The sequence below is a fragment of the Podarcis vaucheri genome (assembly GCF_965113315.1).
Source record: "Podarcis vaucheri genome assembly, chromosome: 7".
NCBI lineage: Eukaryota > Metazoa > Chordata > Lepidosauria > Squamata > Lacertidae > Podarcis > Podarcis vaucheri.
The window spans coordinates 28085972-28145234 of NC_138765.1; the positions used below are offsets into that span (position 1 = coordinate 28085972).

Consider the following 59263-nt stretch of genomic DNA (forward strand, 5'->3'; position numbering starts at 1 on the left):
TCCCTAGCCTTGCTGCAGCTGACCGAGGGTTCAAAATTATGCTAAGCTGACTCTACTGTGTTGTCTTTAGATATGAAAGCCAAGTGATGCCAAATGGGTTTTACCCTGCTGTGGTAGCTACCCTGTACCAAAAGGCTGATCTCCTGGGCTTTACTAATTTGGGCTTGTTTGCCCCTGCTCTGCTGGTGCTGGGGTTGTCCTATCATGCCTATGACCCAGTGGTGTCATCGTCCAGGGTTGCAGTGGGTTGAAAACCTGCTACTATTTCTGCCACCGGGTCCTTGCCTCCAGTGTCCTAGAGCTGCCCATTCAGCATGGAAAGGGAGCTTTTGAGCCACTGAATGCTCCAGACCTAAGCATTTTCAGAACTCTGAGCTCATGTCCCAAGTTCACACAAGGCTTTGTTTCTGCAAGGGAGGGAGGGAGGCCTCAAGTCAGCCTCTGGGGAGAAACAGGGCCCTTATGCTAGGAGAATAACTGGGAAACTCACCTGAACATGGCTCAGCAAGGAACTTGCCATGTGCTGCAGGCAGGGGTGATGCTAGGTAAGGAAAAGGTTCGGGGCAGGGGCCCAGAGACACACTTTTGCAGAACCTTTGCATACGCTAACTGATATGTATTGATACAAGTTGAGAATGTAAATGTTCCAGAAGGCAAGCCGAACAATTTCCCAGACAAGCCACTCCAGAAAAAGCCGTCAATTAATTGGCACCCTTCGCCAGATCACCCCCAAACCTGTTCACCTTTGGTCCATTCACCGGTTAATTCCCCAGCAGGCCCTGCTCTGAAACAGTTCAGTTCCCCAACTCATTACCGCCAAATGGTCTTGATTGTAAACATAAAATTTTTATCTCCACAAATTAATATCCTAGCTAGTAATCCAGATCATTCCCCTTTCCCTCAATGTCAGTTTTCCTCAGGTGCATTAGAAGAAGATTCAGGGTCATCCCCCCCATGAACCCACTCCTAGCAACTCCTTGCCAGAAGATTGACCTCCAGGGGAGAAATTTGTGGCAAAGACGGGAAACAGAGGGCAGTATCCAACCCAGTACTTCCGCTAGCGCTGAGATTTTTGGCTGCTCAATGGAACTTCCCCTCCTTCTGCCTCCCAAATCTGTGCTGGAAGTTGCTCTGATCCTACAGAGCAGATTTGGGGGAGGGAGGGGGGAGAAAGGGGAGAAGTTCCATTGTGCAAGTGGAAATCCTTGAGCTAGCTGGAGCACTAGATACTGCCCAGACTGAATAGCAATGCAGTCCTAACCACAACCACTCCAAAGCAGGCCCTGCTGAATTAAATGGGGCTTACTCCCAAGTAACCGTAGTTAGGATGGCAGCCTAAGGCACTGCAGCTGGTCAACTGACACTTTTCTCCTCATCGCCTGCAAAATCCCAAGTCCTTTGTAGTTTAAGGGAGTTTCTGGGTTACAAGACTGTTGAGACAAGGGTTGACGGTGGCGGTGAGACTTCATGTGACACTTTGACAAGTTTTCATCTTTTGAGGCAACTTCCAGGATGGTCTTGCCCACTGCTGCTACCTCAATACTTTCCCCTTGCTTGTTCATCTGCTCAGGTGGGAGACTGGCCATGGTGGTCAAGGTAGCTACTGCTGACCTGCCCTTTCCCTCCGGGCTCCGGTGATTTTTCCTGCTCCTGATACGATGGTTTAGCTACTTGCATTCACATACACAGGTAACCAACCAGGTAGTTTTCATGCCCACACAGTTCAAAATCCTGACAGCTACATCATTAGGAAGGTGCATGAATTGGTCTGACTCCAGAGTCCTGCTTCCCCAATAGGGAATTTTAGACTCCTGGTTTCCCGGAGTCCCTAAGAGAACAGCTGCCAATCTTGTATATTCATTTGTCATAAGCCTAAAGCCCTACTACAGCCAACAACTGTTTTACACTTGTCCATTATGTGTGCGACTGCGCGCACACACATCAGCCAGACCAGGAAATGACCTGAAAACATCACAGAAATGTCACAGAAAGGGGCGGAACAGGGTGCCTTACAGGGGCCCACCAATGTGCATGGGGATCTGAAATGTAGCCCCTGTGCACATTGATTGCTGCCTGTACACCACACTGAATACTCATGGCTTCCCCAATGAATCCTGGGAGTTGTAGTTTAAGGATGCTGAGAGTTGTCAGGAGACCCCCATTTCCCTCAGAGAGCTACAATTCAAAGAGTAGCTTAACAACCAGTCTCTCTTCCCAGGGAACTCTGCAAATTGCAGCTCTGTGAGGGAAATGGGGTCTCTTAACAACTCTCAACATTTTTACCAAACTACAGTTCCCTGATTTTTTTGGGTGAAGCCTTGACCATTTGAAGTGGCATGATAAGTGATTTAAACATAAGGGGCACATGATATAGATGTTGTGGTGGTTAAATCTCATGAAATGGCTACCTAAGCTCCCTGTCTGATAAGGAACATTACAGTTCTACCTTGGTTCTCGAGCTTAATCCGTTCTGGGAGTCCATTCAACTCCTGAAACTGTTCAAAAACCAAGGCGCGGCTTCCGATTGGCTGCAGGAGCTTCCTGCAGTCTAGCGGAAGTTGTGGAAGCCATTCCAGACGTTGTGGAAGCCATTCCAGATGTTCAGAGCCGATTTTTTTCAACAACTAAGCTGTTCGGGAACCAAGGTACCACTGTATCTTGCTACTGGAAGGCACTGATACAAAATAGATGAGTCGCAATTGCAGAGATTTCCCTCTGAAGCAACCCTTCTTCTTGCTTCCTTCAGTGAAAGCCATAGCACAGACTTCTCCCTTGCACCTCCAATGTGAGCCGCTTTTTGTAACACCGCCCACTATCATCGCACCCCCAGTGGATTATGGCTTTAATAATATCGTCGCTGGTTAAGGAAATGGGGGAGGATAGGAAAAGCTATTGGGGGGGGAGAGAGGGAGGTGTGAAACACAACCAACAGCCACTTTCAAAGCCCTTGCGCATCTTGTGAGTTGGGGCTGGATGTAGAGGACAATGAAGGCAGACCCACAATCCCTTCGCAAGCCACCTGGGCCGAGTTTGGCAATCTCAACCAACCTTGTGAGGTGGCCCACCTCTGCTGTGCAAAGTGGAAGGGCCATAGCTCAGTGGCAGAGCAGGAGTTTGGCATGCAGAAGGCTCCAGGTTCAATCCCCAGCAGCTCCAGGTCTGGGAAAGACTCCGGCCCGAAGCCCTGGAGAACTTCAGTCACTCCATACAGGCCAAGGCTGGATAATCTGGGGTCCTCCAGATGTTGCAGAACTACAAAGCTCATCATCCCTGACCTCTTGCCATGCTGGTTGGGGCAGATGGGAGTTAGGGGACCAACAACCTCTGTAAGGTCATAGGTTACACTCCAGGGATGGATGGGAACCTGTCAACCCTCCAGATGTTGCTGGACTCCCATCACACCCATCCCCATCAGCCAATGGCTAGGGATGATGGAAGCTGCAGTTCAACAGCATCTGGAAGTTTAGAGGTTCCCCATTCATTCCTTCAGAGAGTTGGGAGCACCAGGGCTGGTGGGAAGGGAAGAGAGGGTTGTTTATTGTCCAAAGAGCACTATCATGTTCCAAAACAATATAGGAGGGAAAGGGAGGGGAGGGTTGGGGAAAGGAAACTTTATTAAGCAAGGATGTACTGTACAAAACCCACTCTCTCCCTTTGCTAACCCGAGCCCCTGGCTCACAGTCGTCTTCTTGACTCCAAAAAATCAGCACGGCAGTCGCCCAAGAAGAAGCAGAACTTTAAAACACAAAATCACAATTAAAAAATCTCGGTGTGGAATTGTAAAAAAAAGGGAAGCGGGGAAGAGAGAGAGAGAGAGAGAGAGAGAGAGAGAGAGAGAGAGAAGGAAATAGGAGTCCAAGCCCACTTGTACAAAAAGGGATCCTTGGCCCCTGCTCCAGGGAGGGAGAGGACTGTTTCTGCGGACAGCCAAGTCCCAAAGTGCCCCAGGGGATGGGCTGTCCATGGTCCCTGCTGGCATCTGCAGCAACAGTTATTGGTTGTCTCCCGGCTGGTACTGAGGCTCTGTGGCGGTGAAGTAGTCTTCAAGGAAGGACTGGAGGTATTCAAAGGTGGGGCGCTCCTCAGGCTCCTTCTTCCAGCACTGCACCATCAGCTCGTGCAGCGATGGAGGGCAGTTCCCGGGGCACTGCATGCGGTAGCCCCTCTCCACTTGCTCCAGCACCTCCCGATTGTTCATGCCTGCAGAAAAAGAGCAAGGGGGTTGGGCAGGGTTCAGCAGAGAGCTCCAGAGGAGAAATTTACCGTAGATTTCTGTCGAGAACTGAATTTAAGATTGGGAAAGTGAGATATGGAGAGAAACCAAAAACGGTCAGGTCCATCTCTCCAGACAGCGGAAGGCCTTACCTGGGTAGGGGACTCGCCCCTTGGTCACGAGCTCCGTCAGGAGGATGCCGAAGGACCACACGTCCGACTTGATGGTGAACTTGCCGTAAAGGGCAGCTTCTGGGGCCGTCCACTTGATGGGGAATTTGGCACCTGGCAGGGGAGGGAGATGGGAGAAGATGCTGAGATGGCCCAGAAGGGGAATGTCCCCTCCCCTCCCAGCACCCAAACCACCACAAAACACATCTCCAGGCAGGCCCAGTTCATCCATAAGGCTTTGCCTCTTCACCGTAGCAAATCCAAGGGGATCTTGTCAGTGGGGCCCCAGCAGATGCCCAGCCATGGCAACATTGGCGCCGACCCTGCTTGCTTTGCATGCATAAAACCCTAGGTTCAGTCCCTTGGGCATCCAGGTAAGAGACAATGAGAGAGAACTCTACCCAAGACCCCAGAGAGCCACTGCTAGTCATTGTTGGCAATACTGGGCTAGATGGGCAAATACTCTTGACTTGGTATAAGACAGTATCTTGGGTTTCTTAACATGGTATGTTTCCAGGAGCTTACCTTGCCGTGCTGTGTATTCATTGTCCTCGATGAGGCGGGCCAGGCCAAAGTCAGCAATCTTGCACACTAGGTTGTCGCCCACAAGGATGTTGGCAGCGCGCAGGTCCCGGTGGATGTAGTTCATCCGCTCAATGTACGCCATTCCAGCTGCAATCTTGGGTGGTGAAGAAGTGAGAATGCAACAGGGAGGTGGGTGACTCAAATGACGTCGCTCATTGCCCAAGGATCATCTTCATAGATCAGCCTTCCTCCGACTTAAGGTCTCTTCAGACGCTGTTGGACTACAACTCCCATCACCCCTGAATGTTGGCTGTGCTGTGCTATGCCGGCTGGTCCTGATGGGAATTGTAGTCCAAAACATCTGGAGGGCATCCTGTTGGGGAAGGATGTCATACAGTCTATTACCCCTTTCTAAAGAAAAGAATGAGACTGAATGACAGGCACGCTTGCTTATTTCACATTTCTTTAAGCTGTCTAGGGAATTTTATTGTTAAATTAAATGTAGCTTCCCCAACTGCCCCCCCACCCCCAGTTACCTGGGCTGCCATGTCTACAAGTTGAGGTAACTTCAGGAACCGGCCATCGCCATCCTTCAAAAAATCCAGCAAACTCCCTGTGAAGGGAAGAGTCAGGAGATCAGACAAGCATCTTGTTAGGATCTTTTCACAATAACCCACCAGCGGCAGCTGCTCATCAACCACTTTGCCCAGTTTCTCTGTCCGGTCTACTTTCCATGCCCAGTTTCCTGCCACTGGCCTTCCCTTGCAGGTAAGCAGCTGGCGAATGAGTCTTATCAGGCTTCATAAATCTAGCCCCCTTCCAATGGTGTTGGACTCCAGCTCCCATGAGCCCTAGCCAGTGTGGCCAATAATCAGGGGCAATGGGAGTTGCAGTCCAACAACATCTTGGAAAGTAGGGGCCAGGTTGGGAAAGGCTGAATGCATATGATGAACTTTTCCATGATAGACAACTGGGTTAGTACAGAGGTAGCCAATGTAGTATCCTTCAGATGCTGCAGGACTCCATCTCCCATTATCCCTGACCATGAGTCATGCTGTCTAGGCCTGATGAGAGTTGGAATCCAGCAAGGGCATCACGAGGGTAGTCCAGGGCATCACGTGGACTACCGCTGGGCTAGGCCATCAGTGGTTTTATAACTGAACTAAAAAGGCTGCAATTGCACAGGGACCCAACACCATTGACCTCCTGGTACCTTCCAGAATTCCATTTCAAACATAAGAGAAAAACCACACTTCCCTGGTACATGGACAAGCCTGCACAAATCTCAGGCTTGCATGCTCTCCCTCCGCCAAGTCCCTCCCTCTTTCTCAACTGCAAGGAGAACTGGAAACTTCCATTCTCTGATATCCATTCTCAGGGAACTGTGGTTTGTCAGCTTAGTACCAAAGTTGCCGCTGAAGAACTCAGCAGGGAAGGGGGCAGGGACAAAGCTAGAATTGATGTATTACAGTATTTTAATATTTTTTTGGAAGCCGCCCAGAGTGGCTGGGGAAGCCCAGCCAGATGGGCAGGGTATAAATAATAAATTATTATTAGAATAAATGGTCTGTTCCCCATCAGTGGCTGTGGCGCCACCTACTGTGGGCTTTGCTGCCTCCTGCCCTACCATTCCCAGTTGTGAACCCCCCCCCTATGGATTTGTCTAATATCCTTTTCAAGCCAGCCAAATTGCCGGCCATTGCTATATCTTGCAGGAGCCAGTTCCATAGTTTAAACCATGCATTGTACAAAGTTGAACTTCTTTTTGCCCGTTTTGAAATCTCCCACCCTTGAGCTTCCTGGGATGCCCCTGGGTTGCAGCTAGTTGCTTGCCTGCCACCCGGAAGCCTTGGCGCCCTCCCACCAGCCTTGGCCTTGGCCACGCCAGCATATGGCCGCACCTTGGCTCATGAACTCGGTGACGATGTAGATGGGCTCCTCTGACACCACCGCGTACAGCTGCACCAGCTTGTCATGCCGAAGGCGCTTCATGATCTGGGCCTCTTCCAGGAAGGCTTCCGGAGACATGGTCCCTGGCTTCAGTGTCTTCACCGCGACTTTCGTGGTGCCGTTCCAGGTCCCTGGAGCCAGCGGGAAGCACGGGAAAGTCACCGAGGGGGATGGCGAGGGGGCGCCCGCCGGATTGAGGGCACTCCCTTGCGCTCTCCCACCTTGACCCATGTGGAGATGGAGATGGATGGGAGGGGGAAGCTATGCCAGATCAGGATGGTGCTCCCTCAGCAGAGAGGTGAAACATGTGTGGGATGGAAGGAATGCCCTCGTTCTGAAAAACCCAACCCAGAAGGGCCAATTCCACTGCTTCCACCCATCTCTAACTTCCTAGCTGAAGAGCAATCCTTTTCCAGTACATGTCTGTCCTTCTCATTTTTTCTGTTTTGCTAGTGGTAGGGGGCCAGGAACTATGCAGCACACGGGAAGGCTCAGTCCCCGAGCAATGGAAATCCAGCTCAGTCATGACCCCACTCCATAGGAGCTAGTTGTTGAGGTCCCTTCGCCCCCCTCCCAATAAAATGTTTGAGGGGGCTGAGCCTTGAAGTTGATGGTCCTTGCCTCTCTTGTGATAGATTATGCTGGGTTCAGCTTCTCTCCCCCCCCCCAATTTTTTTATTCAAGTTGGCACCCCTGCCTTGCCCTCCCTACTTTGCAAGCAGCCGGCGTCTGAGAGTTCACCGCTTCTGACTCTGGCCTGAAGGCAGCAAGGGCCAAATAGCAGCACTTATATTTAAAGAAAGAAACAAAGAGTTTTGCTTCTCAGGAAGTTGCAGATCCAATACTAAACCCTGTGCTTTCAAGGACTGATCACTGAACATCACAGCTCTGCAGGGCACGATGCACTTACTGGCTGCTCTTAAAAGCTACGAGGTGCCGTCTGCACCAAGAGAGACCCCCTGAGCCTGCTCTGAATAGGAAGAATAGCAGTAGCAGAAGACCTTTCCAGGCAGAAGATTTTGCCCTGCTTTTCCACTCTGAGATCCTTGTGACTGGAGATGCCAGTGACTAGATGAAGGATGGGTCACCTGCAGCTCTCTAGAGGTTGCTGGACTACAACTTCCACCGTCCCTGACTGTTGGCCACACTGGCAGGGGCTGATGGGAACTGGAGTCCATCAACTTCCAGAGAGCCACAGGTTCACATCTCCTGAGTGATGTCTAGGACCTTTTATATACAATGCACGTGTTGTCCTGTTGTTGAGCTATAGCCTTTCCAAATGAGGTGGGATACTGATTGTCAGGGAACTGCCATCAGTAATGGAGGGAAAGCGCAAAAGCCAGAGGGATTCCAGAGAGCGTCCAGGGATCGGGAGAAGCAGCCCATCTTCTGGGGAAGAGAATCAGCGTAGCACCAGTGGAGAAGGGGGGCAGGTGGGGGAAGTGGCGAGGTGGTCCCATGACTCCTTGCCTGGGACCAACGGGGAGAGTAGGGGTCCTCCGTTGCCCACGCCCTCCCAGAAGGCTTTTGCGCAGAGAGGGTAGGCAGAGACTAGGCGTCAAAGAGCTTCTTTGCTGGAAGAAGTTTAAGAAACGCCCACTCACGGATTCTGCCAGCGATTGAGTCAGCCACGGGTGAGTGGCGGTCCGGACAGAGGAGGTTCACTTTGGCAGCCCAGCCAGGTGTTTGCACCCAGCCAGGGAGACAGGTGCTTGCTTACGCACGAGCAACCCCTTAGAAACCATTACACTGATCTTTCCTAGGTATAAAATCAGCAGCACCTCCCAAAAGTTCTTATCCTAAAATTCCATGGGCTTCCCCACCCACCTTCCACTCATGTGCCCTCCAAGCTACAGAGTGACCCTGGAAGGCCCCCCCACCTTACCCATCCACACATCTCCAAAACATCCCATGCCAAGCTTCTTGTCAAAGCGTATGGACTCGCGCAGGATTTCCCAAGCGTCCTTAGACAGGCCCATAGTCTGGGGTTTCGGAAAAGGGCACACCCTGGTTAGTAGTTGGCAGAGACCATCATTGTACTCTGTAATGGATGGGATGGGGTGGGATGGAGAAGGTGGGAGAGAGAGAGAGAGAGAGAGAATGCGAGATGGAAAATGGAGTGATGGATTCCACATGCACCCAGGAGGGACGGACAGGGCCCAGGAGGGGGAGGAAGAGGAGTGTGGCACCAGGCCCCATATTATATCAGGCAGAAGTATCTGCTTTGACCACTAGTCGGTGCCCTTGGCTTACTTTTAGAGCAGCCGCTCTCTGCACAAGAATAGATTTCCCTTTTTGACTTGCATAGAAAGAGAGCATTAGGGCAGGTTCAAGCTTGCCTGCAGAAATCACCTCCATAAAGTTAATGCCTGGCCACTCTTACCCAAGTTATTGATGAAGTGGCACTATACTACTGTATTGACACTGTTTTGGTATTTACGTGAACTGCTTTGAGCACAGATGGAGCATAAGAACACACAAGGAGCCTGCTGGATCAGGCCAATGGCTCCTGTTCTCGCAGTGGCCAAGGAGATGCTTCTGGGATCTGAGCATAAGAGTCCTCTCTCCTCCTCTGGTTTCCAGCAACAGGCATTCAGAAGAATCGCTGCCTCTGAACAAATCAAGAGAGGCTGATTGTAATCTCACCCTATGGTGACTTTTGCATGTTGGAATGAAGACGTTAAATCAGGGGTCACCAGCCTATGGCCCAGGGGCTGGATAAGGCCCAAGGGACTCGTTTATCTGGCCCGTGGTGACCCCCACTGCTGCCCACTCTTACTGGTGCAGCACGGGGACACACTTCCAGGTCAGAGGAGCACTGGAAATAGCTTGTGCGCATGAACACAGGCCTCCTCCAACCCGGAAGTGCACTGGAAATAGCATGTGCGTGTGCTTACGGGTGCGCGCTCTCCATCGTCGCTTGAGACACAGGCCTGAGGCAAGGAAAGCTTAGAGACCCCTGCGTTAAATCATGTGCTGGTGCCCTCTTTCTCCTGCTTCTTCACAATAATGTGAGGACGTTAGCAGCCCTTGATAGCAAGTCTATAGCAATGGACACAGACTTGAATGGGTTTAAAAGAGAACTAGACGAATTCATGGAGAATAAAGCTATCAGTGTCTACTAGCCACGATGGTTGTGCTCTGCCTTCAGCCTGCCTCTGAATCCCAGTTTCTGGGACTCCCAAGTAAGGAAGGAGTTGTTGCACCCAAGTCCTCCTTGCAGGTTTCCCAGAGTCACCTGGTTGGCCACAGTGAAAACAGGACGCTCCATTCTTGGGATGCCCACCCCAACTCCCCACCCCGTGACTGGCACTTGGCCTGGTGTCTCTGCCTTCTTCCTTCTCCCCTTTAGGGCTCCGTCTCCTCTGTTCTCGTGGTCAGTCCTACCCATCCACACTTCCCCAAACTGCCCGTTGCCCAGTTTCTTGATAAGCTGCAGCGATTCGCGCGGGATCTCCCAAACGTCTTTGGTTTTGACGGACAGGTCTGCCAGCTTGGGCATCCCTTTGTGACATGGCACAGCCAGCCGGCAGCACAGCCCTGCAGCTCTCTCTTGAAGAAGGAGCCCCGGAAAGCAAGGGGGGGGAGATATAAAAAAGGGGGAATACACATTTTTTTAAAAAAGAGAGGGGGGGGGAAGAAGAGATAAAGAACAGTAAGATAGCCAGTGCAGAACAAGTTGGTCGCCAAGGGGGAAATGCCCTTTTACTACACAGAAACTGAAGCAGTAGCAAAACTGTTACACTCACTGGATTTGCCAGTAGCAATTCCCAATCCCCATAACCTACACCCAACAGGCAGCAGTTTCCCAGAGTTTCTCAGCACTACCAGGAGATGCTGAGGATTTGACCGGAGCAAAGAGGAAGAACAATCTTCCAAGTCCTAGGCTTAGGGATGAAGGATTCCAGCGGTGGAGGCTCCATTAGGGCATATGGGTCTTTGCCCCACCAACCTCAGCTGACCCCCATCCTGTCACCCTTCCAGTCCAGGGCATAGCACTGCCTATCAGCTTCTTCCTCCTTAGACTCAATGGTGCCCCCTGTAGAACTCAGCAGGGAGGAGGGTAGGGACAAAACTAGACTGGCTCTGGTGCCCCCTACTGTTGGGCTCCCTGCCTTCCGTCCCACCAGTGCCAATGGATGTCATCCACCACTGGATTTCAGGAAACCACTTCCAGGCAGAGTTGAGCTCCGGCACTAATTTTGCTCACCTCCACGCAATACATTTAAAGCCCTCTCTTATATATAGTTTTATAGCAGTGGCTTCTTCCCCCAGAGAACCCTGGGAATTGAAGTGTGCTCAGGGTGCTGACCTCACAGACCTACTTCTCCCAGCACTCTTGGCGAACTACAGTTCCCAGGATCCTCCATTGCTCTTAAAGAGGTATAAAGGAGTGCTTTCAATGTACGGTGTGGAGGCGACCTTTGTGAAATGAAACATTCCAGCCACCCAAATCCTTGAAGGGCTGGAGGAGGAGGGTCCAGAGTCCCTGTCTGCTTTGCCGCTCTCTTGCTGATCCCTCCCCACAACATCCTACCTATATAATGCTGGACCAGCTGCTGCACCGTCTCAAACTGGGCCCGGGTGGTGATGTAATAGCCGCCGTTGTCCAGCTTCCGGATCTTATAATGCTTGACGTGGTCACCCTTCACTTCATCCCAGTCCCGGATGGATAGTGAGTAGGCACCTGGGAGGAGGAGACCAGGAGGCAGAGGTGGGTCCCGAGGGACAAAATGGAAAACATTCCTTAGACACTGATTGGTGCACAGTTGTGGAATAACCTATCAAAAGCCAGGGATGGAGAAGCCAGGTCCCTAGCCAAGGTTCCGCCCCTTCTCTGAGGCCCCGCCCCTCAGCTTTGAACTATGTATGCCATATTGAGTTCCTTGGAGGAAAAGGTGGGAAATAATTATAATAAAAAAATTAAAAAATGATCAAGACATAATTGCACAGCAAGGCAGCAGGTGGTGCTGTACTCCATGAGGCCAAGTCAAAAGAGATTGCATGTCCCACCTCTTTGGGAGATGAACCTTTTTCTTCCATAAGTTACTTTGATTTCTGTGTCCTCCCTGGGGTCTTTTAGGACCCTTCTGTTTGCACACCTAGCGTGCTCAAAGCACAGATGACCTGTTTAATGAGCTGTCATCCTGATCTGTTTACAGGGAGAATAGCTGGCGTTTTTAAGCAGAGGTTGGACGGCCACCTGTCATGTATGTTCTAGTTGAGATTCCTGCATCACAGTGGTTTGGACTAGATTACCCTTGGGAGAAAGGTGCTACCTTTGGTGGTCTCACTCTCGCGGATGAGGAAAGTTCCCCGGGGGTTGCCATGGCACAGAAGCTGCCTCTCGGCATCCTTGCGGCCAATTTTCCCAAAGTACCATCTGGAAAAAGAAGATTTAGAAGTGAATGCTTGGAGACAGAGGGGAAGAGGACCTGGGCCAAGTCACCAGCTTCTGTAAAGAAGAGCGAGGTCCAATCCTTCTGGGTGCTGCTTCACCAGCGTGCTTCCTGTGGGGGAACAGACCCCTCTTCCCCACTCCTGTCGCTCAAGTTTGACCCCCTGGGGATGCGGGGAGATAAGTGATCTCGCCCGCCTGGCCAAAAAGGTTCCTTACCTGACTAAAAGCAAAGAATCACCTCCTTTGAGTACCTCTCCCCTTTCCTATCCCCGGCACACACACACACACACACACACACACACACCAGGTGCTGCCATACTTACTCTTCTGCCTGGATGGAGTCCACGGGTGCCACATAATTGCTAGGGATGTAGCCCGTCGCTCCTGTGTTGAGAGACCTCGCCTCCCACCAGTCACCCTCCCTGGAGAAACAGGAGAGAGAAACGAAACCAGTGAACCATGAGGAAGGGTTGGAACTAATGACTCTTGTGCTCCCGTCCAACTCTACAGCTCTATAAAGCTCACCCGGGTGGAGGAATAGCTTAGTGGTAGAACCCAGGCTTTTGCATTCAGAAGGTCTCAGGTTCAATTCCCAATGTCTGATCTTTTTTCCTTTTCTTTTAATCTGTTTTAAACACTATTCTTTTCACCTGGTTTGTTCTATTGTATATTTTAATTAAGGATGAATTGGTTTTGTGTGTGTTTTTATTAGGTAAAGGTAAAGGGACCCCTGACAGTTAGGTCCAGTAGCAGACGACTCTGGGGTTGCGGCGCTCATCTCGCTTTCCTGGCTGAGGGAGCCGGCGTACGGCTTCCGGGTCATGTGGCCAGCATGACTAAGCCGCTTCTGGCGAACCAGAGCAGCACACAGAAACACTGTTTACCTTCCCGCTGGAGTGGTACCTATTTATCTACTTGCACTTTGACGTGCTTTTGAGCTGCTAGATTGGCAGGAGCTGGGACCGAACAATGGGAGCTCACCCGGTCGTGGGGATTTGAACTGCCGACCTTCTGATCGGCAAGTCCTAGGCTCTGTGGTTTAACCCACAGCGTCTTTTAATTAGGTGTGGATTTTATAGCTGATTGTATAGCTGTAAACCACTTAGAAGCCACTTATTTTATCATTATTATTTATTAAATATGTAGACCGCCCTTCATCCAAAGAGCACAGGGTGGTTCACAACATGGAAGTGGCATATAAATTAATAAGAATACATGGACTGGCTCTCATTGGCCCCAGTGAGCATGGCCAGGGGCCAGGACTGGTGAGGGTTGTAGCTGAGCCAACTCTAGAGCACCAAACGTTCTGTACTCCTCCTTTAAGCCACACCATAAGCCAATACTCACATGTTGTTAATTATGTGGAATTTCTCTCCTTTCTTGAACGTGAGGTCATCCTCTGTCCTGGCTTCATAATCGTACAAGGCAACAAACAGGGTCACTCCTCCACCTGCAGGGGGCAGCAGCAGAAAGGCAGTGAGAGGACCTAGCAAAAGCTGCAGAGGCAGCTCCAGCTCAGGAGAAATCCCCAGGTATGTTACGTATGAGCATGGTATTTCCTGAATTACAATCGGTCCACAGGAAATGCCAACGCCACCTGGGCTGCATCCAACAGCTTGTCCAGAAATAACTTTGTAAGCATTTGAAAACAGCTCAGATGCGAGGATCAAATGTGTGTCATAGTGTCCCCCCAGCAGCTCTCCCTGGCTCTCAGGACTCTCTCCAGCCACTACTGCTCTCTCCCTATGCCACACTCCTCACTGGCCCTGCTTTCTACTCCACTTGAGTGCTTTTGTCTGACTGGCGTGTGTCCCTGAGCTCCAAATCCTGTGTCCAGTTCTGGGCGCCACAATTTAAGAAGGATGTTGACAAGCTGGAACATGTGCAAAGGAGGGCGACCAAGATGATCAAGGGCCTGGAAACCAAGCCTTATGAGAAACAGTTAAGGGAGCTGGGAATGTTTACCCTGGAAAAGAGGAGATATAGCCACCTTCGAAGATCTGTAGGGCTGTCACATGGAGGATGGAGCAAGCTAGTTTTCTCCTGCTCTGGAGGGCAGGAAATGAACCAGTGGCTTCAAGTTGCAAGAAGGGAGTTTCAGGAAGAACTTTCTGACAATAAGAGCTGTTTGAGAGTAGGACGGTTACCCTCAGGAGGTGGTGGACTCTCCTTCAATGGAGGCTTCAAAGCAAAGGTTGGATGGCCATCTGTCATGGATGCTTTAGCTGAGATTCCTGCATTGCAGGGGGTTGGACTAGATGACCCACAGGGTCCCTTCCAACTCTATGATTCTGTGATCATGCTGCTTGATTGCCTGATTGGAGGATAGAGGGGACTGTGTGTTTTTGTGTTTGTGTACCTTGCAACCTAGCAACCATCTTCCTGTACAAAGGTAAAAATGGCTTCCATTGCTCCACCCATGTTAACCTCTGGCTCCTCCCACCACTGGCATGTGGCCCCCAAAGGTTTGGTGAGAAGGAAATGTGGCCCTAGGGCTGAATTGGGTTCCCCACCCATGACTTAGCCCTGCCCCAAAGGGCTGGCCCAACCAAAGCAAGTATTTGAGGCCTGCCCACCACACCTGAGTCCTCTACTGCAGCCTTCCCTGAGAGACTGACCTGCAATCCCGGCTCCGGACATGGGGAGGGAGCTGGGATACAGGCTGGACCCCCCCATGAAGGCTGGAGTGGAAGGCCCCGAGGTCCCTGCCTGGAAGTTGTTGTAGTCGGGGATGCGCGTGAACGTGTTGGTGGGGTTCTGTGGGGTGGGGTCAGGATCGTAGCAGGAGCTGGGCTGAAGGTTTGTCATCCCGTCGCCGCCATTGCTGGGGTTTTTATTGGGCCTCTTCCTTTTGCATTGCACACAACCCATCGCTGGCAGCACCTGAAATGGAATCAGAGAGACAGAGAGAGAGGAGGGAGAGAAGAGAAATTAGGACTGGATGAAACACTGAGGGCTGCAGGGACATTTCAGGGTATAGGAGTAGGGATGGGTTGGTTTTGTTTGCATTTAAAGGAGAAACTACCTCATTTACACTTTTCAAACCAGAATGCAAACCAAAACACAGCTAGCCTTCAAAACTCACACTTCTCCGAGTTTTGCGGTTTCATTCTCCAACCAAACAGTGCATAGTGAAGAATAATAACAGCATGTGATCTGAAATGTGAGGAAAGGAGCAACTGCCCCCCTCCACATTTTATTTATTTATTTATTTAGGCACCAGGCAAAAGCATTCCTCTTCTCCAAGGCCTTTGGCTGATTAAACAATCTGTGGCCTTTTAAATTGTGTGTGGTGGGGGATTAATGTTTTGTTTGTTACTATGTTATGTGTTTTTATGTTTTTATATTGTCAACTGCCCTGTAATCCTCAGGTGGAGGGTGATTTATCATCATCATCATCATCATCATCATCATCATTATTATTTATTTCTTACCTAACTTTCACCATAAGGTTATAGAACCAAAAAATGGTAGAGTGGGACAGGAACATGAATGTCATCTAGTCCAATCTTTCGCCCAACGTAGGGCTCGAAATTAAATCGCATGGTCTCCAGACTGAGCTATACTCCCTGTGGGTGTGTTTCAGCAACTTGAAATACACTTTTAAAATCTATTTAAAACAAAATATGGTCAAGAGAATATGGAAGGTAATGTGTTTGTGTGTGTGTGTGTGTGTGTGTGAGAGAGAGAGAGAGAGAGAGAGAGAGAGAGAGAGAGAGAGAATGTGAAAGTTCTGTACATAATGGAGGTGCCTGATGCACCTCTTTTGGAATGGAGTTCCACAACATAGGAGCTGTCCTCTCCTGGGCTGCCACCCTCCTGAGCCTCTGAGGATGGAGGAACTACCAAGAAAAGCCTCCTGTGCTGATCTTAACACCCAGGAAGGTCTGTAAGGACCCCTGACTATGAGCCATGAGGAGATGACATGCTCATAAAGGGTTGCAACTTTACTCCATCGCCCATCAGGAAAGGCTCTCGAGATCCGTCTGTGCAAGACATACAATGCCGTACAGGTGGGTGGGTGGGTATGGAGATGGTGCAACATAACTTGAAGCTGGAGGCAGCGGAGGAAGAAAGATAGCTTGCTGGCTTCATTTTTCTCAAGGACCGTCAAGCAGTGATTCTCTCCCCCTCCTCCCCCAACCACAATTCTTCCTTTCTGCCACATGCCGGTTGCATGGCAACATGTCTGGGACATCAGCCGAAGGGAAGAGACATGGTAGGCTCTATAGGGCCAGGAGTTCATGGAGAAACATGGAACAGTTCAGAATGGCCCCGTTGGAACTGGAGTTATTGGGTTGTAGCCAGCTAAGTTTTACTCAGCGTAGACCCCCCCTGAAATTAAGGGACCTCTCAGTCATTTTCAGCGGTCTACTCTCAGTAGGACTAATGCTAGAGTTGGCCCATTAAGAACCTAAGAAAGAGCCTGCTGGATCAGGCCAGTGACCAACCAGATGCTTGTGGAAAACCCATAAGCAGGATTCAAGCACAGGAGCCCCACCCCCTACTGTGGTTCCAAGCAAATGGTATTCACATTAGGACTGCCAGACGTGTTTGTGGGGTTATTTTGGGGCCTGGGTGTTAAAAAAAGATATTTGGTGCCTCAAGGCACCTCCACGCCAGACAATGAGCAATCTCTTTGAATAGAGGAGGGAGGAAGGTTGTTTTCTGCTGCTCCAGAGAAGCGGACACGGAGCAATGGATCCAAACTACAAGAAAGAAGATTCCACCTAAACATTAGGAAGAACTTCCTGACAGTAAGAGCTGTTCGACAGTGGAATTTGCTGCCAAGGAGTGTGGTGGAGTCTCCTACTTTGGAGGTCTTTAAGCAGAGGCTTGACAACCATATGTCAGGAGTGCTCTGATGGTGTTTCCTGCTTGGCAGGGGGTTGGACTCGATGGCCCTTGTGGTCTCTTCCAACTCTATGATTCTATGATTCTATGGTCACCTCTGAAATTCAGTTTATGGAAATTCCAGGAGGGGAGAAGGCACTTGGGCTCTGGCCCTGCTTAGGGACTTCCCACTGGCGAGAGCAGGATGCTGGGCTAAGTGTTCAAGGCCCGGAGAAAGTGTGAGGAGGATAGAGAGAAGTCAGCACAGACATAAAGGGGTACAGGTATTGTCTAGGAATCTGGACGTCTCTTACTTTATCTGTCTAAACCCTATGAAAACCCCTATCAGCAAGCTGCGTTGCATCCGATTTTCCGGAATTGATTTCCAGTGACAAACTAAGCAATTGCTTTGGATGCCGGAATTTCAGGGCGGCTTCATTGACTGTGTTAACATATTGGAGAGAAGAACTACGGCCTGCATTTTTGGAGGAGGTGCACAGCACAGAGGAAGCAGAACATCTTGCCAGCTGGGTGATATTCCCTGCAATCCGGGAGACATAAAACTGAGCGCCTTCTGATCTCTCTCAGCCATCTGGAGTACAGATACAGTGAGAGAGAGAGAGAGAGGGAGAGGGAGGGTGCGCACACAGAAGATGGAAGAAGATGTTCAGAACAAAAGCAAGGAAACCATATCCTGGTTCAATGTTCCACGAAATAAGGTGCCAAAGTTATGCTGCTCTAAGCCCACTGACCAGTTTATTGAGTTTATTCATTCCGATCTGTGTGCAGGTTGGTAAGAATGGCTGGTTAATTAGCATTAATTCTGAACAGATTGCAGGGAGGTTAGATGGTATTGCATCACAGGCGTAGCTAAGCTTGCCCCCCAATCAATAAAAATACATTGCTAACTGAGGTTCTGCCCCCTGCAACAAAAGGCCTGCCCCCGCCTAACAAAAATCCTGGCTACGCCCATGCATTGCATGAAAAGCAAGTGTTATCTCATACTTTCTAGTACATTTCTCCATCATTTTCCCTACTGCAGAAATTCCAATCTTTTGGGGAAACAAGTTTCTTGCGTAAGACCTCCAAATCAACTGTAACTGTCCCTGTACCCTGACTTTGAAATTGACAGCATTTTAATGTAGATTTCTGTTTCTAGGATGATTTTTAATTGTTCTTATTCTATGCATTTTTTTATTTAAAAACCCAGAACATTTTGCAGTGGTACCTTGGTTTGCAAACAGTCTGGTCTGCATACGTTTTGGATTACAAACACGTCAAACCCAGAAGTGCGTGTCCCGATTTGCAAACTTTTTTTGGATTACAACCCATTTGGGGGGGATTACAAACAATGTTTTGTGTGTTTTTTTGGAGGCCCCATTGGCAAAAGTGCGCCTTGAGTTACAACCTGTTTTGGTTTACAAATGGACCCCCGGAACGGATTATGGTTGTAAACCAAGGTACCACTGTATCTCACACCGCTTAGAAATTGTGAATATTAAGCAGTATATAAATCAGTGGAGGCCGCACCTTCTTACAGCAGCCCGAATAGCTCTGTGTCAAGCATAGAAGAAATCTGACCATGCAGAAATAGAAAATTGAGACTAAGATTCTAAATGTAGCTCAGATGGCCAAACTTGCAATATAATAAGGATTACAGAAGGCTGGCAGTGAGATTTGTAGAAAAGTGGAGCTTGTTCATATATTGGAAAAAAAGGGTACCGGAGGCAATAAATCCACATTGGTTATTAGGGGAGATACAGTTTTAAACATATCGGAACTCCGGTTAGATAACGAAATATAGTTAGCTTAAGGAAATTCTGTTTTGAGCCCTGGTTGTTTTACAAATTAAAGGAAACAATCAGGTTAACTTATATTGGATAATGCTGAATGAGTTTGCACAATATGCATATTTAACATGAGAGCTTGTCACTCTAAAGAACCTTTGCTGCAGCAGGGATTTCAGTAGCCCGGCAATGGAAAAGTTTGAAAAAATATACGTTTGTCCTTGTAGTTTAAGAACTTACGGTTTTTGCGGAAGGAATAACACATACATTTGTGTGTCTCCAGAGGAATGGAATGGAGAGGAATGGAGAACAATTCCACCTCAGCTGGGGGAATTTTATTTCCTCTGCTTTGGACTTAGATGCTCCACGTTCACCATCTAAGCCAGCTTGGGAAATATGGGTGTCTTGATTTTGACTGCTGTGTGAGTATTTCTTTTTTGTTTTTGTATGTGGTACAATCTAATGCCCTGCTACTGTACTTTTGGGTTGTCAGAAATAAATTTTAAAATGCTTTTTAAAAAAAGATTTTGCACATTATTATTATTATTATTATTGATTACCCAAGGTCTTGGGTGAGGTTACAACATGAAAACACAATATTAAAAACAAACTGAAATTTACTTACTTACTATGTGTATTTAACGTTCATATAATGTTTGTTTATTTATGGACAGATGAATTTAGTCTTAGTTATTTGCATTTAATGATTGAAAACACATGATCTCTACATAGAGATAGATATCTATATACACACACCCCTGAAATATATAAAATAAACAAATCAGTCCCTGTATGGGCTGGAGGAGGGATTTTAATTTGCCCAGGGAAGGCAAAACAAAATCCACATGTGCCGCCCCCCCCCCTACCATGCCACCTTCAGAAAACAAGCTCTTCCCATCTTCGTGGAAGGAAAGCCAGTGCAAAGCTACATCTAGACGGGCCCTTAGGCAGAGTCTGGATCTGCAAGTAGTGAAGGAACGCAGGCAAGGCACCCAGGAGGGGGGTGGGGTGGGAGGGAGCATCTCTTAATCCGGAGTGACAGGGACATTAGAGACACCTGCCACCGACAGCCCTGGGTTAGTAGGACAGTGGGAAGCAAGTGAGGAATGGTTGGCGCTGGGTCGGGGGGAGGTAAGATATATATAAACATGCAGAGACAATAACATTGCCATGGGTTTCTTCTCTCAGACACACACTGAGGAACCACGGCTGTTATCTGGGGGATATTTCTCGTACAACCAATAACTGGGGCACATTGCAGCATTAAAACAATATATTTGTAGCCTTCTGTCTTGTTGCTTATTTGTGGGTTTTGAAACTGCATTTATTGTGGAGTGCCATTGATTGACACCCCCCCCCCCCGGAAAAGGGATTGGGGGATTCTGATGAAAACGGAAGCAGAAATTGCTGGTATTTGCTTATTCATCCCATGTCTAGAACAGAAATCAATCCAGCAAAACAGGATTGGCATTTGCTCTCGTTGCTCTCAGTCTGCAAACAATATGTAATTGATTGCGTTTTCTTCCCCTGTTTGCGTTGTCGGACCTTTGTGCTGAAATGAACGGGGAGGAATAATATAATGGCAATGTAATTTATGTAATTAATTATGTAAGTCAGTACTTTCACCTTTGCACAGTGAGACAAGTAACTTAGTTTTTTGTTGGAAAATGAGCTGCAGTGGAATGGAAACAGAGTTCCATGCAACAAATACAGGGCAGAACAGAAATTGATGTCTTCTTGCATCTCTACCCTGGAATATTTAGATCAGGGCTGGCTCCAGGATTTGGGGAGCCCTCAGTGGACCCCCTAGCCTGGGAGAGGCAGGACAGGCAAACTGAGATTTCATCTATGCTGCAACTGAGATTCTTGGGTATTCTGTGCAAGGTGGAAATGGTACAAATGTTAGGGCAGTGGCCCCTTTACTGGTCTTGTAGCCCAAGCAAATAACCAAGCTAGCCACCCTCTGGTGATGACCCTGTTTTTCGCTAAAGGACAGGTAAAAAATATTAAAAAATATTATAAATACAAATAAATAAAGTAATTTTGTCCCATGGGATCTCCATAACGTCATTGCAGCACAAAACAGGCATTTTATGGTTTCTGGTAGACATAAACCAATGACAAAGCCACACGTGTGCAGACCATTTTCTCCGGTCATAAATGGTAGAGTTGGAAGGGACCATGAGGGTCATCTAGTCCAACCCCTACAATGCCCAGCATGTCAGGATAAAGAAATGCATTTTAAGTGGACACTTTACCCTGGTATATGCATTTTGGGTACACACTTCTTGGCCAGAGAACTGCATTATGAAATTCAGAAAAGTGCAAATTTCATTGTTTCGGAAACTGCAAATTAGGCTACGTTTGCCTTTAGGATGTGAACTGACTCCAATTTCTCCCCTACCATCTGCACACTTACCAGGCTGTCCCGTCAGGTCAGTGCTGCTGTGCCATGTCTCCTGCTGGACGGGAACACGTGCCTAAGAAAGAACAGGAGGAAGACAAACAGAAAGAGACTTAGTTACTACCCAGAGATACTAAATCTCATGCCCTACACTGTCATATCCCCTCCAAGGGACAAGCACTTAGCACACCGGAATCCATCCATTGCAGAAGAAGAAGAAGAAGAAGAAGAAGAGTTTGGATTTGATATCCCGCCTTTCACTCCCCTTCAGGAGTCTCAAAGCGGCTAACATTCTCCTTTCCCTTCCTCCCCCACAACAAACACTCTGTGAGGTGAGTGGGGCTGAGAGACTTCAGAGAAGCGTGACTGGCCCAAGGTCACCCAGCAGCTGCATGTGGAGGAGCGGAGACACGAACCCGGTTTCCCAGATTACGTGACTACCGCTCTTAACCACTACACCACACTGGCTCTGCAGTGTCCTTGCAGACAGGTAGGAGTCCTTATGTCAAAACTCACAACACAGGTGACCCAGATGATGGTCCCATTCCTCTGATGGACATTGCAAAGGACATTGCAAGTCTGCATTGCATTTACTGAGCATTTGATTGTCTTGCACAAAGTTTATGCAGAGGGTAGATTATACCTGGCCTTTATGGAGCATTTGTTCTGATTTGTTTGTGAGGTCATAGAACCTTGCAATCTGGTCATTATAAGGACAAATGTTTAAGAATTAGTGCCTGAGTTTGATCTTCATTTCCCACTTCCCTCCCTATCCCTTTCCCCTTCTGTGTCATGTTTTGTTTTTTTTAAACTTGAGAGCCTGTGGGCAGAGACCAGCTTGGATTAATTGACTGTATGTAAGCCACTCTGTGAGCCTTTTTAGAGTGGGGTACAAATGCTCTAAATAAGTAAATAATAATAAATATTAATAATAAGCATTTGTTCTGCATTCATCCTGAATTGCTTGCAGGGTGCTTATAAGTCTTCCTGTTGTTAAATTAATTCCACACTTTCCAATTCATTTCCCTGTCACTTTCCAAACTACAAAAAGTCTCTTTTTTAAAAAAAGATATGTTTGTTGTGCTAGGGCAACAGAGTCTTTTAATCCACTTTGAAGGCACAACACTAAAGTTCTGGTATTCACTTGAATCCCTCCTGCAAAATACTGAAGGTTGTATCCAAACTTGTGCAGATAACATGTTCCACGAGCCACAAGGATTTCTGCTTGTGCAGCAGGACTCTCCCATTTCTCTCCCCTCCCCCCCCCAGTGCATCCACTAAATCTGTTCTATGTTTTTAGCTGTTCTGATTTTTATCTGTAAGCCGCCTTGAGTCCCTGTCAGGGGAAAAGGCAGGGTATAAATGTACACACAACAACAACGAGTGTGCCCCAGCGCTCAGGAACAGATCTGGGTTGGGCATGTTACGGTAAAATCTGGGTGCGAGGCTACTCCGCCACCCAGCTCGTCGGACTAAGTCCGCGGGTCCCTGCGGAAGAAAATGAGCTCAGCCGGAGACAGGAGCAAACTGCAGAAGATCCAAGTTTATTGCGTAACAGGTTCAAGATGAGATTGAACAGCGAGAAAGGGGTGACATGAACTTTTGAAATTTCCCTCCATGTCCCAGAATACAGTGCAAAATACATCCCAGTTACATCATGAATACATTAAGAAGAGGTTGGGTTACACAGATTACATCATGAATACATTAAGAAGAGGTTGGGTCACACAGGATTAACATACGGAGGAGGGAGGGGGGAATATGCAGAGCTGGAGATATGCGCAGATAAGCACATCCTGAGTACCTGATGAGAAGACAATGGTCCATGTATGCATGGTCTGCCACCTGGCCTTGCCCAGAGGAAAGGCTTGGCAGAGTGGTTTGACAGGATTAGGGTCTTGACACCTTGCTTGAGGGATTATGGAGGACAGGGGAGGTGTCATGGAGTCCTAGAGAAATTGAGCAAATTGGCACGTTGATTTTCTATGAATTTTATAGATTTTAGTCCCTTTTGACATTGACAATTGGAAATAAATGGATATATTGTAGCGAGGAAGGAAGTGAAGAAGACATGCCCCCCCCCTTCCGTATCAGTCACAAGGCACACTTGGAAGGAGAAGACAGCGCGTGTTTCTTTGATACTGCCCTGACCGTCTGGGTCCTGGGAGGTAACCAGGTTCGATCTCTGGCTGTGGAATATGGTGGGGATAAGAATCAGCCTTGTGCTCAAATCCCAGGAGGGTTAAGGGGGCCAAGCCACTTGTTTGTTATATTTCCTTACTGTTCTTAGGATACAGGAAGGCTCAGTTGGTTAGAGGGTGGTGCTGATAACGCCAAGGTTGCAGGTTCAATCCCCGTATGGGACAGTTGCATATTCCTGCATTGAAGGGTTGGACTAGATTATCCTCAGGGTCCCTTCCAACTTCTATGATTGCTCTATTCAAGGGTTTCCTGTGTTACCCAGGACGCAGGTGGTGCTGTGGGTTAAACCACAGAGCCTAGGGATTGCCGATCAGAAGGTCAGCGGTTCGAATCTCCGCAATGGGGTGAGCTCCTGTTGCTCAGTCCCAGCTCCTGCCAACCTAGCAGTTCGAAAGCACGTCAAAGTACAAGTAGATAAATAGGCACTGCTCCGGCAGGAAGATAAACGGCATTTCCATGTGCTGCTCTGGTTCGCCAAAAGTGGCTTAGTCATGCTGGCCACATGACCCGGAAGCTGTATGCCGGCTCCCTTGGCCAATAAAGCGAGATGAGCGCTGCAACCCCAGAGTCGTCCGCAACTGAACCTAATGGTCAGGGGTCCCTTTACCTTTACATTTACCTGTGTTACCCACTTCCCATCTCGCAATCAACACATGCAGAGAGAGGCTGTTATGTGTAAGTAAGGAAGAGATATTTACTCAGGGAAGCAACAGTACAGGCTTAGTAGCAGTTGCTGCCACCTTCTGAGTTACCTGCCTCCCTGCACTGCCTACTGCCCTCCCCAGCCTCCACTGAGACCCTCCACTTTGCCAGGAAGTGGGGGCAGGAAGGAGCTGGCATCCCTGTTCTCCTTTCTGAAGTGGCTGAAAGCAAGGTACACGTGGCAGAGCACTGCCTTCAAATCCCACTTCCCATCAGTCAGGCCCCTCCTCTTTGTTCCTTCTTCTTCCTGCTGCTGCTGTTGCCACCTTGGGGCTTGCCAGCCTAGCCCTGATCTTGACAGCATTGTGGGGCCCATGACACTCCCTCACTCCTTCCAATTCCATCCTGCTTCCCTGTGGCTCTGCACTTAGCTAGGGGAGTCATAGAACTTGCAGGGCAAGGCAGGAGGTGGATTGGGATCTATTAGTACATTTCTGGGCAATTTGCCATAAATTGGCAAGGCTTTGCAACTCCCAGTTGTTCAACTGCAACAACAAAATGACTCCCCCACCCACCCAATGCTTCCTAAATTAAGCTGCTGAAATGACAAAAAATAAAATAAAATGGTTGGAAAACCAGGAGTGGATTTTTGTCTGTGGCAGGATTGCAAGCTCAGCCCTGGTGCTCTTTCTTAATTCTAAGTGTATGTTTTCCCTATCCTTCCTCTTTTTGCACCTGACTCCAGCCAATGGACTTCAGGATTCCAGCAAAGAAACTGAAGAGTTGACCACACAAGCTTCAACGGAGCTTGTTCTACAGCATACGCATTCTCAGCCATTTCCAGGTGGCCTGTTTATTGAGCCCCATCCTGATTGGGTTGCAAAGTTTGCAGAGAGGTGAGATGAAAGGCACTTCCAGATGGTTGCTGTTTCAAAATGGGATTCAATCACATACGGCCTCCTTGCGGGCTCCCCATCTGGTTGACTCCTGTGAAAACACAATGCTGGACTAGATGGGTCATTGGCCTGATCCAGCAGGCTCGTTCTTATGTTATTTTTCTTATTTAAGATATCCTACCCTCCAAGATTTCGCCAATGAAAATAGGGACATTCTGGGATCAAATCTGAAACTGGGGCGGCTTCTGTAAATCTGGGACTATCCCTGGAAAACAGGGGCACTTGGAGGGTCTGAGACAGCTGTTAGGTTGCTTTTCTCACAGAGAGGCTTGTTATGCCCAGTTATTTTGCATTTAAAGGTAAAGGTAAAGGGACCCCTGACTATTAGGTCCAGTAGTGGCCGACTCTGGGGTTGCAGTGCTCATCTCGCTTTATTGGCCGAGGGAGCCGGCGTACAGCTTCCGGGTCATGTGGCCAGCATGACTAAGCCGCTTCTGGCGAACCAGAGCAGTGCACGGAAACGCTGTTTACCTTCCCGCCGGAGCGGTACCTATTTATCAACTTGCACTTTGACGTGCTTTCGAACTGCTGGGTTGGCAGGAGCAGGGACCAAGCAACGGGAGCTCACCCCGTCGTGGGAATTCGAACTGCCGACCTTCTGATCGGCAAGTCCTAGGCTCTGTGGTTTAACCCACAGTGCCACCCGCGTCCCCATTTTGCATTTAGGCACCTTAAATTGTTTGCTCACCGGTTTTCTCATGTCTATTCCCAAACATGTGACCGTGCAATCTTGAGGGCTGCTGATTCCACACACTGTTAGCTCCCAAGAGCTGGAGCGAAGTCAATGTGCCTTCCCTTCATCCCTACCCCCACAAAAGCAGCAGCAGTAGCAGCAGCAGCGCCAGACTCCCTGCTCTGGGCCCTCTGCCGAGTTTGCTCTGCTCTCTGTTTCGCTACCAGGCCCATTTGCCGGCCAGGCAATTGTCACCCCCGATCTTTCTCTCCTGACGGCTGGTCTGTGAAATTGTTTTCCATGGTGGGTGCCTTAACACAATGGGAGCAAAGAAGGATGGACTGAATTGGACGTGGCGTGGCTCAAGGGCGTTGGGCGCCCTTCAAAGCGGCCCAAAGGGCAAGGGGTGGGGGGTGGCGGTGAGAAGGAAGATAGAGACCTCTGGGGAAGCCAGGACCAGCCAAGCCCACCACAGCTCTTTAACCCTTCACTGAGCAGTAACAAAGAGAGGTTCTGGCGGAGACTGACATGTCTGTCTGTCGTTTGACATGCCGTCCTGTGCCTCTGATGGCAAACTGGTTATTCTAAGGCAGGGGTGGCAAACCTTTTCAGACTGAGTCCCCCATTCCCTTCTGGGCAACAGTCCAGGGGCCACGTGCCAGGAGTGGGAAGGACCAGAGGAAAAAGTGGAAAGAGTAAAGAGAGAGCGGGGAATTTATCACTGTACACCAAGCCAGTTTCTACACACAAACACTCCTGTCTGTCCTCCATCCAGACAAGCAAAAATGCACCATCAGGGTTCAAGGAGATATTCCAGTGCAGCAGACCCAGGAAGGGCTGTGGTCTGAGGAGAGGAGCGGGACTGTGGCTGGGGAGAGTCCAGAGGGCCTGTTACAGTAGGCTAGTTTTTGCACAGACTCACATTCCCCTTCTCTGCTCCAATTCCAGGTCAGCGAGAGGCACTAAGTTGAAGAATGCATTCCACCCAAGTAAAATCTCTCACGGAGGATGCGAAGCCAAGCCAGTGAGGCTGTGTAGCTCAGAAGGGTCAGGCTGGGCCTGGCTTACTTCACTCCTTGTGTAGATGCATTGTTGCATCTACAAAAGGAGTGAAAGGGGTATCTATTTTTCAAGCCTTTTTCAGCCAGAACTCACCAGAACTCAGTTTTGGCAGCTCTCAGGCAGGCGCCATTGTCATTAGAAGAGAACAAGGGTTCATGGTGAGTTCCAGCACCTCTTTTTCTAGAAAAATAGCACTGTTATTTAAAAATAATATATGTATAAATTTGTTTTCTGGAGATATGGAGAGTTAGAGCTTGCTCTTACTTACCACCTCCCCCTCTTTCTCACCCCTTGCTTGTCTTTTTCCTTATTCTTCCTACTTATCTGATCAAAAACAAATATCTGGGTTTCCAGTTATTCCACAGGCCCCAAGGCTGCCAATATCTGAGCCATAATTTAATTATTAGATATCTCTTTCCCTCCTAGTGTTTTCTGCCTCCCAAAAGGACATCAGGGTGGTTGTTTTTCTTCCTTTATAGTTTTTGCTCTCATGTCAGCTACTGTTCTTCTCTTCCATTTCCTCTGCAGTTTGTTATTCTTGTAGATCATCACAAATCTTTATAAACTATTGACAGGGGCTTGTGCTAAACTAAGGTTTACTCAGAAAAGATACGTTGAAATTAATGGGCCAGGACCATGGACTTCAATAGGTCTACTCTGAGTAAATGTTCATTGGCTACAACCATGGGAAGGGGGAGATGCTGGGAGCTGAATGGAGTGACTCTCCTAGGAGGGAAGGCTGCAGCATCTGGGACTTTTCAGCTTAGAGAAGAAGCGAGTACGAGGCAACATTGCAGAAGTTTATAAAATAATGCATGGCATGGAGAAAGCAAGTGCAGTCGTATCTCGGGTTAAGAACTTAATTCTTTCCGGAGCTCTGCTCTTAACCTAAAACTGTTCTTAACCTGAAGCACCACTTCAGCTAATGGGGCCTCCTGCTGCCACTGTGCTGCCGATGCATGATTTCTGTTCTCATCCTGAAGCAAAGTTCTTAACCCGAGGTACTATTTCTGGGTTAGCGGAGTCTGTAACCTGAAGCGTCTGTAACCCGAGGTACCACTGTAGTGGAAACAAGCTTTCCCCCCTCTGTCAAAACACTAGAACTTGTGGACATCCAAAAGAGTAGAACTTGGAAAATTTGGGACAGATAAAAGAAAGTCCTTCATACTGCACAGGGTCAAATTATACAGGTCACTTGCACAAGAGGCATTGATGGCCACCAACCTATATGGGTTTAAAAGAGGATTAGACAGATTTGTGGGGGATAAGCCTGTCAGTGACTCCTCAGCTGGAGGCAGCAACACATCTGAATGCTGCAGAAGAGGAGAGTTGTGCCCAGATCCTGCCTGCGGTTTTACCACAGGCATCCAGTTGGCCACTGGGAGAACAGGATGCTGGACTAAGATGGGCCAGTCCCTCAGGCTCTTCCTAGGAGTGTGGGACCTTCTTTAGTGCCGAGCTATAGCCCCACTTAGAAGAACACTTCTCCTCCTGGACCAGCCCGCGTCAGGGGTAGCCAGTGCAGTTCCCTCAAACTGTTAATAAAATCATAGAACTGTGGAGTTGAAAGGGACCCCCAAGGGTCATCTAGTCCAACCCCCTGCAATGCTGGAATCTCAGCACCCATGACGGATGGCCATCCAACCTCTGCTTAAAAAGGAGAATCCACGACCTCGTGAGGGGGTCCATCCCGCTGTCAAACAGCTCTTACTGCCAGAAGGTTCTTCCTGATGTTTAGTCGGAATCTCCTTTCCTGCAACTTGAAGCCATTGTTGTTGTTGGGCTCCAACTCCCATCAGGCATGATGGAAGCTGTAGCTCAGCAACATCTGAAGGGCATCGGTTGGCTGTGTGTAACCTGAGGCAAAGCGGGAAAAGGAAGATGAACTGGACTACCCTTCCCGATCAGAGTTCCTTGACTCACGATCGGCTGAGCAAACTTCTCCATTTTGTAACTGCTGCCCCAATCAGGAAGCAGTGAGCCAGCCCCACCCTTGAGGAAAACCATGACTTTTCCAACACTGTGAATCCAATCTGGTGCAGCAGTTAAGTGTGTTGGGCTAGGACTGAGGCTGCCTCACACACACACACACACCCCGCCCCGCCAGCCATGAAATCTGATTGGATTACCTTGAGCCATTCACCATCTGGCAGCCTGGCCTACCTCAGAGGATTGTTCTGTCACAAGATAAAAATGGAAGCTTGAGAGAACCACCCCACGATCCCTTCAGCTACATAGAAAAAAGGCGAGCTCAAATTGCAGTAAATAAACCCATACTAAAGTTCCGTTTCCACCTCACAGACCACGTGGCGCTTTTCAGAGCAGAAACCACGCTGGCCAAAGTCTAATCTGATGACACAGAAATAACCAACTGTGGTCTCAGCAACAAGTGTATTGCCTTCACTTTCATATCACAGCCTGTTTCCTGCTAGTGTGTGCTGGTCTAGAATGAAATAGGTGGCAACTGATGTAGCTCTGTCGCCTGTTGGGGCTGCCCCATCATCTATCTCTACAATTAATAATGTAAAAAAAAACCCCATTGTACTAGCCAAAAGCCATGGCAAATCCATACAACCACAAGCCGCTTAAAATATAACTCAAACAACTGCAAATAAAAACAGGAACCATAAATTAGGAAGGTGACAATAACAGGGAAACCACCAGGGATACAGTAACTCAGTTACTTCTTCCTAACCTTTTTTTGCCTCCAGAGCAAAAAAGGGCCACTTTATGTGCCACTACAGCACTGTTGTCACTCAGCAATCACTGGACCCTCTCTGTCCGGGAGAGCTGATTTCCTGTCCAAAGCGGGGTTTTAGAAAGAGCCTCCTTGGATCTGCGTAAAATGGACAAGTTAGCATACAATGGGAGATATATTCTACCTGGGGTTGCCCACAAATAAAGGGTCTGTGTGCACTTGAAATCACAACTCTATAAAAGCAGTTCTTAATGAGGCAGGCAAGAGTTTGGTCAAATAGCTAGCTCTGAAATGCTCTGTTTTCAAAAGGAGAAAAAATGGTGGTTCAAATCGATTGCAGGTCCCTTCTGGATTCTAGCCATAAGAGCCGGTCCCCTAGCTTATCCACGTTCAACTCCTGGAAACAATAATAGTCTAGAATACTTTGCCCATTTGAATTCCACAGATGGCTAGTCCTCAGTTCCACAGAGCACATAGCCAGGAGATGCTCAATGGGTAAAGAAGTGAGCCTTTTCAAGTAGTTTAACTGGGTGCAAGCCGCTCTGGCATTATACGTTTCCCACCCAGCTTTAGTGTGTAAAAGAGATACTGACACTCCTGTAGGTAAGGAGAATAATCTCCTAATAAACTGAGTCTGCACTATTTCTAACCCATTAATCGAGTTCAAGTTGTGACCCCAGATTTCAGCTCCATACAACATTTGAGAGATCATTTTGCTACTGTAATTTTTCAGTGCAGGTTTGAATAGCTAACCACCCTCATTACAGTAAAATTTCATCAGTGCCCCTATTGGCTTTCTATGTGTCGACTTTCACTGCCTCAATATGCCAGTTCCAAGGCAGATATTCACTAAAGAGTATCCCAAGGTATATAAAAGATCAGATCTGCTCTAAATCATGATGGTCCCCATGCTCCATTTAAATCTAATACTGTGTTTACCGAAAATCATGATTTTGGTTTTGGAGAGGCTTTAATGCTTACAATAGGAACCGAAAGCAGCCAAAAGCTTTTTAAGGCCCAGGTGAGAAAGAGGAAGAAGAACTGTGTCTTCTGTGTACAACAGATGTGAATTTTTTAATTCCTAATTACTGGAGAAGGGAAGTAAACTTGGGCTAAATAAGATACCAAGTCATTAATATAGAACTTAAAAAGACTGGGGGGCCCCAATCCAACCTTGTTTCAATGCTCGAGTCGATTTGAAAGCTTCAGACGCACCACCCTTAAGATCTACTCTAACCTTCATTTCCATGTCACTGTAAAGTTCCCAAATCAGTAACAGAAGTCTGTGGCCGTTGCTGCCTTTAAGTAGTCTCTCCCACACTCTCCTTCGCTTAATAGAATCAAAAGCAGCAGAGAGATCAATGAAGGCGGCATATAGAGTGTTCGTAATGTTTCGGTATATTTCCTAATGATGTGCATCAATGTGAAGCATTGATCGATAGTACTGTATCCTCTAAGCCCTGCTTGGTGTTCATGAAAAATATTATTAGTGTGCAGCCAGTCTGATAATATATGAAGGAGATGTCACACATAAAGCTTGGAGGAAATGTCTGGTAGCCTAACTGAGCAATAGTTCTGTGGATCATTTCTATCCCCTTTTTTGAAATTTGGGACAATGGTCCTCATCTTCCATCCAGAAGGGATTTGGGCCGTGCTATTTATGAAAGTAAATAAACCTGCCGAGATGGGTATCCAACATTCCATGTGGTCCTTAAAAAGCTCAGGAGGCAACATATCTTCTTTACTTTAAAAAAATTTCAAACCTTCAATGAGGGATTTAATTTCCTTATTCTACACCAGTTGCCCTTCAGTAAGTTTAACAAATCTTTACTTGCAACTGATTAGTGGGATTGCCCTGAATGGTCACTAAATACGTTAGAGAAATGCTTAACCCAGCCTGCAGCCAGAATTATGGCTTCATAAGATGATGTCTCTTCCAAGCCCTGGGCTATCTCTATAATGGCTTCCCTCCCTCCCCCAGGTTCCCACAAACCCTTCTGTGTTTCCACAAGCTGACATAAGTTCCGAGCAGTGTTGGCTGGCACTGTCCCACCAACCTCAGTCTGCCCTCAGCCAGCCCCCACATGACCATAAAGCATGAATCTAACTTGCCAGCTTGTCCAGGACAAGCGACCTAGACCTTACCCAATCTATAGCTTCAACTCCCCTGACTTAAAAGTTACCCTTCTCATCATCAGTGAATCCATCAAGAACCGTTCTGAGATCTTTGGATGAAGAGTGCTGTATAAATCAAATGAATGAATGAATGAAATCTTTAATCCACATCAAATCCCCATGTGTATATTAAAAATCCCCCCAATAACCAATAAAGACAAAAGATTAACCCAATAGATTTCTGAGCCATGGTCACTCCTGGGTCATAACGCTGAATATCAACAGGGAATGTTTTTGCCAGGTTTTTGGAAGTGTACGTTTTTGGCACAGAAGAGAAGTTTGGGGGCACCATAAAATATTCCCCCAATAACTCTCCAAAATGTTCTATGTACACCATTTTGCTATCCGCCCGTCCCTCTCAAATAGTTGCTACTTTGGAACCATGTTTGCTTGTTTCAAAACAGCATTCTGATCCAAGCAACTGCCCTGACTCCCCTGCAACACACACAGACGGATGATCTTCCTTGGAAGGAAGGCAAATAACCAGACAGAATCAGCAGCAGACACAGTGCTCGGAAGTCATGATTCAGGAACCCAGGAGCGCAGCAAGAAGTTCAGAACAGAACAGAAGCAACAAAGATGTCCCAGCAAGTTCCCCCACTCCTCTCACCAAGCATTTAAAGGCAAGACATCACACATTCACTTGTGAGACTCTTTCGCCTTGTGGGAATATCAGGATTGTGATCACACACTCTGCCAGTCACCCAGTCACTGCCACTTCTTGTTCTGCCTTAGTTGATCCGTTTTAGTTATTTTATGTATTGTTTGTTTTTAATAGTTTTGTAGCTTTTAGCTGTACTTCATCTACAATTTTATTCTATGCAAGGTTTAGAGACCTCTTCGATTAATGTCTTTTATAGAGCTCTCCCTCTCTCCTCCTCTGAATGCAAGAGTAGAATAATTGAAATATGAGATAATGCCTCAGCAATCCAGAAAGAGACAAGGCAATTTGTTCAAGAGATCTAACTTTCAGCAGCAAGATACCCTCAAGAGGTCCAACGTGCTAAGGTAAAATTCACCTTCTCCAGAGGAGCTGGCTCAGTTTCTCATTTCAGCTTGTATCTTACCTCATAGGGATATGCAGGGATTTAATAATGTAAACTGGACCCAAGATTGGAAGTCAGTAGGCAACTGCCTGGAAAGATAATGTAAACACTTGATAGCAATTGAGGTGAAATTTGACTAGGCCTCAATCTGCACTATAAATTTAAAGCTGTATCTTTGGCTAACTGCCCCTGCCCCCGCCCCGCTGCCCAAATTGTGGTGTGTTAAGGGTGCTGAGAGTTGTAGGAGATCCCTATCTCCTTAATAGGGCTACAGTTGTCAGCATTCCCTGAAAAGAGAGATTGACTGTTAAGGCACTGTGGGAACAGCTGGAGAACGGGGGGGGGGGGGCATGTCAGATAGGAAAATGATATTTATTTGTATTTGTTTTTGTGTGTAACTTTGTATTAATGTAACATTTTTATCGTGTATCTTTGTAATGTTTTGTTTAAAGTCAGCTGTTGTTGCTTCCGTTTTTTTGTGCACTGTTTATCAATATATTGAATTTATTAAACAGCATAGAAATTAAATAATCAGTCAATCAGCAGTAGCTCTGTGGGGGGAACGGGCAGTTCTCCTAACAACTCTCAGCATCCTTAAAAAAAAACTACAGTTCCCAGTATTTATTGGGAGTAGCTACAACTGCTTAAAGTGGTACAATACTGATGGGTCCTTAGACCAGATAGTCTATCAAATAGAGGACTGTCCACTGTAAAATAGGATACTTTGCCACTGCAGCTGTGGGCTTCCTGGATGCACTTATTTGGCCCCTGTGGGAAACAGGATGTTGACCTACACTAGGGTTGAGGAACTTCCTTCATTCAAGGGCTGCATTTCCCCTTGTGGGGAATCTTGTGGGGACCATGACATGCCAGTGATGGGCCAGGCCAAAGACAAGAGGTGGATGGAGCAATAGATGCATTTCTTACCTTCTTACAGTTGACTATTTTTCAGCCTCCACCCCTTCTCCAACCTCCATGCAGGCAAGCAAAAGGCATCATCACAGGTCAAGGCACAGAAAAAGAGCGTAGAGCAGGGTCAGTGAGGGTGTGGCCTGGAGAGGATCATGAGGGCCAGATGAGATGTCTGGGGGCCACATTCAACTCCCAGGCCTGGGGTTCCACACTGCTAGGACTGCTAGTCCTATGTTCCAGCAGGGCTTCTCTTATATTCTAAATACTCTGGGCAATCTCTAGTTCACACGGGGGCACGCTGATTTGATTTGATATTTTTATAAAAATTAAAAATGCATCCTCAACGTCTTCCCCAAATACAAAAACAGGAACTAAGAGCAATTCCAGGCTGTTAAGTATTTTTGGGTTGGATTTAACCACATACTGGTCAATTTAAGATTGTGAATTTACAGTTGATTGGGAGGTCTTACACAATGGACACACTTCCCCAAAACACTAGACTTTTTATACTACGGAAAATGATGGGGAAATGCACCAGGGAGCGAAGGATCACTGAATGTCATTGAACCTCCCCACAAACAAATGAGAAGGATTGTCGTTAAATAACCAACGCCATCTGCCCTCCATGCACACAAATCAGGATGGTGTTGCTCCATCGACAGGTGGAAGCACCCTAAAACAGAGACAGTGTCTTAGAGAATACAGCTGTTGCTATGCTAGGACAAATGCGAGGAACCTTTGGCCCTCCAGATGTTGCTGAACTACAACTCCCATCATCCCTGGCCATTGGCCATGCTTGCTGTGACTGATGGGAGGTGCAGTTTGGCAACAGCGGGTGCACCAAAGCTTCTCCACTCCCATACCAGGACTCTATATACTGGGAGACCTGGGTCACATCAATGCCATACATTTGAAGCCCCTGGGAAAGCCGGGTGGAGTGAATGTGATGGCGCCAAGTCTCAGACTTCTTGCTCTTTTGAACCAAAGGCCAGGCTTGCTGGCTGGTTACTTTTGTTGTGACTCACAGCCCAACTTTCACTTCCACACAGTCACTGGCTGCAATTGGCCCGGAGCTGCCTTTCTCAGAACACAAGAGGAAGCTGGGATGTATATGGTGAGGCTGCAGATCCCAAAGCAGCCGCCCTGGGCTGCGAGACATCGGCTTCTCTACAGCCCCACAGGCTCTGAGTGGGATGCTTTAGCGGAAGGGGCACCTGTGTGACTGTCTCTCTACTCCCTATTCTGTCCCTCAAAACCTGGATAAAAGGGTGGGGGGGAGCTTTAGGCTGTAATCCTGCTAGTCAAAGATCCGGGCTGCAATCCCACACACAATGTAGGAGGTAGAATCTATTGAGCTGAATAGGACTTACTTGGAAGTAAGTAAATGCATTCAGGCTTGCAGCGTTTCCACTCATTGGAAGCACAACAGCAGTGATCACTCTGTGCCCAACTTATGGGTTAATTCTGTGCGTGTGAAAGTCAACTAACCAAGAGGGGGACTGCAGAAGGGCTGGAAGTGATGCTTAGCTGCCAGGCACATGGGCCTAGATGTTTGCTGAAGGAGCATAAGCTGGCTGTGCTGTTCCGAGGGAGTTTTTCATTTGTATGTTTGGTTGAAAGTCTCCCTGCTGTGTACAAGGCTACGTACAACACCTGCTATGTACAAGGCAAGCAACACTTGCACTACTACGTTGGCGGTGGCAGGCAGGCTTATCTACCACCACCACCCAGCTTTGCTTCAGGGGCCATCTCAAGACATCTGTCAAAAGAGCACAAGAGACAGGGCCTTTTCAGTGGGAGTGCCATAGCTCCAGAATGTTTTCCACATCAAAATGAGGCAGGCTGTGTCTTTCCCATCAGAAACTGAAGACACTTATCTGCTGAGCTATATCTCTCAGCAGTAAGAGAGACAACAATTATATATATATATATATCCCCATCCCACAGAATATTTCACTGACCACCCCATTGCTTATGCAGCTGAAACAGTCCCACCCACGAGGAGGAGGAATTGACAGGCTTGGGTGGCATTGTTTTTAACAGGCTTGGGAGAATACCAACCTTTGCACAACTGCACTATAAAAGGTCAGGGCGGTGGCAGCTAGAAGAAAGCTCATGGGGACTGAGCATGCTCAGTCACCACAGAGCGCCAATTGACAATTGGTGATTGGTGCAGGGGGGTGGAAAGCAGTGACCAGAGCTCTGAACAGAAGCACTCCATGCTGCAACATTTTGTTGCAGGCCCTGCTTACAATTGCATTCATGTGAGTCGTTCATTAAGCACTGGGCAAGAGGATTCTTCTTTCCCGTACGTATTGAACCTACTGCTGCCAGTCAGTGGCTTTTGGCTGGAGGAAACCCAAGAGCTATTTTTAGGATTTCTTCTGCATTTTAGGGATGGAGCCATGCCCAGTTTGCCTTCTTCGCACACACCCTGCCAGCTCTGCATGACCTGGTCCTGAGGGTCTAAAATTGCCATTGAAGTGCATCATGCATGCCAGAACCAGGTGTGTATGTGTCTTGATGCATGACCCCCCAGGCACCCCATGAATATGAGAGCAGGACCCCAGACATGGGAGACACAGGCAAAAGCCACTGTTAAGCTGACAAACATTTTGTGAAGATGTGCTTTGTCCTCCCTATTCCAGGTTGGGCACACAGGAGGGGTTGGTACAGGTCCAACATCACCAGAGGCTGCGAGGGTAGCCAACCTGGTGCCATCCACTAGTTGTTTGACTACAATTCCCATCCTCTGTCAGCATCGCCCTAGAGCCAGTGCACCAACTGGACTCATGCACCTCAACCCCGACTGGGCTGGGCGAGCTGGGAAGCACCGCCAGAGACCTCCGTTCTCACAGGAACAGGTCACAGTGCTGTGGACTCACAGCTTAGAGCTGAGAGCACCGGATTCACTGTCTCAATAATTCAGTCGTTGCGCAGCAGAGTTTTGCAGAGTCTTGCAGAGTATAAACCACTCGGAGAGCAGCTCTGTAGAATATCTTCCTTTTATTCTGTAACTACAACTATGATACAAAACTATATACAGAGCTGAATATTCTAAGCATAAATCAATGCTACACTGAAAGTCTGCAGCTGCACTTAGCAGCAATCTTATCTCTAGGATCTCCAACACTCTCACTTTCTCCGATACACTGACTGACTGACTCTCTCTCACACACAGATATGTTGCTGGGCAGAATAAGTAGATAGGCAGGACACGCCTCCTCCTCTCTGGAGAGTCAGCAGAGACCATCAGGAGATCTTCAGGAGATTCTTGGGTATGGGAGGGGTGAAATCTCCTCATCCTCCTCAACCACCGGACTTGCTGTCAGGGGCAGATACAAGCTGGAATTTAACAATAACTGGAATGCTGCAGTTTGACTTCCCCCGGACTACTGATAACATACAAAGTCCTGTCTGCACTCTACTTTTAAAGCGGTATCGTACTACTTTAGACAATAATGGCTCCGCCCCAAAGAATTCTGGGAGCTTCAGCATGTTAAGGTTGCTGAGAGTTGTGAGGCAACTCCTCTATTCTCCTCACAGAGCCACAATTCCCAAAGTGGTTTAACAACCAATCCCTCTTACCAAGGAACTCTGGGAAGGTTAGTTTCATGAGGGGAGCAACTCTCAGCACTCTCAGCACCTTTAATGAACTACACTTCCCAGGATTCACTGGGGGGAGCCATGATTGTTTAAAGTGGTATTATACATTTGATTATTTTTCTAGAAAAGAGGTGCTGGAACTCCCCATGAACCCCTCTCTTGTTCTCTTAGAATGGCAATGGTGCCCACCTGAGAGGTGCCAGAACTGAGTTCCAGTGAGTTCCAGCTAAAAAAGAACCCTGCACTGAATGCAGTATAGTGCAGATCCTTTCAGACTGTAACTCTTGTTTTTATGATGCTGTGCTAAGGTTTCTTTAAGTTGTATGTTCCATATACCACTTGGGAGGTTTTTAAATATTAAGCCATTGAGAAATGCTTTTAAAGAAATGAAATAAAACTAGATGGAGAGACCCATCTTCTTTAAACCACATCAAAGCATTGTGAGCCTTCCCCACCATAAATGAAATTCGGTACATTTGCTTCAGATACCATGAGAAAAGAAGTTCACAGCAGCAGAACTGCAAACAAATGCTTTGGGGGGGGGGAAGCAACTTTGTGAGGTCTGCGGCCTGTAACACACCACAGCCATCGTCTTTGAGAACATTAGCTAAAACAAGGTCTCTTCCACTAGGCTGAGGGCGGGGCAATTAAACCATTTTTACAAATACTGTACGTTCTTATTGGGGCTGCAGCCCAATTAAATGCAATTTAAATTGATTAATCGACTCCCAACTTGTATGATTAAGCAATCGATTAAATTTACATGCCAGTTAAAAAAATATTCTGAACCAAGAAGCATATGCTCTGTTTCCAGCAGATATATGCACACATCTTTGAAAATGAATTCTGCGTGTGCATGTATCTTTCTGTGTGACAGAGAATTCCTCTTTTAAAATGTGGTTTGCCTCCTGCAATGTTATAAAGATGTTCTTTAAAAAAAAGAAATCGGTTGCCAATCTTTCTGGAATACATTATTAGCCCATCAGAAGGTTAACTGAATAATCTAACAGGTTAATTGTTTAAACCAGGGCTGACATTGCTGGAACGCATCTCCCCTCCTCACTGGCTATGCTGTCTGGGGCTGATAGGAGCTGAATTCAGCAACCCCTGGAGGGACACAGATTCCGCAGGCCTGGTTTACACACCAAAGGCCCAATTCTTACATTTTTGCAGAATGTCACCTACAAACCTTGCTACCAAATGCTGCTGGGTTTGTTTTTAAAATGCTACATGTAGCCACCTGATATAAGAACCTTAGAGGAGCCTTGCTGGGTCAGAGTCCTGCTGGGCTATCCACTCCTGTATGCCAGTCTCACAGTGGCCAACCAGTTCTCTTGGGGAAGCCTGCAAGCTGAACATGGGTTCAACAGCACTCTCCCCACCCTCAGATTCTCTGAAACTGCGGTTCACACTGGGATTCATATTCTGTATTCAAGCTCAGGTACCAGAGCACGAAAGCTGGTATGTATTAGTTTATGGACATGGCTTTCCGCATCAAAGTGCAGTGAATTAGCACCCATTCACCCACCCAAGACTCTTCCCTTCTTTCTGTCGCCTAAAAGGTTGTCTGAAAACTATTTCACAACTGACAGAGAACATACGTATTCTATTACTGGGTACCAGACCAATGTACAGGCATCCCCCCACTTATGGGAGTTCAACTTGTGCGCATTCAGTTTCATGAGCTTGGCAAAACACACAAACAAACAAAGAAACAAACAAACAAATGGTGGGCATCCGGGAAATTTGTTTTTTCCCCCCAATCCCACCTGCCATTGAACCCAATGTTGTTCCCACTATACACAATTTCACATATACGTAAGTTCACGTACCCAGGAACATAACCCCTGTGTAAGTGGGGAGTCACCTGTACACAATATCACTTTGGAAGAAATAGTCTAGTGGTCAATGTGCTCTATTTGGAGACCATGCTGCAGCTCTCCGCCTGTGGTCCATGAGCTCAATCCAGGTGGCCTGCAGAAAGGAAGCTGAACGATTGAGAACATCTATACCTGGCCATGCACTTGATTTATTTTTTTTCTGATGGGGAGCAAAGCTGTCTGGATCTGAGCCAGATTATCAGAATGGGCAAAGGCAGCCTTGGCCTGGTGCCCAAGATTTGCATTATACTGCCCTGGTTTTGATAATGATTCAGACATGGAAGAAGCAGCAAAAGGCTATTTTTCTTCATATTTAATCCAGAAGCCCACCTCTCACATTAGGAAGGAAAAACTACAGTTATTAAAATGTGAGTTATGCATATGAATCTGTAGGGTGTTTTGTTTTGTTTTTTTACCAGGGCAGTGCACAAAGTAAATACTACAAATAAATAATTAGGCTGGTTTCTCACAAAGCAATACAAGGAGAATTGTACCTGCATATATCTCAGGTTCTACCAGGGCTAGAAACTTTTTCTTTTTTAATAAAGCTGCAGGTCTGCGGGTTGTGTTCACCTGAGACCCTCAGTAATTTTAAAGTAATCCATGGGGAGTGGGATGGAGTTTGAGAATCACTGCTGTAGCATTCAGGCCCCTGCTGCACTGCGTTTCAAGCAGCACCATGCCACTTTACGCAGCAAAGGCTTCCCCCAAAGAATACTGGGAAGTGTCGTTTATTAAGGTGCTGGAACTTTTTAGGCAGTCTCTTGTCCTTCACTCTAACCTGCTCACAGAGCTGCAATGCCCCGAGTGGTTTAACAATCAATCCCTCTTGTCAGGGAACTCCGAGCATTGTGTCTCTGGGAGGAGGATAGGGGGGGGCTTCTAGGAGTTCTCAGCACCCTTAAGGAACTACAGTTCCCAGAATTATTGGGGGGAAGCTATTGCACTTTAAAGTGGTATGATACCACTTTAAATGTATAGTGCAGATGGAACCTCAGAGCTAATATTGGTAGAAGGAGAACAAAAACGGGAACTAGTGCACTCAAGAGTTGCTGAAGGTTATACTAGGGGCCTGTTAGTCCACTCAGCTCAACTCTGCAGCAGCCCTCCAGGGTCTTGCACCTGCACATGCTCTTATTTTTAAAAACTGGAGATGCCTGGGCTTGAACCTGTGACCTTCTGCATACTGAGGACACATCCTTCCACTGAGCTATGGCACTTCCCTGGTTCCCTCCCATCCGCCCACAGGGGGAAACAACCATAGAATGGTCAGGGAAGAAGTTGGCCAAAGTCTTGCTTGCAGATGCTACAAATCACAGCAAGGAAACTCTATTCTCTATTCTCCTCCAATGGAAGAGATTTCATAAGAATATAGGAAGCCACCTTATACTGAACTGGACCCTTGGTCCACCTAGCTTCATGCTGACTGGCAGTGGCTCTCCAGAAAATCAGAAATGAGACTCTGCTAGGTCTTACACTGGAGATGCTGGGGATCAAACCCAACACCTTCTGCATGCAGAGCAGACATCCTACCACTGAGCTCTAGCCCTTTCCCTGCCATCACCAGTCCCTCTGCTTGCTGCTAATCCCTTTCTCTGCAGCTGGGTTTTCCCCAAGAATAATGAAAGCATCCGTAATTGGAATCCTATTGAAAGCTTAAAATAGCTGAAGGGGGGGGGGCTATTGTTAGAAGTAAGAGAGCCTGACTTTGCATACCCCCTGGGGCACTCCCCCTTTGACATCCCAGCAGGCTTGTTGTCCCCAGAGGAATCTGGCAGCATAAATCAACAAGGGAACAGAGCCCAGAATATTTCACAGGCTCTGCCTTCGCACAATGGCAAGGGAAAAGGGTGTTGAGGCTGGGGGTGGGAAGAGCCACAAGGAGGCAGGCTAGGCCTCTGGTTTTGTCTTATCTCCAGTACAGGTGGAGCTTACAGAAAGCTGCAATCTTAGCTTACCTGGGCCCACTACTTTCCCTTTTCTACAGCCATCCAAGTTGATGGCCGTCACTGCCTCCTGTGGGAGCACATTCCATAGTTCAACTATTATTATTATTAATTTACTTAAGACAGGCTCTAGCAGATTGGTTGGACGAGACCAATAGTGGGTCCAACAGTCAATATGGCGATTTCTGCACCTGCTGTAAAGGGAAGTGAGAGGCAGATGGGATTGTCAACCTAGGAAAGTAGCCAATCTAGAAGAAGGAAAACTGATCCTAAACCTCTGCTGTTTTGTGGAACATCTTCAGTAGAAGAAAAGGCTAAGGAGTAACCTTGCACAAATCCGAAGTGGAGTCCCTAAGATGGTTGGATAGCACTTTGTATGCTTCCTTCCAGCATCTCCTGCTTTCCTTTGGAAGAAGAAGAAGAAGAATAGTTTGGATTTGATATCCCGCTTTATCACTACCCCGAGGAGTCTCAAGGGGCCGCGGGTGGCGCTTGGGGCCGCGGGTGGTGCTGTGGGTAAATCCTCAGCACCTAGGGCTTGCCGATTGCATGGTCGGCGGTTTGAATCCCCGCGGCAGGGTGAGCTCCCGTCGTTCGGTCCCAGCTCCTGCCCACCTAGCAGTTCGAAAGCACCCCTAAAAGTGCAAGTAGATAAATAGGTACCACTTTCTAGCGGGAAGGTAAATGGCGTTTCCGTGTGCTGCGCTGGTGCCGACTCACCAGAGCAGCTTCGTCACGCTGGCCACGTGACCCGGAAGTGTCTCCGGACAGCGCTGGCCCCTGGCCTCTTAAGTGAGATGGGCGCACAACCCTAGAGTCTGTCAAGACTGGCCCGTACGGGCAGGGGTACCTTTACCTTTTACCTTTAAGGAGTCTCAAAGCGGCTAACAATCTCCTTTCCCTTCCTCTCCCACAACAAACACTCTGTGAGGTGAGTGGGGCTGAGAGTCTTCAAAGAAGTGTGACTAGCCCAGCAGCTGCATGTGGAGGAGCGGAGACGCGAACCCGGTTCACCAGATTACGAGACTACCGTTCTTAACCACTGCACCACACTGGACCACAGTATTAAGGCCAAGAGGGAAGTCTTGTCATCTGGGCAGCCCAGGAGCTCCAGACACACTGCCCAGGCTTGCGCCCTGGAGAGGTCACTTCAAATTCTCAAACCATCTTGTCCCAGTGAGTAAACTGGTCACCAAATTTTGCACCCGTTGGAGTTTCTGAACCATCTTCAGAGGCAGCCCCACATATAACACATTGCAGTAATCTAACCTAATGGTTACCAGTGCATAGACAACATAGGCCATCTCTGTACAGGGGTGGGCGGGGCTGGGCCACCAGCCAAAGCTGATGGAAGGCATCTTGTGCCATTGAGGCCACCTGAGCCTCAAACAACAGCAAATGATTTAGAAGCACCCTCAAGCTAAATACCTGCTCTTCAGAAGGAGTGTAGCCCTATCAAGAGCAGGCAACCTCCCATTTTACAGTTCGAATTAGGAAAAATAAAGACAGTTAATGGACAAAAGTACAAAGAATCATGGGACGCGGGTGGCGCTGTGGGTTGAACCACTGAGCCTCTTGGGCTTGCCGATCAGAAGGTCGGTGGTTTGAATTCCCGCAACGGGGTGAGCTCCCGTTGTTCAGTCCCAGCTCCTGCCAACCTAGCAGTTCGAAAGCACGTCAAAGTGCAAGTAGATACATAGGTATCACTCCGGTGGGAAGGTAAACGGTGTTTCCGTGCGCTGCTCTGGTTCGCCAGAAGCGGCTTAGTCATGCTGGCCACATGACCCGGAAGCTGTATGCCGGCTCCCTCGGCCAGTGAAGCGAGATGAGCGCCGCAACCCCAGAGTCGGCCACGACTGGACCTAACGGTCAGGGGTCCCTTTAGCTTTACCAAGAATCACAAAATGTTTAGGAGTATGCATCCCCCTGCGTCCCCTGAGAAAAAAAGCACTGGCTGGCAACATATATGGCAGAACCCACTCAGCGATTTCATGTAGATGTTAAACAGTGTAGGCGACAAAATCCAACTCTGAGGAACCCCACAGTGAATGCTCCACAAGGCCAAAGAATAGTCCCCCAGGATTACCCTCTGGAAATGACCATCCAAGTAGGACCAGAACCACCACAAAGCAGTGCCCTCCACCCCTTTCTTTTCTCTTTCTCAAATATTCCAACATCCAGCCTCATTGGATGTCCTCAAGTTCTAGTCAGTTATTTCTCCATGCCTTGCATTACTTTACACACTTCTCTCATGCCACCTCTTACTCGTCTTTGCTTTAAAGTTAAAAAGTCCCAAATGCTGCAACCTTCCTTCGCAGGGGACTCTCTCCATCCTCTCTTGTGGACGTGAGATGTGGCCTTTGAACTTCTGCCCAACAACCCAAGCTGCTGGCGAGGAGATGGCAGCCTGCGCACGGAGGCAGATGGCCACGGACGGGAAGGGCTTAGCCAGGAGATGCTGGGATGTAGCAGGTCCTGTCAGGTGCAAACGAGAGAGCGGAGAGCCAAACAGTAGAAAAAAAGAGCCCCGCACGTATGCTAACCCACTGCCCGCCCTGAGAAGAAATGTGTTTGGAGGAGGGGGCTGTAGCTCAGCGGCAGAGCAGCTGCTTTCATACAAGAGGTCCCTGGTTCAATCCCAGGCATCTCCGGGTAGAGCTGGAGAAAACGCCCATCTCAAACTCTGAAGAGCTGCTGCCAGGCAGTGTAGGCAGTGCCAAGCTAGATGGCCCAATGGTCTGACTCAGAATGCAGCAGCTTCCTATAGTCTTGGGAAAGGGACGTAGCTTAGTCACAGAGCATCTATCTCTCATGCCGAAGGTCCCAGGCTCAGTCCCTGGCATCTCCAGGTAAGGCTGAAAAGACTCCAGGTGGAAAAGTCCGGAGAGCTGCTGCCAGCCAGTGCAGACACTACTGGGCTAGATCAACTCCAACAATCTGTAGAAGGCAGCTTCCTATATTCATATATTAATTTTTTTCCGGTTTTTAAGGCAGGCTGGGGAACCTCTTGCTCTGCAGACGTTGGTGGACTTCAGCTTCCATCAGCCCCAGCCTGCACAGCTAGTGGTCAAGCAAGCAGGAAGGAAGCTGCAGTCCAACAGCATCCCTGCCTAAAAGCCTAACAAATTTATTTTTTTGGCCTCTGCTTGCAAGGACTGGATTCTGCTTCCCTTCCTCTGATGAACTGGGCTGCAGACTTGCAAGATGATCATCTGTCAATTGTTCAAGACTCTCTGCTGGCTTTGGCGCAAGGAACAAGCACGGCTGCCCTTCCGAGACTCCCTGCTACACTTTGCACTGCATTGTGGGGAAGGGGATATATTTTCTAACCCAGGCAACCGGGACCTTTACAAGCGAAAGAGAGGGTCCGAAGCACAAGCCAGAGAGGAAGTGGTGAGGGCGTTTGCTGGAGGGAAACCGGATGGAGACAGGAAGCCACCAGGATTCCGGTCCAGTTCACAGCAGCTTCAAGGAGGAAGCTGAGGAGGACTGCGGAGGGGATGGGGGGTGGGGTTTGGGGGGCGAAAGGCTGCTGAGCTACATGCAAAGGAATGTCCAATGAACAGCAATATAAGCGGGCTTGAGGTAGGAGAATCTCCTCTCAAGAGTCCCTGAAATGGGGAAACTCTTTCAGCTCCTCAAGGGCCACATTCCCTTCTAGGCAACCATCTGGGGACCCAGTGGGAAAGGCCAGAGGCAAAAATGAGCAGAATAACCAATGAGAACCCTGCCTTGGTAGAGCAGACTAGTTTCTACAGAAACCTTCATGGTCCCTTCCCCATCCAGGCAAAGAAGAGGCATTGTTCTCAGAGTCCAATGACACAGCCAGGCAGGAAGACTCCAGAGGGCGGCAAAGCAGGTCTGGTAAGGGGCGTGGCCTAAGGAGAGTTCCAAGGGCCAGATGGAAAGGCCTGGAGGGCCACATACCTCCGGTAACGATAGTCTGCGATCTGACGCAACCCAGGAGGTGCCTCTTAAGGAGGCGTGGGAACAGGGACCTGGTTTGAGCAGAGTGGGAGGGTCAGGACAAAATGCTCTTCAGGCTTCTGAAGGCACATTGAAGTCTAGCTATGCTCTGTGCCATAGACTGTATTCTGCAAGACACATGAATTGCCTTAATTATGGGAAATAGAAGAATCTGGGACTTTCCAGGGTTTCACATATATATATGGCAAGAAGCAAAAAGAAAGGAAGCAACATCATGTAAGTCAGGGAAGGTTATGACAGGAAAAAAATGGCTTGGGTCACCTAGTTGTGCAACCTCACCCCTGGAACCCACACTGATTTAGTCCCGGTGTTTTCTAACCATCATCGTCACTCCATTTCCAGTTTACTATTTCAGTCCTGCCACTGTTCACCTGAGGGTTAGAAACTTCCTTTAAATTATAAAATGACACTTTGCCAGAAGCTCATCTCTGGATTGTGCACTGTGACCAGTTATCTATTACTTGCAATGAGGAACTTGGGTGTACTGAACGCACCAGCGGAAACTCAGAAGCTGCAGATACACCATACATTTACAGCTGCACCTCCCAAGAATCATAGAATCATAAATCCAAGAACTGTAGTTTGTTAAGGGTGCTGGGAAATGTAGCTCTGTAAGCGGTAAACTACAGTTCCCAGGATTCTCTACCCACACTCTAAATGTACTTTAAATGTACAGTGTATATACAGCCTATATTTGATCTTGGAGGGTTTCCCGGCCCCCGTTCACCTAATTAGGTATAGGGTACAACTGATGACATGGGCTCTAAATCCATGGCGGTTCACATCACAATCTACAAGCTTATAAAAATGTACCACAAAGCATTTGATTTTTTTCAGGTGGTATCTGTTTTGCAGCTGGGGTCAGGAAGTTATCATCTTCCATGTCAGGTTAGCGACGTCTGTGACCTCAGTGACCTTGCATTCTGTTTTCTCAACAACACTCAGGGGGCAAAGTGTGTTTGTGGCTGGAGAGAGCTCTGAGAGAGAGATAAAAACACCCAGGAAGGCTGCATTCAGCCTCCAGGCCTGACATTCCACATCCTAGTTAAAGACCACAGTGGCAGACCCATGTCTTCAAAGACAAGTCTACAATTTAAGTACAATTGAAGACACCAGAGGGATGCAAGCACAGGATATACTGGACCCTTTGCCCTAGCCCTCCTCCCTTAACTGATGGTCAAACACAACTCCCACCCCCAATTCTCTTCCCCAACAAGCCCCACCTAGAATCATAGAATCATAGAGTTGGAAGAGACCACAAGGGCCATCGAGTCCAACCCCCTGCCAACCTGATGCCCTCCAGATGTTTTGACTGCAACTCAGTCAGCACATCTGCTTGGCAAAGGCTGCTTCAGCCTGCCAGGCCAACATCTGTCACTTGACAGGTGGTGGTCCTGCCTACCTGTCAGAGTTGACTTGCAGGGGTAGGTGAAGCTGACGCCAGCAGGATTGCACCAGTGAAGGCTGCTGGTGGAGTGATGGGCATGGTTTGGGGGAAATGGCCTGGCAGGCCAAGATTGGCCAGAGGTTGCCCACCAAGGATCTGGTCCAACACCCAGCTCAGTGCAAGACATTTGCAGTTACTGATGAGCACCCAGCCTCCAGCAAAGGAGAGCCAACCACAACAGACAGCTCTTACCACTAAGAGGTTCCTCCAAATATTTAGCCAAATCCTACTGCTTTGCCATTTCTATCCTTAAACTGCAATCCCTACAGCCGCTTACCTAGGAGTAATCACCACTGAACCCAATGGGACTGTGTAGACATAATCTGTTTTCATTTTAAAAAGATTTCTGTTCCACCTTCTGAACAAAGCTTCCAAAGTAGTAAACATTTCAGATACAACAAATTAACACTAGAGCTAAAATAATAAGATAGAAGCGCGCGCACACACACACACACACACATAATAGAAGTAGTAATAAATAGGGGATGGAGTAAAAATTTGTTTGGATCACATTTTAAAGTGAACCAACCAAGCTTCTACAGAGATTGGAGCGCAGCTGCCAAACAGAGTCTTTGAATTTTCCTAAATGATTTCAGTTCAAAAATGCACACCAAAGAAGCCTATTTTATGGGGGCAAACGCATTGGAAAGCATTCAAAAATGTGTGTTTTAGATTAAGAATATACATGGTTCAAACGCAATTTCTTTCCCCTCATGCTTTTAGGGGGGGGGGGAATCTGTCCAAAAGAGATGGAACAAACTCGCAACTGGGTGCATGTGAAACTGACAAAGTGGAAATGGGCTGAGCTGACCATCCTTAGCAATAAAAATAATAATCATCCACTAAAAGCTAAGGGAAATAACGTGTGTTTTCATATGGTGCTAAAAAGCTAGCGAAGCAGATACCAGACAAGTGTTTCTGGGGAGAGTACAGTGTTCCACCAGCAGGGGATGAAGCTCCTGGACCTGCAGAGCACAGTCTGGGAACCCCTGCTCCAAACAGGAGATTCATAGGAAGGAAACTGGGTGACAGGCAATCAGTGGCTACACTATGCACAGATTATGCCATGACCCTTTATAAATGCACATTTTCATTTTTTAAAAACCTTATACCCGCAGCACCATCTGTATCCAGATTAAGAAGGAATGTGGAATGCTGAGATAGATACCACATCCTCCTACACTAAACATGAACTTGAAACACTTCTCTCTGGTACTTTCCCAGCAACATTTAGCCAGAGATTGCCACAGTTGTGACGTGACAGCTGTCATGAGGGTGTCCAAAGGAGAAGGCACTAAGCAAGCATTTTCTGTTTGCTGGGTTAGGGCGAGAAAGCAAGAGGTTCACGAAGAGGAAACATCATCCCCAAGGCTGCATGAGTCAGTGGCAGGGCTGTGAAGAGGATCACTCCACCTCTGAGAACATGTTGCCTCTCTCCATAGCTTCCTGCGTGATGGAACATTTGGGAGTCACCCAGAGCAGAACGATGCATCAAGCAGAAACCGTGGCAAATAGCCAGGTCTGCTTTATCAAGAAGCCAAGTGAATCTGCTGTTTAGGAAAACACATTCCAGAGCACTATGGTGGGGAGGGAGCACCCGGAAAGCCATGCTCATCTATTTTAAAGCACCAAAAGGTCTAATAGATCCCTTTCTGCCTTCTACATGCTCTTTCTGTAGAAGAGGGCACTTCAGCAGGTATCATGCTATTAAACATGCAAGAGCCCTATCTTCTTCTTTTTTTGCATCTGGCCACATATACCTTTGATGCCCAGGTGCTGCTGAGGCCAATCAACAAGGTGGGGCTGTCTCCATCAAGTCTGTCTCATGAGCTTCATAGCCATTGACTTGGCTGGCTGACACAGTGCCAGCTCCTGACCTAGAGAGGGCTCTTTGTACCTTTAAATATGGTATTGAATATTCCACCAGCATAGATGGCTTCTCCTGTCATAGGAACATAGAAAACTGACTTATACTGAATCAGACCGTTGCTCCACCCAGCTCAGTATTGTCTACACCAGGGGACAGCAAACTTATTCAGCAGGGGGCTGATCCACTGTCCCTCGGACCTTGTGGGGGGGGGGGCGGACTATATTTGGGGTCGGAAATAATGAATGAATTCCTATGCCCCACAAATAACCTAGAGATGCATTTTAAATAAAAGGACACATTCTACTCATGTAAAAACATGCTGATTCCCAGGCCATCCATGGGCTGGATTTAGAAGGCGATTGGACCAGATCTGGCCCTCGGGCCTCAGGTTGACTACCCATGGTCTACACTGACTGGCAGTCACTCTCCAGGGTTTCAGAGACGGGATATTCCCAGCTCTACTTGAAGATGCCCCCGACTGAACCACAGATCATTTGCATGCAAAGCAGATACTCTGCCACTGCCCCTTCCTACTGCAGGAGATTAATATTTCCACTGGTGCCCCAACACCAATGTGATGTTCTATCAGCTGGAACATAAGAAGAGCCTCCATGATCAGGTGAAAGACCTATCTAGTTCAGCATCCTGGACTAGATCAATGCCTACAAGAAGGCCTGAACACAACAGCCATCTCCCACCTTGTGATTCCAAGCAACTGGCTTTCTAAGGCATTTTGCCTCTGACAGTGGAGGTAGAAAGGAAGCACAAGAATCAGTAGTGGAGCTCAAGATTTGCATGCAGAAGGTTCCCAGTTTAATCCCCGGCATCTCTAGGCTGAGCTGGACACTTCTCTTAACACAATGCCAGTGTGGTTGTGCAGGGGTTCACACTGAGTTCCTTGAACCAGCGTTTTGAGTTGGTATTATAAGGCAACGTCCTATGTTCCTAAGAATGATGGCAACGCAAAAGCAGGAGGGAGCTTGCTGTCTTCTGCACAAGGAGCCCACTCACAATAGCAGGTACCTCAGGTTACATACGCTTCAGGTTACAGACTCGGCTAACCCAGAAATAGTGCTTCAGGTTAAGAACGTTGCTTCAGGATAAGAACAGAAATCGGGCTTCGGCAGCACGGCAGCAGCGGGAGGCCCCATTAGCTAAAGTGGTGCTTCAGGTTAAGAACAGTTTCAGGTTAAGAACGGACCTCCAGAATGAATTAAGTACTTAATCTGAGGTACCACTGTACAGTGGAACCTCAGCTGTTTAACGTAATCCATTCCAGAAGACCGTTCGACTTCCAAAACGTTTGACAACCAAGGCGCAATGAGTGGTCAGCAATTTCAATGGAAAAAATGAAGAAACACGTCTTGGAAGCCGTTGGACTTCTGAAGTGCATTCGGAAATGGAAGCCTTCACTTCCAGGTTTTCAGCATTCAGGTTCCGAATTGTTCAGCTTCCGAGATGCTCGAAAACCAAGGTCCCACTGTATTTGCACTATTACTTGTTTCATTTACATCCTGCATTACAGGAGGGTAGGTGTCTGTTAACATTAAGGAAAAGTTCATGAACGTATGGGCATTTTGGGTATAGAACTAATTACCTAGAAGGGAGGCCTTCAAGCAAAAGCAAATAGCCCTCTCTTGCTGGGGATGCTCTGTTGGGGATGCTCTGGGGATTTCTTGCATCAAATCAGAGCTGGACTAGATGACGCATATGGCTCCTCCCAGTTCTGTGATTATATCAGTTAAAGCAGGCATAGCCAGCGTGGTGTCCTCCAAATGTTGTTGGACTGGAGCTCCCATCAACCCCAACAACTGGCTATGCTGGCTGGGAGTTGAAGTCCAACAACATCTGGGTGGTGCCATACTGGATACTCCTGAATTAAAGAGTCAAGATGGTTTTGCTCAGTGCTGCAGAATGGAGGCACTGGGCAACCTGGACAGACACACACACACACACACACACACACACACACACACACACACACAGCAATACTCCAGGGGGCAGATTAAAGCTTTTGAGAATTTGGTCTGAAAGAATGCAAAATGCCTCCGTTGTAGCCCAGCACTGAGTAGATGAAGACAATAAGCACCACAGCACACGTTGCATGCTGAAAATGCTACAGAAAAATAAACTGCCATACATTGTGCAGCTCCAGATACAGAAGCCCAAGTTACACAATAGAGAGTAGATGAACATTCTTTTTCTTATTCCATTCAAATTTCTACTTGCCCACACTTCCCAGATGCCATTGAAAACCTTGAATAGGCAGAGGGATGTCTTGGGGAGGGGAGGGAATTGCGGGGGCTGCTTCGTATGCTGCTACATCTTGTACTTGGTGATTTCCTGAGTACAAACTGCATGTGCATGGTGGTGTTTCTGAATGGCTCACATATGTTTAAACCCTGCAGAATATATGCCAGTGGGAAGGCGGGGAGGGGTGCAGATCATGAGGGTTTTCTAGGCAAAACCTTCCACTGAAAGACGTGTGTGCTGTTAATAAAATGGCACAGTGGTGTTTGCTTGGCCGTGCATGTTAAGGACATAAGATGAGCCTGCTGGATCAGGCCAAAGGCGCATCCTGTTCTCACGGTGGCCAACAAGATGCTTATGGGAAGCCCACAAATCAGAAATAAGTGCAGCAGGCTCACGGCCTCTGACCATAGAAGGACAGCACAGCCATCCTGGCTAGCAACCGTCAATAGCCTTGTCCTCAATGAATTTGTCTAATCCTTTGTTCAAGCTATTCAAGTTGGTGGCCATCACTGCCATCTGGGAAAGTGAGTTCCATAGTTTAAAGTACACGCGGCATGAAGAAGTTCCTTCTTTTATCTGAATCTTCCAGCTTTCAGCTTCATGGGATGCCCATGACTTCTAGTCTCATGCGAAAGGAAGGAAAAGTTTCCTTTATCCACTTTCTCCACACACTGTGCATAATCTAATAAACTTACACTGTGTCATCTCTTACTCGCTTTTTCTCTATCAGGTTGTGTGCAGAAACTGATTCCATAGCATAATTCTGAAGTAGCTCTGTTAGATCAGACTCATCATTTAACCCACCGCTAAGTTTTATGCTCCCAGATGCACTCATTTTACAGGATCGGTTCCAGCACAGGTGTGCTTGCTTCTTAAATCTCAAAATGTGGCCTCTTCCACATTATTAATGTTTGCATGCTCTCTTTATGTATTAAAATATTTTTTCCCTTCTTTTTCCAGGCAGCAAACAAGAAATCTTGTGGTGGCTGTCCATTAGGATGATGAGCAACTGCCCCACCAACCTCTGTCTGCCCCTTCTTTTGAAGAGCCACTTTCCTCTTCCTTGGTCTCTGTGTTGCCCTTGTAAAATTCAGCAGGGAAGAGGATGGAGGCGGAACTAGGATTAGTTGCCTCTGTCTGTTTTGGGTTCTGGCTCCTCCCAATCAGGCTTTGGCTCCGCCTCCCTTGGCCTCCCTGCATTCTGCCCTGCCAGTACTAATGGGCACCAACCACCATTGTCAGAGGGCCCATGCGGACATGTGGGTGAACTAAAAGGGGTGTGGCTCCCCCATCTCCAGCAGGCTGCTTCGAGGGGAACAAATTGCATGAAGGAGGTTTCTGAAATTAGCACAGGGACCAGAGGTTTATTCTCCCACCCTCAACCAACTCTAATGCAAAAGATTATCCTCCAACTGCTTTCACACATTTTCGGCAGTCCAGCCCAAAACTCTGGTCATCCCAAATGCGCAGGCAACCCAAGAGTTCTATCATTCTGGGTATGCACAGCCAATGACTGTTGCCATGACAGTTAGTCATATACTTCCACATCTGGGGCAACCGACCTCCCAGTTACTAGAGACAGACTTTTAAAGTAAATCAGGCATGTCCAAAGTCCATTTTGGGGGCCTAATCCGGCCCACTGGTTGATTGGTCGATTTAATCTGGCCCCCGTTGCAGTATATGTCCTGGGGTAAAAAAAAAGCTCAACAACTTTGGTCGCCCCTCATGCATGTTCACTTCATCAAATCTGGCCCTCTTTGAAAACAAGTTTGGACACCCCAGAAGTAGACTGTGATCCAATACAGACAAACAACTTTTCAGCTCCTGAAGACACACCCATTTCAGCAAGCATTCCCCTGAAGTGAACTTGGGATTTTATAGTTTTGACTGCTTTCAATTGTTAAGCTCTTTTAAACTGTTTTATTGTGTATTTTAGTTAAGGGTGCTTTAAAATTACTGTGTACTTTAACTGTGGATTGGTTTTGTAGTTGTAAACCACTTAGGAGCTATTTTATCATAAAAGTGGTACATAAATTAAACAACAATAATAATCCCCTTGTAACAACATAACTTGAATATTATGCTCCCCTATATCCTATCTGACAGTGCAATGAATTTTGGGGCACACTTGTCTTTTCAATCACAGTGCAGTTGCTTTAGAGCTAAGCCAAATATGTAGAACATAGCAAGTTGACATCTACCAGACCAAGACCATTGGTCCCTCTAGTGCAGCAAAGTCTACACTAGGGATGGGGAACATGTGGCTCACCAGATGTTGCTGAACTCCCAGCTCCCAACATCCCCATCCATTACTCACACTCTCTGGGGCTGAAATGACCTGAAGTCCTACAACAGATGGAGGACCACTTGAGAATTTTTCCTAGGCCTGCCTGGAGGTGCTGCAGACTGAATGTTAGCTTCATCCCCAGCATCTCCAGGTATGGCTAGAAGAACACCTGTCTGGAGAGCTGCTGCCAGTGAGTATAGATCAGGGGTGGGAAACTTCAGGTCGGGGAGCCAAATGCAGCCCTTCAACCCTCTCTGTCTGGCCCTCAGGACTCCTCAGTCCACACCCACTTTAACGCCACACCCCTCACTCACCTTACATAGCTCAGTCAGTAGAGCATGAGACTTAATCTCAGGGTTGAGAATTCGAGCCCCATGTTGGGCAAAAGATTCTTGCATGCAGGGAGTAAGCTAGATGACCCTTCCATCTCTACGATTCTTTGATTCTGTTATTCACACCCTATGTGAATGTTTTTGCCTGGCTGCAACTCTGATAGTGCTTCTTGCTTCATTGGATGGAGGCTGTGTGAATGTGTGTCAAGTTAGTCATGTGTACAAAATTTGCATTCATTGCTCCACCCACTTTTGCCACCAGCCTCGCCCAACAATGACACACTTCCCAGGAGGGAAAGTGGCCCTTTGGCTGAAAAAAGTACGAACCTAGAAGGACCAGTGGCCTGACTCAGTGTGAGGCAGCTTGCCTTCTTCCGGTGCTCTCGCTACATTGCTGAGACCTTCTGCAGGCAAAGCATGTGCTCTCCCACTCAGCTGCAGCCCCTCCCTCACAGGGACTGTCCTTCTGAAACCTGATAAAAATACTCTCTCCGCAAAGTGACCCAGAGGAAGGCGCACATGCGAGCGAGCGCACACAGAGGAAAGAGAAATGTTCATTTCTGCGCAGGAGTAGTCATAGTAACCCTTTCCCCATAAAACCTATCACCTCCCCCCAGCTCAACCTCTGGCTGAGAAAAGCAGGACTTCCACCGGAAGGAGGTGCCAATTCCCGGATCTGTGAGTGCTGGAGGAGAGGCGGAAACTGTTGGTCACATTCTGGGAGAAACCCCCAGTTTTGGGAAGCAGACAGGCATTTTCCCCCTAATTTTTTTCTTTTAAAAGAAGAACAATGCAGGAGAGAAACCAAGGACACAAGAGGGGTGGGCCATTCCAAGAGAGAAGGAAACAAGCTGTTTCCCTCAGCGGCTCTCTCGCCATAACTCTGAGCCTCCGGAATGTGTGCTGAGGCCTGGTCGCCACGCGCATGGTTAGAAGGGGGAGGCCTGGCAGTAGGGCAGTGCTGGGAAACCCGGGTCTGTGGGTCAAGTGCACCTTACAGGTCTATCTAACCCTCAGGACTCTCCCCAGGCCACTTCACCCACCCATCCGCCCTGCCTCAGCCCTCAACAATCCTGCGCCACACCTTCCTTGAGTGCTTTTACCTGCCTAGATAATGCCTCTTGCTTGCCCAGATGGGCAACAGAGAGGGGTGCATGGATGTGTGTAAAAAGTCAGCCTATGGTACTAGGGCTGTCTTAACCATATGCGGCACCAGGGTGCAAAGATCCACCCAGTGGCCCCCCCAGGGTTGCCCAGTGCCAGGCATGCAGGAGGGCGGAGCCAGCCAGCCACCTCAGTGTCTCGGTCACCCCCAAACTCGCAGCACAGAACTGCCTGCAGCAAAAGAGCCAGTCGCAGCACTCAACTCTCAGGCCCCAGACTCTCCGCCTGGCGCCCCTGAGAGCCTGGCGCCCGGATGCCCTGCGCCCCTGACACCTATATGGGTAAGACGGCCCTGCATGGTACATAGCTAACAACCACATTCAATCTTCCGCCCACATTTGCCTCTGGCCCCGTCCACCGCTGCTGACATCTTGCGGCCTCCAGGAGGTTGCCTAGCACGAAATGCGGTCCTCAGAATGAAAAAGTGGTTCCCCTGTCCCTGAGTCTGGAGGATTTTAGGCAGGGGTGAAACTAAGCTTTGTTTAACCCGAGTCAAAGACCCAGTTTGGCACACACACACACCCTCATGTGCATTTGCGTGCACACACAGAGGCTGGGAGGCTCCATAGTGCCCCTCTGGAGGTTTCACGAAGGGCAAAAAACCTGGCTAGCCCACCCCCACCCCCGTACCTACAGCTCTGCTTTAGGGCAGAAGTGCGGAGCCCCACTCCGCAGGAGGGCACCCAGAAAGACAGTTGGCTTGCTACATTTTGTAATGTAGCAAGAGGGAGGCATGCTTTGCAAAAGACCACCAAGTCCGGAACCCAAGAGGACCGAAGTTCACTGGTGGGGAATCAGGGCTCCTGCGAGGATGCCGTGACTGCGACTCCTGCGTGGCACAACTTCTCTTAAGGCGACATTGCCCACGCTCTCTTCACAACATGAGCGAAGAGGGGGCGGGGCTTGGGAAGAATCTTATCAATGGCCAGAGAGCTGGCAGGGGGGTGGGGGAGAAAAGATGGCTTAATTTTACACCTCTCTCAACATCCGATCTGGCAGATAAGCGGACACGAGGGAGGGAAGAGCCGGAGAGGAAAGGGAATTAAGAAAGCATGATCTGAACCATATAGCTCTGGCCGGGGCAAGAAACGCGAGACTGGAGCGGGCAAGGAGAAAGGCAGGCAGGTGGTCCACAGGTGTCTGGTCCAGCGTCAGAAGGGATCCTCGTAGGTCGCCGGCCTTACAACGGCGGGGGGAGGCGGCCGAGGCGGAGGACACTCCTACGCTACGCACGCACATACTGTATACACAAACCGCTTCTCCCCCTGCAGGGCTGGAGCAGCCGGCAACTCACCCCCTTGGCTGTTTGCTGCCGAGCCTTTTGTTGCTTGCTGTGAGGAGCGGGCTGGCAAGGGAAGGATTTATGGCCCAGGCGTCCCCAGGGAGGAGAAGGCGGCCGGGGGCGAGGGGGCGTCAGTAGAAAAAGAAAACGCCCCCCTCCCCCCAGTATCCGATTCTGGCCCCGATCTTGGGGCGGGTATCACAAAAGGAGCTTATTGGTACCTCACTCCAGCTGCTGAAATAGGAGGCGGGGGGGAGAGAGGAGAGGACAGTGGTTGCTTCTTTTTGCCTGCACATCCTTGCACGAAACGGGGATGGGTGGGAGGAGGAAACACAGCCGTGGGGGGGGGGGGGCGGAGAGACAAAGGTACATCAACCTGTGCCCATCAAACACACCTCCTTCTCTCCGGCCCTCTCTCTTCCTTCTCCTCCCCACCTTCGGCTTGCGCAGTGTGGTTTACCAGGGAGATTGCGAGGGCTCCGGAGAGCGTTACAGCTCCCCATCCATCTTCTCCTCCTCCTCCTCCCACTGACACCACCACACTGCAGTTCCGGGAACGGTGCTGGACCCCGAGAACACCCCCTTCCTCCCCGCCCAATACTCTGAGGGAAGTCACTCCCCTGAGCACCCACACATGCCACCCTCCTCCCCAAACGCTTTCGTACATTTGCCGCCCCCACTAGCCACTGTTCGCCCCCCGATCATTTATTTAGGGACGCGTTTCCTCGCCCCCCAGTCTCCAGCTTCCGCGGCCTGGGCTGCTCTTCTTCTCTTCCTCCTCCTCCTCCTTCCCTCGATGAAGCAAGAAGCCACGGAGATGGCGAAGCTACTACAGGAAGGCGACCAGACCCCCTCTTTTCTCTGTCTTTCTCATATATATATATACACACACACACACACACCTTCTCTCTGTCTTTCACACACACACACACACACACACACACATATATATATATATATATATATACAGGAGGGAGGGGGATCCTTTCTCGGCGCAGAGATCCTAAGCCCCTGACCCCCAACTCCGAGCGCGCATCCACAAAGCCGCGCACCCGCCGCGCCACTCAGCTTCGAACAGCACCGGAGATCGAGAGCTCGCCTTACCTGGAACTGCTTCGCCCCCTCGTCCAGCTTGCTCGCCCGCTACGGGTCCCTCTTTGCCCCGCTGGCAGGACCAGCGCTGGGGTCGCTTCGCTTTTCCTCCCGGCGCTTCCTCTGCTGGGGCTGCTCCTTCCCTTCCCTAAAAGCGCAGGGAAAGTGGGCTTGGGCCAGCCAGAGTACTTCCTGAGCGCGCAGGCATGTGTGTGCGTGCGTGTGTATCTGTATATTCCCCGGACTGACCCTTCAGCTGGTGTAATGCCACGAACAGAAAAGCACCTCCTCTGTTTCCCCACCTTCCTTCTCTCTGCCCTCCCCTTCCTCGCCGAGCAGAAGCTCATTGTAGGAAAGCAGGGGGAGCAGTTCTCTAGCTCGAGCGCCTCTGCTCCAGCGCCACCGCCCCCAATCAGCTGTCAGGGCGGGACCCCCGACTCGCCAGGTCCCACCCATTCATTGATTGCCGGCTTGCTGCTTTCTGGAGGAGGCAAGGAACGGCCAATCAAGGGCTTCTCTCATGGGTGGTTTGTTTTTTTAAAAAAGGCATGCCATGTTGGTTCAGAAGAGGAAACGTTCCTCCTTTAAAATTATTCTTTGTCTTATTATTCACTGCCTAACGGTGGGCGAGTGCAGATCCCCATCCTTAGAAGGGCACTTTCGGAATAACTACCTGTGTTCCTACTTTGGAAAAGCCCAAGAACATTTTTTTCCTGGAGAGGCCTGATCAATGTGAGTTAGGCAATAACTAAGGCACATTGACACCCTATATTTCCCCTAAAGGGGACACATGATTTCCCCTAAAGAATCCTAGGAACTGTAGTTTACCCTCAACAGAGCTACAATTCCCAGCACCCTGAACAAACTACGGTTCCCAGGATTCTTTGGATGGCGGGGAACCCATGTGCTTTAAATGTATGTTGGGGATGTGGTCTGAGTCCTCGACTTCTCATAGGCCCTCATCACAGAATCTATTATAGTTTCTTTTGCTGTACAAGGGGACATTCACACCTTATCTTTAATTCTTTGGCTTTCCCCAAAGAATGCTGGGAGCTGTAGTTTGTTAAAGGTGCTGAGAGTCGTTTAGGAGTTCTGTTTCCAGTTCCCAAAGTGGTTTAAACAATCCCTCCTCACAGGGAATTCTGGCAACTGGAGTTCTGTGATAAAGGTCTCCTAACAGCTCTCAGCAAATGACAACTCCCAGGGTTCTTGGGGATGATGGGAGTTGTAGTCCAAAAACAGCTGGAGACGCATCTTTGGGAAACCCTGTTATAAATCATATATGTCAATAATGTATGTCAAATGTGTTTTAAGGTGAGAATAAAAAACCTGCAGTAGGGATAAGGTAGTTGGTAGAGCCCGAGAATCTCAGAGTTGTGGGTTCAAGCCCCACGCTGGGCAAAAGATTCCTGCATTGCAAGAGATTGGACTAGATGACCCTCATGGTCCCTTCCAACGACAATTCTGTGAACCCGTGGCTCACCAGATGCTGCTGGACTTCAACTCCCATCAGCCCACCCAGCATGGCCGATGGTCAGGCATGATGGGAGCTATAGTCCAGCAACATCTGGAGGGCTGCAGGTTCCCCATCCCCACATTGGAGGTATTGACCAAAGACTTGCAGGGCTGTTCTTTCGTGGTATTAGCATATAGTTCCAAACCTTACCTATGGTCCGTCCTTTTTTTTCTGGAGGTATGCTGGGGTATGCATACCCCTAAACATTTTTTTTTGGGGGGGGGGAGGAAAGCACTGCCTATGGTGCATAGTAACTTCTCTCAGTAATCCTCAGAGCAAGCAATGCTGGGGGCTGTTCATTCTGCACATCCATACAAGTACAAAATCTAGTATTGAACAAGAAGTGTAGCATTCTTAAGCTCTCTATGTCCAGACCTCCCCCCTTTAAAATAGGAAGTTTCTAGTACTCTTAGGGAATGCTCATGGCAGCTTCCCATATTTTCAGTTCAGTGCATTAGACCACCATCAAAAGAGCAAAGAACCCACACAAGTGACGCTGACACAAAACCTCACACATACACTAAGTAGAAAAATACAAGCATTGCCACCTGACCCAGCCCTCCCTCCCCCTCTTTCCTTCCTAACCTAACACTGTATGTAACACTAATGTCTCACAACAAATGAAACTGACCTCTATAAAATGCAACTTGAGAAAAGAGACAATGCATGTATTTTTGTAAACTAGGAAATCAGAGAGAGAGAGAGAGCGCAAAGAACCCTGTACCCGGTCCAAGTGTGCTCCACAACATCACGATTCCTCCAGGGTAATTGTGCAAGGAATCAATACAGAGTGAGCCTGGGTGACATAAGATTTGCAGGTCATAGAATGCATAGACAACTTCAGTTAAATGATATTAAATAATATTGCCTGTAGTCTAAGAGGAAAGCTTGCAACTGTGTGCAAAATTTCTGGTGAAAGCTTAGGAGGCAGGAGAGAGGATGACAGTGGGCA

General features: G+C 48.3%; 1 protein-coding gene across 3 annotated transcripts; it reads right to left on the reverse strand.

Moving 5' to 3' along the window:
* Nucleotides 1-3596: 3596 nt before the first annotated feature.
* FGR (FGR proto-oncogene, Src family tyrosine kinase) lies at nt 3597-57184 on the reverse strand. 3 transcript variants are annotated; one of them, XM_082231701.1, is made up of 13 exons: nt 56808-57184; nt 21299-21359; nt 14878-15142; nt 13607-13709; nt 12583-12681; nt 12138-12241; nt 11396-11545; nt 8744-8899; nt 6810-6989; nt 5445-5521; nt 4909-5062; nt 4366-4497; nt 3597-4200 (listed from the first exon to the last, which is right to left on the reverse strand). In XM_082231701.1, exons 3-13 carry the CDS (start codon nt 15128-15130, stop codon nt 3992-3994), a joined length of 1617 nt encoding a protein of 538 aa, XP_082087827.1. In that variant the 5' UTR covers nt 15131-15142; nt 21299-21359; nt 56808-57184; the 3' UTR covers nt 3597-3991. The 3 variants fall into 3 exon arrangements, with proteins under 3 accessions (XP_082087827.1, XP_082087825.1, XP_082087826.1); XM_082231699.1 differs by lacking the exon at nt 8744-8899 and adding an exon at nt 10246-10410 and having other exon boundaries at nt 56808-57183; XM_082231700.1 differs by lacking the exons at nt 8744-8899; nt 56808-57184 and adding exons at nt 10246-10410; nt 53240-53260.
* Between the last annotated feature and the right edge of the window lie 2079 nt (nt 57185-59263).

Bases quoted from the DNA above. Each gene is read 5' to 3' on its own strand.
- FGR (XM_082231699.1), bottom strand. From the start codon at position 15,130: ATGGGTTGTGTGCAATGCAAAAGGAAGAGGCCCAATAAAAACCCCAGC. The intron at 5,063-5,444 runs GTAACTGGGGGT...TCACCACCCAAG, and splicing joins TTGTAGACATGGCAGCCCAG to ATTGCAGCTGGAATGGCGTA. The intron at 4,201-4,365 runs GTAAGGCCTTCC...CTTTTTCTGCAG, and splicing joins GGGGCGAGTCCCCTACCCAG to GCATGAACAATCGGGAGGTG.